General features: G+C 37.4%; 1 long non-coding RNA gene across 3 annotated transcripts; it reads right to left on the bottom strand.

Annotated features, from left to right (window-relative positions):
• Window positions 1-14152: 14152 nt before the first annotated feature.
• Window positions 14153-37484, bottom strand: LOC124102755 (uncharacterized). 3 transcript variants are annotated; one of them, XR_009228170.1, is made up of 5 exons: window positions 37349-37484; window positions 25220-25352; window positions 24620-24685; window positions 16621-16771; window positions 14153-16481 (listed from the first exon to the last, which is right to left on the bottom strand). It is a non-coding gene; the product is annotated as an uncharacterized LOC124102755 (long non-coding RNA). The 3 variants fall into 3 exon arrangements; XR_006854970.2 differs by lacking the exon at window positions 25220-25352; XR_009228169.1 differs by lacking the exons at window positions 24620-24685; window positions 25220-25352.
• Window positions 37485-72089: the final 34605 nt, after the last annotated feature.

Below are 72089 nucleotides of genomic sequence, written 5' to 3'. Positions count from 1 at the left end.
AAGGGTTTCCATAATTTAGACTCATTAATCTTAAAATAACTATAATGAAATACCTTTCATCACTATAATAAAATGCCTGAGATAATCAACTTACAAAGAGAAAAGATTTATTTTTGCTTGCTAATTTGGAGGTTTTGGCCCATGTGATAAATAGACCCTTTTGCTTTTGGGCCTATGGTGAGGCAGTACACCCATAGTGAGGGCAGGTTGCAAAGCAAAGCCATAGCCAGGGAAAAAAAGAGAGAGAGAGAGAGGAGGGGGCTGAGGTTCCCCGGTGCCCTTCAAAGCCATGCCTCTAATAACCTAAAACCTCCTACTAGACCCCACCCCTTAGAGCTTCTACCACTTCCAAATGGCACCATCCTGGGGACCAAGACTCTAACACATGGGCCTTTGAGAGACAGTCAACATCCAAACCATAGCAATATTCTAGTCCTTAATTTTTGAATATAAGAAAACAGAGGCACAGACCTTTGAGTGACCTGTCCAAAGGTCATCTAGCTGATAGATGACTGAGGCAGGATTCAGTCCAGGCTCTGAATTTGCGCTAGTATACTGACCCTCTTATTGAACTGTGTTAGACTGACCCTCTCTAGAAGCCATGGACTTGTTCCAACAGTCTGTTGAGCCCGTGTCTGGGGGCTATTTATTTTTTTCTTTGGACTTTGGTTACTTTATCTGCTAAATGAATTTACTGTGAAAACAAAAATTGCCCATTCTTTTGTCAGTTGTATCTCAGGTACAGCTAAGACGAGAATTGTAATAGCTTTTAGATTTCTTCTATAAACATGTTATTTGGGGCCCCCCTTTTTGAGTTTGAGGGGATATTTATCCCAGGGGCAGGCTAAAAATGAACTCCCAAATTGCCTCAAATATTGTCTATTTGGAACATTTCCCCAAAAGGCTTTGCCCTGAGAGTTGCTATGTGAAACAGCAAATTCAATCATGTCCCAAAGGGGCTGCTGGCAGTTTAAAAAATGGTTGGCCTCTCTCTCTCTGCACTTGCGCTGTGCTTCATAGATTTATTTAGTCCGGGAAAACTTCAAAAAGGATTGGTGATTTAAACTGAGTCTGGAAAGAACTGAAAGAATTTTGAATATTGAAAAGAGGAGGTTTCACTCCTGCTAGCTCTACATCCTGCGATGGAAAGAAACCACAAGCCAGTGTGCCATTTAACAATTGTGATGCTAATCTCTTTGTCCTTTTGTGTCTCAAAGCTAGCACACTCTGTATTTCACCTGGGTAATCTGTTATGTAACATCACCTAGAAACAGCTTTCTGCTTCCTCTCACTCCGGCAGGCTCCCCATCCCTTCCACCTTTGTGAATCATTTTGTTGATCAGAGACTCATTATCATTATTGATTAAACTTTGCCATCTCAGTTTGATGTCGGTGAATACCTTGCTCATTTTAATCTGTCTCAAGACCATGTTTTATGCTTACTGTGTTTTAATTTGTCCCTGGATCGTGTTTGCCTGATGCTAATATAAAGATTGAGGACTCTCTTGGGGTGGTTTGTGACTGACACCAAAAAGTGTTTGAAAATATATGGATGGTCCTTTAGGATAAGCCTTGAGAATTGCAAAGAGAACTTCTCAGTGACAATTTCTTGGGCTGTTGCCTTGAAACTAGACTCATAAACAAAGGCAGGGAATAAATTTCTATAGTAAAACCTGTAAAGTATTTACATGCTTTAACTCAGGGATGACTTTTTTCTTCTTTACCTGAATCTTGAATATTTTTCTCTTTCTGCTGTAATTCAAGCCACACCTCTGACCTCTTCTCCAATCTCGCATTAAAGAAATAATTGACCTCTGCCCTATACCAGTTTTGTTAGATTTCTTGAGCCTAAAGTTTTATCACATGTTATAAATGTGATGCCATTTTTGTAATATTTTATTTTGAAATAATTTCATATTTAAAGAAATGTTGCAAGAATGGAACAATAAACTGCTGTGCTCTTTGTATTTGGGGGTCTCCAATTGTGATCCTTTCATTGTATTTGCCAACTGATAATGACCATTTTTCGTTCTCTGAATTCTTGCTAGTTCACTACCTGATTAGAGCCTGGAAATCTAAATGTGCAGTGTTTAGGGTTATGATGAGAGAGGCAGGGTTGAAGTGAGGTAACTGCTATTGGAGGAAACACTGGAAAGTTTGTAACAATGTCTCCTGTGCTATTTGCCTCAACTAAGAACTCCAGAAACAGTGCTTCAGTGACTCCAGTTTCTTCTGAGGTGCTCTAAATGCCTTGCTTTCCAAATAAGCACCAATATTCCTCTTCCCTTATATGTTGGTGACAAATAACAGTGTTTCTATTTAAGTGGCTAACAATGATGCAAAAAATAAAGTCAAGTGCTAGCCTCACCCCATGGGGGACATTACATGGAAATGTGCAGTGCATTTCCTAAGGCTGCCCATCGAAGACCTGGCTGAGGAGGTTTCTGGGGTCTCCCTGCCAACCCATAGGTCATGCAGTTGGAGAGAATGTCAGCAAAGTGGCAGATTGCCAGCCCTCTATGCGGTGTGCACTGATCCTGAAGGGTGCAGCCCTTGGCTTTCCTGCCTGGCCTGGGAGGGAAAATGAGTAATGTGATTTGAATTGGCAAAACCCCACGATTTTCACTTTAAAGGGGATCTTTTATTCTTGAGTTGAAGCCAATTGAAATGCCCCAAGCCTGGACCTTTTTATTCGGACAAGAACAATGAGATCAATTTTCAACAGAAAATGAGGGAAAGGGAGAGAGAGAGAGAGAGAGATGGCAGCTGAGGTAATAGGCTATAAAGGACAAAGTCTGAAATTAAATATTATGGCTTAAATAGTGCTGTAATTCAAGCCACCCCTCAGCCCCCCTTCCCCAATCTTGCATTAAAGAAATAAAACAAAAAAACTCCTGGCCACAAAATGGAAGACAATCTTTTTCTAATAGAAGAAAATTCTCTCTGCAACATGAATTTGAGCTATAGCTATTTGATTTCTATGGAGATAAAGAGGCAGAGAAGTTAGTGCTGTTTGGAAGGGAATGTAAATGTGGTGTTAAGGAGCAAGGAAGCAAACTTCATGCATACTGGCTTATTAGAACTTGCTGTATTTTATTCTGTTTTCATTGAGCAGCAGAACCCAGGCAGGAAGATTTTTATTTAATTTTTAGGGCAATTAGGGAAAGGAAACCCAGGCGGAGTGCCTTAGACTGCTCATTACCTTCTGGCGGACAGAAGGAGAGTGCATCTTTTAAATGTTAAGATCAGATTATTTATAAGTTTCACTTTGAGATTCAAGGGCATGGGAGAAACGACAACTCGATTAACAGAGGAAGCAGCCTTATGTACACAGCTGGTTTTGTCTCTGTAATAGGTCAGAGTCTGAAGAGCAGCATATCTTAGTCTCTTCCTGGAAAGGACAGCTTCTGGGGAACCAGTAAGTTTTTTTTTTTTTTTTTTTTTTAAAAAGGAAACAGCTTTTAGACATCCCGCTCTCTGCCCCCATCTTTTAACAGATGTTGTGTTGGGGGTTGGTGCTCCTAGATCTTGTTCTGCTCTGCTGTAAGGATGGTTCTAATTCTGCATCATTCCTGGAACGAGTTACTGACTCCCCTAGAAGTAGCTGGAAGCCTCTGATATTGGTAATTTCATTATTCTATGTAACATAGTATCTTGGATTATTTTGTAAAACGAATGCATCTAGATATGAGTGAGTTCACAGTCATCCCATTTTTCTGGCAATAATGGTTGACCAATTGCTTGATCACAGGGACAGGCTAACCTGAATTTTCTTAAAAAAATAAAAAATGCTGAATGTTCTTCCTGAGAGTTTGTAATAACTTTCTTTGTGGAGTTCTCTGAAGTCTCTATTTATTAACAGAGTTTTAGTTAAAAAGAGTAGGAATTAACATTTGCTGGTTTAAATGACAAAGGGACTTTGGAGTCATTCCCTGAATGCAGGAAAGAGCAGCCCACCTAGTCCCAAGAAACCAGGGTCACCAGGGACCTCTCTGTAGCAGGAGTGTGCTGCTCTGTTCTCTGAATGGTGGCATTAACATGACTCTCTTTGGTTTCAGGCCACAGTTTATAATTCCTGATAACAGTTCCCGGAAAAGAGAATCCTTCTTCCAAGATTTTTTTTTTAATGTTTATTTTTTTAAGAGACAGGGTTCTACTGTGTTAGCCAGGCTGACCTCAAACTCCTGGGCTCAAGCAATCCTCTTGCATCAGTCTCTTGAGTAACTGGGATGCCAGACACACACCACTGCACCTGGCTCTTTCAGCTTCCATCAAGTGTTCTCTTGAGGATCTGTCAGCTGTGGGTAGGGATGGGAGAGAGTCGAATAGATCAGCCATGGCTGCTGCCCACTGCTCCCAAGTGTGCTGCAGTTCTTACGGAGTGGAAGCTTGTAGGATAGGAAGCCCCTTAAGAGTTGTCTATTATACCTGGCTAGTTTTTGTGTATAAGGGAAACAATTTGTGATCTAAAATCCCAGCAGACCCACTTCTGAATCCTCAAGAAGTGGCAGAACTTCCCTTTGGAATAGAAGAGCTATTTGACTGTGAACAAAAGATAAGCTTCAGGGAAAGGCTTGAGACTCAAAAGATTAAGAAAAGAAACTACACTGCCTTTATCAATAAAACAGGAATTTGGAAGTTGCCAGGGACTGGTCAGGGGAAAAGAAGCCCAGCTATGATGAGGACACAAGAATTTACACTGAGCAGACAGTAAGCAAGCATAGGTAGTGGGTATGGCGAAGGCCATTTATAATACAAGTGTCTCATATATTTTCTCCCATACTTGAGATTGAACCCAGGGGTATTCTACCCCTGAGCTACCTCCTTAGACCTTTTTATTTTATTTTTCTAAAAATCTGAGATAGGATCTTGCTGAGTAGCCCAGGCTGGCCTTGAACTGTGATTCTCCTGCCTTAGCCTCTCAAGTCACTGTAATTACAGGCATGTGCCATTGTGACTGGCTAATATCCCGTTTTTAATTTAGTATGCCGGGGAGCACCGCAACATAGCCCTCTGACTCTCCCCAGACCTTAGTAGATGTTTGACCTATGCCTACCTTCAGTTTGTTAGTATTTCAGGTGGAAAGGGAGTTTATTGTGTGATTCAGCTTCTTGTTGCTGTAACAAAAACCCAACACAATCAACTGAGACTGAGAAAATACTTATTTTGGCTCATCATATTGGAATGATTGGTTGTGTTGCTTTGAGCCTGTGGTGAGGCAGCACATCATGCTGGGGGTATGTGGCAAAACTGTTTACCTCATATCTGGGACATAAAAAGAGGAATCTGCTGGGGTCCCAATTTCTCCTTTAAGGGCACATCCTCAATGACTTAAACCTCCCACTAGGCTCCACCTCTTAAAGGTGCTACCACTTACACATAGTGCCAAACTGGGGAACAAGCCTTTAACATATGATCCTGTGGGAGACCTTCCAGATCTAGCCATAGCAGTGAAGTAGTTTGAAGGATATAGCAAAAGGAATTCTTGAAACCAGAGGCAAGTAAGAGAACAGGATTCCTCTCTCCCTTTCTGAAGAATCTCAAGAGAGTTTGGGAGGAACAGCTAATTTTCTCCTCTGGGCTGAGGAACTAGGTTGGGAGTTTAGACATACTTATTTGAATTTTAAATAAAATTAGAAATTATCTAATTTCTAATTTTAGATAACTCCAGCTGAGTGTAAGGATAGATGAATAAGGACCATGTATTTTTTGAAATGATAGGAATGTGGTGATGTGGAGGGATTTTTAGATTGTCTTTTAGCGTTCGATCTTGAGCCTCAAAGCCTGTTACTGTAATGGCAGGAATCTGGATGCAGCCTCACAGTGGGGGTGGAGGGCAGCTGAAGCCTCTTGAGAACTTCTACCAGGTAAATGGCTCACTGTGATGAATCTTAACCACCTGTGTCCAGGGTAGCTCTGTCTTAACCTTCTCAGGATTCCCACTGACCCTCTGGCTGCCATTCATGTCTGACATAAATCCAGAGAAGAAGTAAAACAGTCCTGTAGAAAATTCAAGTTAGTGAGTAGTTCTGAAAAAGTGTTTTACTTCATCAGTTTTCAATTTTTTCATTGTATAGAAGACATTGATGAAATTTCAGGTGCCATTTTTAAAGTGCCAAGAGAATCAAGATAGTCCCTCCAGGGTAATGAGCTCCTTTTACTGATGTCTTCATTTATTCATTCATTCTTTTAGCAAGGATATATTTAATCATATAATGCTTTAGAAAGATGCTGGGTGCTGAGTGCATAAAAAGGCAGGCATTTAAATAAGGTATTAAAATACTGAGATAAATGCCAGAGAAGGCTGCATGAAATGCTAAAGGGAACTTGAAGAACTGTCAAATAAAATAGTTATGCCTAACATTGGGGACAGGATAAGACGGGCAAAGAGGAGACAATTTGTCTATACTTTACCCCACCTTTTTTTCTTCATGTTTGTTTGTTTTTGGTACCAGGGGTTGAACCCAAGGATGCTTAACCATTGAGCTACATCCCCAAATCTTTTTAATTTTTTTTTTTTTTTAATTTTGAGACAGGTTCTCACTAAGTTGCTTAGGGCCTTCCTAAGTTGCTGAAGCTGACTTTGAATCTGTGACCCTCCTGCTTCAGCCTCCTGAGTTGCTGGGATTACAGGTCTGCACCACTACGCCCAGCTCTCTACCTTTTATTTTTTAATCACTTATTGGAATGTTATCTCTATTTCTATTGCTTCCAGTTTCTTATGCCATTCCTTTGAAGATATTGTTTTTGCTAGAGAAATCTCATTTTAAAAGGTGTTTTCATTATTTATTTATGCTAGCATTTAAAGTATGAATTCCTAGCCATTAGAATAAATTTCAAGATCAGGCCTAGAAGTATAACTGCAGTTACGAAAACAATATTGTTTCTACTGATAACTTCAAAAGTCCAGAATACCAATTTAGACTATCTTACCACTAGCTTTGTTAGCTCATTATATGTACTTTAGAATGAATAAATTCGACATTGTTGAACATACATCTGACACTGGTTTTCAAAGTCTACCTGATTTTGTTCTGAACTGGTGACTTGTGTTTGGGGTAATCACAAGTCTATTGTTTTTGATTCATATCTCAAATGCAAACAGTAAATTATAAATTGTTGTTTTAGCCAGACTAGTTTGGTAGCAAGAGAATAATCTGACTCAAACCATTTGTAGTAGATGCTGTGGTGTGCCACCCACATCCCCCCCGGTAGGACTGAGAGTTTGGCACTTCTAGCTGCTGGGAGTGTCGGCTCCATGTGGCTCAAGCTGAGTTTCTCGCTAGGAAAAGAGATTTTTCCTCAGCAGATTGTATCATTCAATTGCCTCATTCAGATTGTATATCCTTGTATCTATTAGCTGGTTGTTGTGGGAGGAAAAATGCCTGGCTATGTTGCCTCCACATGGGACAATTCTGAAGGGTTACCAGTAGCATTGAACAATAAACACCATTCCAATATAGCTCCTGGCTGCTTGGCTTTGGTGGAGATGGATTGTCTGAGCCTGTCATGGGCTGGGTTTTGAGAGATTCATATGTTGTTGTTGGGTGGGATCAGCAATAATGTGTCAAAAGAACATCCAAGATCGGCTATGACAAAGGTCAGACGGCATGAGAAAGCCTACAACACCATGTCAATCACCACTCTTGTCCTGATTTTAATCCTTTGGCTCACTTTCATGACCCTAAAGTCATGAAAGAAGAAAAAGGCTCTAGCTCAGTTTATGGATTAACTGGCTTTGTACATAGATGCAAGATGAAAATAGACTGCTGCTTCCTTGCTACACCACTCATTTGTAGCCCTAAAAGATAGCAATAAAGGCAAATCCTTACAGAGGTCAGCATGTCTATTAAGAAATGGCCCATCTGGTTAGGCTATATCTAGATGCCTGACTTACTCTTTTTAAAAAAATTTATTTATTTGTTCTAATTTGCTATACATGGTAGCAGAATGCATTTCAATTCATAGTACATATAGAGGACAATTTTTCATGTCTCTGTACACAAAGTATATTCACACTATTCATGTCTTCATACATGTACTTAGGGTAATAATGTTCATCTCATTCCACTGTCTTTCTTACCCCCATGCCCCCCTCCCTTCCTCTCCCTCCCCTTTGCCCTATTTAAAGTTCCTCCATTCCTCCCATGCACCACCCCCATACCCATTATGGATTAGCATCCACCTAGCAGAGAAAACATTCAGCCTTTGGTTTTTTGGGGATTGGCTTACTTCACCTATCATAATGTTCTCCAACTCCATCCATTTAACTGCAAATGCCATGATTTTATTCTCTTTTAATGCTGAGAAATATTCCATTTTGTATATATATATATATATATATATATATATATATATATGTGTGTGTGTGTGTGTGTGTGTGTGTGTGTGTGTGTGTTTATATATCTATCTCACAGTTTCTTTATCCATTCATCTACTGAAGGGCCTTTAGGTTGGTTCCACAATTTAGCTATTGTGAATTGTGCTACTATAAACATTGATGTGGTTGTGTCACTGAAGTATGCTGTTTTTAAGTCCTTTGGGTATAAGCTGAGGAGTGGGATAGCTGGGTCAAATGGTGGTTCCATTCCAAGTTTTCCAAGGAATCTCCATACTGCTTTCCAGATTGGTTGCAGCAATTTGCAGTCCCACCAGCAATGTATGAGTGTGCCTTTTCCCCTACACCCGTATTCTTAATAGCTGCCATTCTGACTAGAGTGAGATGAAATTGTAAAGTAGTTTTGGATTTGCATTTCTGGAATTGCTAGAGATGTTGAACATTTTGTCATATGTTTGTTGATTGATTGTGTATCATCTTCTGAGAAATGTCTGTTCAGTTCCTTGGCCCATTTATTGATTGTGTTATTTGTTTTTTTGATGTTAAGGGATGTTAAGATTTTTGGGCTGGGGATATAGCTCATTTGGTAGAGTAGATTTTTGAGTTCTTTATATATCCTAGATTAGTGCTGTATATGATGTGTGTGTGGTAAAAATTTGCTCCCAAAATGCAGGCTCTCTATTCACCTCACTGATTGTTTCTTTTTCTGAGAAGAAGCTTTTCAGTTTGAATCCATACCATTTATTGATTCTTGATTTCAATTCTTGTGCTATAGGAGTCTTATTAAGGAATTCAGGGCCTAATCCAACATGATGAAGATTTAGGCCCACTTTTTCTTCTATTAGGCGCAAGGGTCTCTGGTTTAATTCCTAGGTCTTTGATCCACTTTTAGTTGGATTTTTTGCATAGTGAGAGATAGGGGCTTAATTTCATTTTGTTGCATGTGGATTTCCAGTTTTCCCAGCACCATTTGTTGAAGAGGCTATCTTTTCTCCAATATATGTTTTTGGTGCCTTTGTCTAGTATGAGATGAATGTATTTATGTGGGTTTGTTTCTGTGTTCTCTTTTCTGTACCATTGGTCTACAAGTCTATTTTGGTACCAATACCATGCAGTTTTTGTCTCTATTGCTCTGCGATATAGTTTAAGTTCTGGTATTGTGATGCCACCAGCTTCACTCTTCTTGCTAAGGATTGCTTTGGCTATTCTGGGTCTCTTATTTTTCCAGATGAATTTCATGACTGCTTTTTCTATTTCTGTGAGAAATGTCACAGAATTTTTATTGGAATTGCATTAAATCTGTGTAGTGCTTTTGGTAGTATGGTCATTTAGACAATATTAATTCTGCCTATCCAAGAACAAGGGAGATCTTTCCATCTGACTTACTCTTTAAGCAGGGACTACAAAGGAGAAAGGCTGGAAAATCAGGAACAAGGAGGTCTGAGCATGTGGAAATAGATACAAAGTATGAAGATCTTTGCATCTATGCTAGTGCCTGCTAGAGAACATCACTACAGAAGATATAGTAACAACCAAATGGATGGAATGACCTGACAGTTAGTATCAGATATCTTGTGTCACTTCCCAAATGCTGGTCAGAAGGCACAAGGAAGCCTACAATAAAATAAATAGTTATTATCAATAAAATAGTTATTGTGACAGAGGTGGAAGCTATTCATGGGCCCAAAGCATGGGCTTCAACTCACAGAGGTCCATCTAGCTACGGTTGCTGCTGAAAGTTCAATATGCTAGCCATCCAAATCAACGCTGAGCCCCCAGTATGGCTCTGTCTCCTTAGAAGACCAATAACCCATTTGACACCAGGTTGATTACATCTTTCTACTGTGAAAAGGAAAACTGTTCATCTTTATTGGAGATGACATTATCTAAGTATGAATTTGTTTTTCTTTTTTGCAGGACATCCATAAATTAGGGCTAATACAATGTTTGATATATCAATATGGTACCCCATATTGTATCATCTCAGATCAAAGGACCCACTTTATGGTAAAAAAGATCGACAGTGGTCACATGACCATGGGATCCTATTGTCCTTTAACATATCTTGCTACATAGAATGTCCTGGTCCAATAGAGTGATGGAATGAAATGTTGAAGCCTCAGCTCAGGTGCCAGTTTGAAGATGAAGTCCTTTGAGGACAAGGCACTGTTCTCCAGTGTGTCTATATATATTAGTACATGACTAGTCTGGGAAATAGAGATCATCCTGTTTATGATAACTCTCAGTGATTCACTTGGATCATCTGTGACTCCTACTTCTGATATTTTAGCTATTGAACATTTCCATCAGGGGACACATAAAGAACTCTAAATTTTAGCTAGAGCTGCCACCTGGTCTCTTTGGACTTCCAGCTTTAAGAGGCCAGTAGACAAGAAAGGGAAGTTGGCCTTGATCATTAAGATGAGGTAGAGAGGCTGTTTTCTGACAGCAACAAGAAAGAAAATATCTAACACTCAAGATGATCCACTGAGGCATCTCTTGATATGCCCCTGCTCAGTTTTCAGGATAGTTGTGCAAGTTCTGAAACCATGAACTGAAAATGGCCTGGTGTCTAGGGGCTCAGATTCCTCAGGGATGAGGGTTCAGACTGCCCCAAGAAATAAGCTTCTCAGATCACAGAGCTGTGAGATAAGCAGTAGACAAGGAAGAAGATGGATCCTAGTTTTTGTCTCAACATTGGCGGCATTGGTTGTTCTAATTTACTCTTTAGTAAGTTCCCAGGGGAAAAAAAAAGACCAATTCGAATTCTGAATGACTTCTTTCCAGGTGGGGTGAACTGACTGTATGGTGTAAATAGAGCTAACTGGTAGAAAGGGCAGACTTTAGTGGATGCTCTGGTGAGCTTCTCAGCTGGATTTTACAGGACTGAGGCACTTGTTCCCCAGTTGCTAGGAGGATTGATGTTGAGGACATTTCTATGGAGATTTTCCTTGCCAGTAGGAGCTAATTCGCCCAAGTTACTTACCCTTGCTGGAAAAAGTTTTGCAATTGACAAATGCGTGGAGGACTTATATTCCTGGGGCTGTACTTGAATATGAAATTTTTGGACTAAAAAAATTGTTTGGATATCAGCTCAGCTTTTTATTGTGGGGCCTATTTATTATGAAGTGCCCTTTTATAAGGTAGGCGTAGATACACTCAATTAGTGGAAATGTTGTGATAAGTAAATAATAGAAGTAACATGCAGATGCCTGGCATACAGTTAGGCTTCAACAGATGGTACAGATGGGAGGTATTGTAGTTTTTTTTTTTTTTTTTTTTTCATTACTTGCTATCCGTCAGTCTCGGAAACTTTTTTTCATTTTAATTGTATTTGAGTGGTAAATCTTTGACACTTTTTCAAGAAGAGAGATTTGCTTTGGAAACTGTCAGCTGGTGTTTTCCACCTCTTTGCTCTTAGGTCTATATTCAGTGATTTTCATTTTCTAGGGTTAAATGAGGACACCAAAATATTGTTAGCATAGCATATAGTTCTAAGACTTTTGGTTCTATTTGGTTAAGTGCTTTATGATCCATTTTATTTGTTACTTCTAACATAGCCCTACGAAGTAGGCGATTATTTTTATTTTTACTCCCTGGATAGTTTTTAATTAGCTTAAGTAAGTTCATGCAACCCCAATAAGGTCAGTGGTAGAGCTTAAATTTAATTCCTTCAAATTTTAGAATTTTACCTGGTCTTCTGGGCCTTGCCATTTCTTTTGATTTCTGTGTTTTTGACATGGTTATAGATGTGAGCTGTTGTTCAAAAGGAAAAAGCAAAGAAATCTATATGAGTTTTTAATGAAAGCAGTTAAATCAAGCAAGACTCCATCAGTTCAGCATTAAATTACATTGATTTATTTTTTTTAAGTTTTAGTTTATAAATGCCACTTTCCTGAGTTTACATACTTGTTCCATATTTTTTCTTTACAAATTCATTGTCAGACCACTCAAATAGTTTTAATATTTAGTATTTGACTCCATGTAAATCAATTTCTTATCAAAGAGTTGTGGAATCTTTTCCTTGGCAAATCTTTTTCTTCTGCTTTTGGGACAATGTCAAATTCTGTGCTCTTTTTACCTTCTATTGAAGGAAATGAGAGAATTTCAGAGGTAATGCATTTGGAAATGCTGCTAATACTACATAATGCAATGCAATTTTGAGATCTTAAAATGAAGCCATGGCTCTTCAAAAGCCTGAGAGAAGGGATTTTCAGGAAGAGGTTTTTAGAAGTCCTAGGCAAGACCTTTGCAACTCAGTTTTATGAAAAGGCAGCAGATTTTGTTTCACTCCTTTCTACTCCCTTGTCCTGAGATATAGAGTCATCCACTTCCAACTCTTTCCCTACATATTTCTAAATAATCAGCAAATAATGCTATTTCCTTGATTATTTTCATTTCTAAACATTATCTAATGAAATAGACTGTATCAAACTTTTTAGAGATGCATATTAGCTATCTTTTACTGTGTAGCAAATTACTCCCATACTGAAATGCTTTCTTTGACAACCGTTTTCTCACCATTTCTCTGGGTCAGGAATGTGAATGCATCTTGGTTGGCTATCACTGGCTCAAGGTCTCCCATGAAGTTGCAGGTAAAGCTTTTGTCTGGTGCTGTGATTTCACCTGGAGGCTCATTTAGAAGAGGAACTGATTTCAAGTTCATTCAGGTGGCTCTTGGAGAAATCAAGCTTCTTGTGGGCTGTTGGACAGACGGTCTTCTTTTTTGGATGGTGGCTGAAGACCTCCCTCCAGTCTTGACCTGGTGAGTCTCTCCATGAGGCAGCCAGATATGGTATCTAGTTTCTCTCAGAAGGAGCAAGGGTGAGTTGGAATCCCATCCCGAGTCTTTTTCTAATTTAGTATCATCTCATATGTCTGAGGATCAGTAAGTTTAGCTCACACTAACCCAGGACCTGAATATCAGAAAGTAGCCATCATTAGGAGTCATCTTAGAAGCTTCCTTTTATAGTTTATTCTCTGGATCCCCAGTGTAATTCACATCTATCATCCTACATGCAAAATCCTCGACTCCCAATCAATATCACCCAGGGTTTTATCTCCTTATAGCATCAGGTCAAATTCCAGGATCTTATAAACTCATATCTGGGTGTAGAATGGACTTATCAGCTGTCTTTCTGTAAGTAAAAACACATATCTTTGCAATCTATACCTGTGAGTTTAAAGAAACAAACTGTCCCTCACTCTCCACATCTAATGTACAATGGTGGAACAGACTTAATCTCTCTGTTATAAACATTTCTGCTTAAAGAAAGGGGAAAGTGAAAAGCACAAGGGAGTCATTGCTCGATGGAATTCTGGAATTAAGTGAAGCAAATGCTTTAAGATTAATCAGGTCTTACGACATGAAATAATTTTTCATTGTGTTTGCATCTGCTCTCTGGGTTCTTGGTTCTGTGTCTGCCAAATTTCCTTTCTCATGAAGGTACCTTGGTTACATTTAATAGTTTTCTCCTCTTGCCCAGGGTTTTGACTGTTCCAAACACTGTCCATGGCATAGATTCTTCCTTCATCTCCTAATTCCTTGTGCCACCAGTTTTTTTTTTTTTAAATCAAAATGCCAAGCTGATGAGTCTGTTTGGTAGAATCCAGGACACATTGACTCACTCACAAGGGAAGTTGGGGAAGTACTTGAAAATCTTCACTGTTCACAGGTGGGATTCTAAGTCTTCTAAGACTCAAAATATCAACATTTCCCCACGTAAGAAAGAACTTTAGTCAAAAGAATGAGTAGCAACAAATGCACTTTTTAAACACAAAAGAGGACTATTGGATCATCTTTTATTCCTTTGACTGATTATTATCTAGTTTGTGATCCGGCTATCTTGCTTCTGGGTATATATCCAAAGGAAATGAAGTCACCATAGTAAAGAGATGGTGCAGGCACATGTTTATTTTATCACTATTATAATAACTAAGATATGGAATCAACCTAGGTGCCTGTCGATTAGTACACACACACACACACACACACACAGATACACACACACACACACTCACACTCACACACACATACACATGATGGAATGCTATTTGCCACATAGAAGAATGAAACTCTGTCTTTTGAGCAAAGTGGATGGAATTGGATGACATTAGGTTATGTGAAATAAGCTAGATACCAAAAGACAAGTATCACATATGTATGGAAGATTTAAAAAAGTCAATCTGTAAAATAATGATTACTAGAGGTCAGGGTGGGTTAAAGGGATGATGGATTTGAACAATGCATGAAGTATGCATAAGTAGGAATATCAATATGAAACCTATTAATGTGTACAATTAATAAATGTTAGTCAAGAATGAAGTAAAATATATAAAATGCATTTGCTTACATATTTATCTTTAAAGTGTACTGACTTTTACACTGATACTTTTCAAAAATTTATTATATTTTGTTTTAGATAAAACAAAGATAAAGCTCAACAAAGCATCATTGTTAAATAAAAAGGAAACATTTTAACTGGAAGCTCATGTACTTGTGAAGTAGATTTTTTTTTTTAAAAAACTAATATTTGTGTTCAGTGTCTTTCTGTGAGGAACTCTCTAGTCAAAGTACACAGGAAGATTTTGTGATTTGGTTGGTCTGTACTCACTCAGGGATTCATTTGAGACAACATTTATAGCTTATCCATGATGACTGTGATTGACATAAGATTGACCTTTGGGAAGAGATGTCTATTGGTGCATTTTAGATAGAGGCAATTGTATGTATTGCTTAAGTGCTGATAAAGCCTAGAATTATAGGTAGATTCCATTCCTCTATGATCTGTTACTGAGAAATTGGAAATTTAAGTTTCTAAAGAGTTTCTGCTTAAAAAAAACTTTTAGATTTTTATAGGTTAGATAAGACTAATATGAAACTTTCTATTCATTGCTCTATTTCTAGACTGTGCTGTGAAAAAATAGATTACAGATTACCATCCTTATTAAAGACCTTTGACTTACAAATTTAGCAGTTTTTATTAAACTTTTTAGAATATGCTTCTCTGATTTTTCTAGGCTCTTAGACAAATGAAACATACTTTCTTGAATATAAGAACAGAAAGTATTTTTCTGCAATATGACAGGAGGCATTTTCCCCCAATTAAAAAAAATTATACTAAAATACACTTAACATACACTTTGCTATCTTCAGCATTTTAAGTGTACAGCTCAGTGGTATTACGTAAATTCACATTGTTGTGTAACTATCAGTACCACTCATCTCCAGAACTCTTTTCATCTTGCAAAAGTGAAACTCTGAACCCATTAAACAATAACTGCCAATTCCCCTGTTCCCTAAACCATCTCAAAAACCATTTTACCTTTTTTTCTCAATGATTTTTGACTAGTCTAAATACCTCATAAAAGGAAAATCAGACTGCTTGTTTTCCAAGTGGTTTATTTCTCTTAGCACAATGTCTTCAAGGTTCATCTCTATTGTAGTTTATGTAGTATTTCTTTCCTTTTTGAAACTGAATAGTATTCCATTTTATGTAAAATGTTTTGCTTATGTATTTGTCAATGGACATCTGAGTTGCTCTTGCATTTTAGCTGTGAATAATGGTACTTAGGAACATGGGTCTACAAAACATCTCTTTGAGAGACAGTGGCTTTGCTTCATTACTTTGTGTTAATTGCTCAACACTAGCTTCTACTGGAGCGACATTCATAATTCATATAATAACAAGTTATGTTGATTATATTATCTAGAGTTTCTATAGAAAAGAAAACTTCAATTCAAATGATGCAAGATATTTTGATGAAGCAAATACTTCACTCAAAGATGTGTGTGTGTGTGGGTGAAGGGAGTTTAAGGGGAGTAACAAGGAGTGCTGAGATACCTAGACAAGCACAACTGTGGGAAGCAATTAGCATCTTTAGTTCTGAATGAGCAAGGGGAGGAGATAGTGTCAATAGGACCCCAGTGAGATCTGTAGGCAAGGAGAAAGAGATAGACAGGAGCTGAGCTCATAAAAGGATGCAGTCATTGCCAAAAAGGAGGCCTAAAGTGGGCAAACATAGGGATGAAGCATCACAACCTCTTTTTCCTCCTGCTTTATAATTTTTTGTCAGTAAGTCCTGTAGATTGAGCCCAAGTAGAAGTCAGTTGGCAAGACCCAGCCATCCAGGGTGATGCAATCTATAAAATTGAGTAAGGTGATCAGTTAGTCTTATGGGGAAGGAGCAGGGCAGGAAAGGACAGGGTAATTAGGGAAAGGCTTTTCTTTGGAGAAACATTTTCAAATCTTAGAATTTAGCAGTAAAGATATGTGGCTTACTTTTTTCTTACAATGGAAGACGTCTTATTCGATTTATTCTCTCTTCTGAGATGCAAAGAAGTGGAGTACATGTTATTTCTGCTTTGTTTTTCATAGCAATGTGCCTTCAGAGACTGGATAAGTAGAATGACCAGAAATGGATTATTTCACCCTGTGTATCAAGAGACATGAGCATTTTAAATTAGCTTATATTAAGCCCACTTCCAAGAAAGAATTGAAGGCTGCTATATATAAGGTGCATTCATAGTTTCTATGAACTTGGCCAGTGTTCATGCATGCATGAAGAGAAATGCTGACAGAGAAAAAAGTTAACTGAAACCAGAGAATCTGTCAAGGTGATGAAAAATGGGTTGTATTGGCTCTAGACAAACAGCATGACCAGATGGGCATTAGAGATTGTTTGAAGAAGTTTTCTTAAAGGAGGTTTGATTGAATAAAATTATTTTGTAATGTGCAGAATGCAAAAGGTGGTGTATTTATGTGCATGACTAGGGGAGAGATGTAAAGGGAAGGGAGATGAATACTAGCGCAGGCCACATGCAGGGAAAATATATGAATACCTAAGGGTTTTCCATTATCTAGGAGGGTAAGTGATATTCTCAAGAAACCCATGGGGCGAGAATCTATATTCATAGAAACTTCCCCTACTCTTTTTTTTTTTTTGACACCTTTTCTTCATCTTTGCAGAACTTCCATCAATATCTCATCAATTCTCCATTTCTCTAGGAGGGCAATACCAGAGGACAGGCAATTACAAAACTGGATTTGCACATAAGGGAGTTAGAGATAGACTTAGATTCTGACCCAAACTTAGATTTCAACAAAACTTTCTGCCTCCTGAGTTTACTGCTGAATAAGGAGATTTCGCTGCCTTTCATTGCACTTACACTACATCTGCCCTTTTGATGTAAACACGCATGTCTATCACATCTTTCCGAAGCAATTTGCCACAAGTGACCCCATTTAAAAGCAATGTTTGTTTAGAGGAGGTAGTTTACCTTGGCAAAGTTTTCTAAATAATTCATAGAGGGTTTCTAGTAACTGAGAAAGAAATGTTTGTCTCAATGCATGAAAAATGAGTAGCCAAGGTCTATTTTTACCTAGACAAAAAGGATAATCATTAAAAGGTATAATATTATAACTGAATTTAGAAATAAATTAAGGCAATTTCATAATGCCATTGTCTGTTAACAAGAGATGGCAAATAATTCCAAAAGGCTTTCTAAATGAGAATTGCTCCACCGCTTGGAAGTCTAAGTTTACTGGTGATGGATTGTTGAGAAATTTTGCTCATGTTTAACAATATGTGACTCTCCTGCTTACTTACAATTTTATAATAAAAATAAAAAAGTGGAAAGGGAAAAATGCAAGAAATACTGGTAATCAGAAGATGCTGCTAGTTGATCTCAGCCACTCACAACCTATATGACTAGTTAGAACCATTCTGAATAAAAAAAAATCATAATTCTGGATAACAATGAAACAGAATTAAGCCTGCAACATTTGTCTTAGTGAAATTTATTTTTTGATGTCCCTAAATATATAGGCTAACCAGAACTCTTTATTTACCATGACTTTTAAAAATGGATTATAAAAAAGTCAATCCTCAAGCAAATCAAATCTTATGTGAATAATTATACATTTTCTGGATTTATCCCAATGTACATGTGACAGTCTCTCAGTATCTTGAAACTGCCAAAAGCTTTATGCATTTTTGTTTTTTGTTTTTGGGCCACTGCTTTTACTTTTTTCTCTCCCTGTGACCTGCCTTCACCCAGATAAATTGTGCTCCTCCTGGATCCCCTCCAAAACTGAATTAAGTGACTATGAATGAACCCTTACAATGTGGAAACTGTATGTCTATGTCAGAATGAGCTAGTTTTATAATAGTAATAAATAACCCCAAATCCTCAGTAGGTTTAGTGTAACAAATCTTTAATTCTCCCCTAAAGTTCACATCCAGCGCTGATTTGTGGGGAGTTTCTGCTCATTGTCACTACTCAGGGGTCCTGTCAATGGAAGCCTTACTTTATATACACATCCATGATCAGTGCAGTGGTGAATTATGCCCTGGCTCCTAAAGTCTCCTCTGGAAATCACACATCACTGCTACTCATATAGCATTGGCCACAGGAAGTTACATGGCCACCCTTGCCTAACTTCAGTATTTGTAGAATAGCACTGGTTACTACCAAATGGCACAGTGGTCAAGAGAAAGACTCTGGCATCCACTGTGTCTGACCCTCACCAGGTGTAATTTGGGACATGTTAATTAATTTTTCTTTGTTCTCAGTTCCTCTTCTGTAGAATGGTATTCATGTTTGCCTGTCCTTATTGGGCATTAAAAATTAAGCGAGTTAATACATGTAAAAATATTATCACGCTGCTTGACATTACATGGAATATTAGCTATCATTTGATCCCACATTTAGCCTTTATTGGCTTAAAATATAACTTTAATTTAGAGGACCATCTCTGTATAGAAAGGCAAGAGCCTTGTGAGTGGGAATCTCCTTGTGGGAATGTAATTTAAGTGCTTGTGAAGGAACACAATAGGAATTTATTTCCTTTGAGTTTTTGATGTTTGTATGAGTTTTTTTTTTTCAGATCAATAAGGGACTACTTATGAAATTTCAGCCTTGGTACAGCAAATTACATTTGATGACATAAAGAAGTTAATTTAGTTTTCTCAAATACTCAACCAACTGCAGAGTGCTTAATCCACTGATATAATTGGCTTAGTAAATAAAATTAAAAAACTAAACAACTTGGGGCTGGGGTTGTGGCTAAGAGGTAGAGTCCTTGCCTACCATGCATGAGGCACTGGGTTCGATCCTCAGCACCACATAAAAATTAAAAAAAAAATAAAGATATTGTTAAAAAAACACTAAAAAAACTACATTTTTACCTGTTTATCTTTATTTTTAGGACTCTGGGGAGGGATTTATTAAAGAAGAAAAACACTCCTAATACTCATTGCTTCATTAAAAATAAAACAATTCCATAGTCCTAAAAATGGAAAATATTTTCTCTCTCCAAATGTTTTCAGTAAACTTTCATGAACAATATATGAATTACATAGAACAGCATTTAAATGATACGTGGGTAACAAGAACACATCAAACTTCAATACAATTTCACTCACAATTTGATTCAGCAATCGGAGAAAAATAGGTTACTTAAAAATGGTCAGAATCTCAGTACAGGATTGTTGACAGCTCTGAAGAAAAGTTGAATAACACTGTGTTGAAAAGGTCAATGTTTCTTGTTGATATTGGCTGTTGGGATGGGGAAGAGCCTTTGGGAGTTTCAAGGGCCCCCTCCAGGGACATATATTGCAGTGGAAGTTTTAGAGGTCAGACTTTCTGAGATAAGGAGCAGGACTTGTTTTCTCACAATAGTTCTGAACTCAGAGGTCATTCATGAACTCTTTTGAATCACTTTTCCCCCAAAGGCTCAAATAAAAAATGTGGGCTAATAAAACTGGGTAATAGTAAGGTTTGCGGGAAACATGGGAATCATTATTCTGTTCCATTTAACTGAGTTTAATATCTTGTTTGCAGAGAAAGTAAAAATACAGGAAAAGGAGTAAAGAGAATTTTGGCCTGAAAATAAATAAACAAGCTCAACTGGGTTTGATTATTTTTTTCCATCATAATCTCCATCACTGTGGATCACCTTTCTTTAAATGCCTCCCTCTTTTCTAAGCATCGTAGTTTTTGATGTTGAATTCCAAATGAAATGGTTTGCTATTGCTTAATAACTTTAGTATTTGATGCAAAAATTAAATAATTCTAATATTAAGGTGCGAGTCAGTTAATAGGAAATGTATTTTTTTGGCCAATAATTCTTTCTGGCATGAGCCATTCTATAGTGCGTTGCAACCCAGGCATTTAGAATACTTTGTAGGATGTATCATTATCCCTAGTAATTAAATATTCATGCACATAGTATTTAATTTTTATTATTTAATGGATACGGATATTTTTCACTGTGAAACTGCATGATAATAAGCATTGGGGTTAATTAAAAATTCATCTGTTTTCCATGAAAAAAATAGACCTGCAAGTTTTAAGATTGGTCATTTTTTAAAAACATTTCTTCTTGATCTTAGCATTGTACAGACTTAAATTAGGAAAAAATTCCCAGGCTGGATAGTTTGTAGGCCAGTGGCCACTCTGCTCCTCTAAAACTTACCTTAATATGGTGGCAGCAGGAAGAGAAAACCAGCAATTTAAGTTACCAGAACTCACACCAGCTGTGTTTCCAACTTCCTTGACATTCTCAAAGCCATGAGCTGGCTGCATGCTGCGGTGATTTGGAACTGCTGAGTCTTTAAGTAGTGCAATTTTGTTATCATAATAAATGACACTATCCAACCATTATTAATCACTTACTGTGCTCTTGGCATTTTTCTAATAATTTTACATATGCTCACTCACTCAGTGACCTTTCACACTCAAGTCCACATTACCAGGTACTTTTATCCCTATGTTATAGATGAGGTAACAGAGATACAAAGATTTTCCTAAACTCGCCAAAATGATTATGCTCATAAGCAGTGGAGCCAAATTAAAATCTGAGTAGTCTTGTTCCAAGGTCCTTAGTTTTTAAGTTCTAAACTAGGTTGTCAATCTAGGCTTCCTGGTTCTCAACTATGTGAGTGAACAACTGAAAACATCCTCAGTTCTCAATTTGCATTTGTTTCTAATATAGTATCTAACTAATTAACTACATATATGTGTTAAGGAAGAAGGCACACTAGCTTGGAAGAGTTCGATAGCAGGAATGTAGCACAACTTCAGTGTAATTCATTGGAATGAGAATCTGTTACTTTGGCCCACTCTTGCCCTGCCCCCCTTAATCTGTTGCCTGTAAAAAATGTTTTATACGTTAAATATCTTTCATTGATGATTTGTAAGAGGGTTGTGAATGTGAAAACCTTTAATTCTTAGCATTTCAATAATGATAAAGTTGAAGTTCATTTATATTTATCTGCATTAAGTAACTAATTTGTTGCTTCAGTGATTTCTTCTCAGAGTCTAGATAGCAATATAAGATCAGTTGGCTTTGATTTACTTGTTATGAAGTGAGAATGACGATAGGGTCAAGAGTAAGAAAGGAGGATTTAAATTTCTCTAAATATCAGTGGTCTACAACCACATTTGGAATATGAAAATTGTGCAATAACTTCTAAAATTCTTTTATTACTAATTGCAAAAACCTTTTTTTTTTTTTTTTGCTAGTTGTGATCTAGTAGAATACCTGATGTTTGATTCTCTATATTTCTAAATGGAAGAGTATCATCATAGCCCTCTGTGAAACAAATGGGAATCTGGATAAAGAGGCTGAATAATTATTCTTTCTAAAACAAGAATTCAAAACCTCCTGAAAGTAAAAGTGTACATTATTCCAGTGCTCACTTTGTGTGGGTAAATGGCTAATTGCATGTGTTTCCTTTTCTATTTGTAACGTTCCAGGCAGGTGCCATGCTAGCTGGTGCTTATCATAATTACGCTGCATCTTACCACCTGAGTAGGAAACTACTGAAATGCTGCACATAAATCTTTCAATATAATAAAATTGCACATCAGGACATCCATAGAAAGGTAAAGAAAATAGGAACAGAGCATTAGATATATTACTAGTGGTGACCATATAAATTCTTGAAAGATTAATAGTATTGTTCCCTTTCCCCTACCTTCATTCTCTGGACAAGTCTAGAGTGGATGTAGAAGGTCATTGTCATTCACTTTGCATGGTCCCAGGGACCTTTGAATGATTCAACATAACCAAGTGGCCATACTATTTTAAAGGACATTAACATTCCTATTAAGCTTTTGAGAATTTTGACCTTTCTTAAATGTCAGAAAGGGGATATTCTACAGATAAATTGTGATCAACTGGATGCATAATATACCAAGTGTTTGGGCTTTTCTGTCTAACTCAGAACCCCTGGGAGATGGTGGATTTAATGAAATGCTGTTTCCTATTATGCGAGAGTAGTTGATAATTTGCTTAGTGGCTCTATTGGCACAGAATGTGCTGCAAGATCTGACATTGGTGATCACAGAATTGTATTCATCTGAATCAGTCCTCACAGTTTACAAATGAGAAAGCCAGGACTCAGAGAAATAAAATGATTTGTCCGAAATGAGACAGCCAGTGAGCAGCAGAGCTGGGAATAGAATCCAGGTCTTCTGACTCCCAGACTGGTATTCTTTCTACTTTATCACGCTGAACTGAACTTTTTCTCCCCTGTACTTCTCTGTCCTTTTATGTAATTCATTATATGCTGAAGTTCCAAGCAGGGGAAATGGATTTTTCATTATAATTTTAATAAGGTGCCACAAAACATGAAATTCACATTTGAATCCCAATTTTCTTTTCTTAAACCATAGAGTGCTGAATAGTGAAGACAAACCTCACCACATAAATTACCACTGTCTCTGGACTTCCCAGTTTTTGATGGTTATATATGTGTTACTATAAATCCCCAAACCTCTCTTATTGTACTTTTTTTAAGGTTTACAATCCTATATGCAACTAATTATCAGCCCTGCCAGTTCTTTGACTGATTTTGTTTTCTTCGGTTTCAAATACTTTTTCTTGCTTAGGTTCTGGAAATCTCTCTGGATATCTTGAAGAACAGCAAAATATCTGTCAGGAACACTGACAATGTGGTGTGTGCGTGCGTGTGCGTATCTTTTCCTTTTACAAAAACCCAAGGAATTTCTTTATTTTTTTCATAAAACCTCCAAAATATGACCTCGTTGTAAGCGTTGATTCTCCTGTGCTTACATTGCTGGTGTCCCACACATAAAAGGCTGAGTAGAGTTGTCTTTGGCAGTTGCTGATAGGGTTGGCATTCACTGGGATTAAATGAAAAATCCATTGCAGATGCAATCCAGTGCAAGATGACATTTTAAAAAAGGATGTCCTAAACCAAATAGGAAACTATGTGAAGTCAGATTTATTCTTTCTTAAAATGAGCTTGAATATCGGTAAGCTGCACTTAAAAAAAAATAAAAAATAAAAAATCCCACACTTGTTATCAATGAAGCTAATTTTAACATACATATGGTATTTTAGAGTTCTGAGAAAGTGCTTTTATCTGATTTGAATGTATTGTATGAGTGAAATACCACTGTTTGGACAGTGTGCCAGTTTTCACATCATCAATATAAGTTTTTCACTTGAAATGGCAGTCCCTGTGCCTTCCTGCTGGCTGCTGCCCTCCCACCTCTTCCTGTCAGTTCTATAAACTACTTCTCCTTTTGCCCAAATCCCCTGCTGAGTACAATCCTCTTACCAACTGAGGCGCAGCTCTATTTCTTTTATTTATGACCAGCCCCCTTTTCCAGGTTGCTTAGAGAACCATTATATTATTACTGAAATAAATTGTTACCACTGAAAGGGTCCTTGACAGTCTCTCAGCCCAGCCCTTCTATGTGATAAAGGAGGACCAGGGTATTTAGGCGACTCACTCATGTTCGGACTCCTTAGTGGCATCGGTGAAAACAGAACCTGTGTTTCCCGATATTAATTTCCTTCTAGCTCTGCTTTTTCTCTTCATCTCCCTTTGGATAGGCTACAAGAATTCTGTTGGATTTTGTGTGATAAAACTCTTGATCTGATTGACTATTATAAAAGCCACATGGATTTATATTCTCAGAAAGCTCCCACAGTATCCAGAATCTGTAATCATCTCTTTGAATTTGATCCATTGCATCTTTTTGTCTTAATAGATTCTGTGGCTCACATAATACATCAATCATGTTTCACTGAGGACCCAGCGTGAACCTGACCTTCAGGCAGTACCTGTGGTATCTAGAGGTCTGGTGGAGGGACTGCCAGGAGGATATTTAATAAGAAATTGAGGAACAGTTTAGAAATGAAAAGAATCTCTGTTATTGGATGAAGAGGAAATAAAACACAGAAACTGGGCACAGTGGGGAGTGGAGGATGAAGATGGGGGTTGGGTGGTGTTGAGAACAACCTGAGTCTCTCTGGAATTTGTGTGCCATTCCCGCAAGCCAATGGAAAAATCCAGGACAGACAGGGGCTAAAAAATAAACAAATAAACAAATAAATAAAAAATGAAAAAACATTATATCTGAAAAGTTTTTTTTTTTTTAACTAAAATCTCTATAAGGCAGTGTGTTTTGAGTGCTTAGGTTAAAACTGGAACACAGTAGCATAAGAAAGTCAGTCTTTTAGCTGCAGTATGGAATTCAGTGTTGTTTACATCTATAAAGGCCTTCGAAAACCCAATGCTTCAATATGAGTGTGATTTATTAATTGCCTTTTTCCCTGGATCAGACCTCAAACTCTTATTTTATTTTATTTTATTTTTCAGTGCTGGGGATTAAACCCAGGGCCTTGCACATGCTAGGCAAGTGCCCTATCACTGAGCTATATCCCTAGTCCCACTAGTTCCCAAATGTTTAACCATGTTCTTCTGTGAGAAAGAATAAAGGTAGCTTGGAGAGTAGAAGTTCTATTTGAATAAGAGACTAAAGAACTTCAGGGCACAGGACTTTTCTATAAAGTCTGTGCAAAAACAATTGTACTTTGATAGCTGTCTTGGATCACGTACCACAAAAAGAGGGTGAACGTCTCTTTACCATCCTTTTCATTATCAACTGCTATTCAAGTTCTGCACCTGGAGAGCTCCACACTCTTGGTGTTAGTGATGTTCAGGGCTACCTACTGGAAAAAGGCAGCCATGCCTGGAAAACAGAGTTGGAATTTCAAGGCCCACTAGCAAAGAAAGAGCTGTCTCTTGGGAGTTGTTCACAGTGGTAATATCATGCTCACAGGGAAATGGGGGCACCAAGAAGATGTGGTAATGTTACCCAGGAGGCTCATCAGATTCTCTGCAAACTTGTAACGGACGGAAGGGGGACTGGGAAGACAAGAGACAGGCTGCTGAGAGTCTGTATGAGCAGGTGTGGGAAGGCTTGGGGAGACTTGAGTTATATTTGTTCTCTACATCTCTGGTCTTTTGATCCTATCTGAATTGTCTGTTTTGGGAATTGGAAGCACATGTATTTACTTATAATCTCAAATTTAAAATTGAAGAACATTTTAAGAAAAATGGCATTCTCATTAATGATTTTAGTATGCTATTATTTTCTTAAATTTCCTAAAATAATAATAACTCTGAATTAATAAACCACATGTTAGCTGCTCTGCACTTCCCATTAGAATATTATCGATTTGGATTGGGAATACTGCTCAAAGGTAGAGTGCAAGCTTAGCATATGCAAGGCACTGGGTTTGACACTCAGTACCACACACACACACACACACACACACACACACACAACACAGTCAGTCTGTTTGTCTATCCATCCATCTATCCATCCATCCATCCATCCATCCATCTTCCTATATATATGAGAGTATATAGATCTCCACATATAGGTATATGTATGTTTATTTCTTTTCTTTTTTGTAACTTTTCAGATTTAGAATAAAACATTTTCAGTATTTGCCGGGGCAGTGGCACACACCTGCAATCCTAGCAACTCAGGATGCCAAGGCAGGAGGATTGCAAGTTTGAGGGCAGCCTGGCAATTTAGCAAGACCCTGTCTCAAAATAAAAAAATGAAAAGGGATGGAGATGTATTTCAGTGGTAGAGCACCTGCCTAGCATGCTTGAGGTCGTGAGTGAAATACCCAGCACCACACATACAAATTTTAGTTTTCATATTTTTCACTTGTTTTTTTTTTTTTTTTCACTCTAGAAACAAACTGCATAAGAATACCAGAGAAATGGACTGACTTTGTCTGTGGCTTTTTCCGTGACTGTGTCTAGCTTTTGTAAGATCTGGTACCCTTGGTCCAACCGAGTCTCCAGATGGCACTGTTGTCAGAGAGATGCAGGAAAATAGATGACCCAAATATATTTTTGTATCTCGGTTTCAGTTTATAAATCACTAGTTTTGTTTTTGAAATGTTTTCAGGTCAAAGCAGTTTTAAGATCCCTCTTCAGCAGTTACTTGCCATTCTTGCTCTATTCTTCCCATTTTCTATGTATTAGATACTTTTTTCAGTCTGGAATTTATAGTTCCCAGTGCAATACCAAGCACAGAATTTATTGAGAATCCACTTTTCATTCCCTAGTAAAGTTGCTTTTAGTGATAATGAAAGTACTTAAAATTTGTTTTTACAGAATTTCTAACCAACATACCTCCAGATTAACACCACCATTAAATACCTATGCAGACCCACAATCATGTGTTCCTCTTGTTGTTATGTAAGAAAACAACATGGGATTTACTATCTAAATTTTTAAACATATTATGCAATATTAACTCTAGGCAGAGTCTTGTATAGAAGATCCCTAGAATTTAATGTATTGTGTACTTTTGCATTTGAGGATATTTCTGAACTGTCTTCATCAGGATCCTCCTTGATCTGACATATCCTTTATTTTGCAATAGCCTTTGCATTAATCTAATATAAAGCTTGTAAGCAGAGGGATGCGCTTCTGTAAGGGTTAGACAGCAGATGTGATGTGCTTTCTTTCATGCAAATGTTTATATACCTTTGTCCTTCTTTGGGTCAAGGTGAGCTTTTGTACATGTGAGGACAAGAGGGCAAATGTTTTTTAGAGTTCCACTGTTTTGCAGAATTTATTCATTACTTTTCTCACAAATAGAATCTCCATTAGCATGACAAGTAAAAAGCCAAATAGCATATCCTTTGTTGAATAAGTGATTCAGACAGTTGTATTTATAAATGACCTTAGGGGTACCACAAGGTCCTCCTTCCAAAATCACCTGCCCTGGGTCTAAACTTGTCCTGCTTGGGTAGCATCATCATTTAACAATAACTTTTGCGTTAAGGCATTAGTGCAAGGTCTCCTGGAGGCTCCTGTGGAAATGTGTACGCTGCCTTGGAGGGACAGGAGGGCTCTTTCATTAGCATAGGCTGGCAAACTGCCACCTCCAGTCATTTAACATCTAGTAATTGGGCTGCTTTTATGTGCAAGGCAGTGTAGTCAAATGAGGGGAAAGGCAGTTCCCTGAGGACATGGAGGATTGTTAATATTTGATGGTTAAGGCAGAAAAAAATGTGAAACAGGGGAAAAGGAAGGATTTCAGTGTGAGGAGGTACCTAGGATGGGTTGCTGCAACCTGAATCACTTACTCAGCATGCAAATGATAGCAAAAAGGAGGACATGTGGAAATAATGTTTAAATGGAGACAATGGAATTTTTCTAGAGTTTTTTTTAATTCCTTCAGCATGGAACACCAACAATATGTCTGGCACCAAGGACCAGGGACACAGAAATGGGACAGACAATAAACACATAAATAAAATATGATAAGGGATATAAAGGGAATAAAGTGTGTTGATTGAAGATGGATAAGGATACTGAGTGAGCAGGGTGTTGCTATTTTTTTTTTTTTTTTTGGTATCAGGAATTGAATGCAGAGGTGCTTAATGACTGAGGCACATCCCTAGCCCTCTTTGTGTTTTGAGACAGGGCCTTGCTAAATTACTGAGGCTGGATTTAAACTTGAGATCCTCTTGCCTCAGCCTTCTAAGCCACTGGGATTACAGGCATGTGCCACTGTGCCTGGCGCTATTTTGTCTAGGGAGGGCAGGGAAGAACTAATGAAAGTAAGGGATCAAGTCATGCAGATCTGGGAGGGAGTGGGAGAGCATTCCTGGAGAGCAAGTTCAGTGTCTCAAAAGCAGGAAAATACCTGTTGTGTCCAAGGACTAGAAAGGAGGTGGATGTGGCTTAAGGCAGCTGAGCCAAGAGGACAATGTAGGAGAGAAGGACATTGATGACTCAGTGCCAGTCTCTGCTGTCAAGGAGATGGGTGGGAAACTGGTTATGTAGAACTTCAAAACCATAATATGTACTTTGAATTTATTCTGAATGAGCCAAAAATTGATTGGAGGATTTTCAGCTGAGTAATGACATCATCAGACATATTTTAAAGGAAAACACCAGCTGCTGTGTTGAGATTAGACTTTTATGTGTCGAGGGTTTAAACACGGAGAGAGGCATATTACAAATACCCAGGGAAGCAGTGGTGGCAACTTTGAATTGTGTGGGTGGGGAAAGTGATTAGAGGTTAGATTCTGGATTTATATTTGAAGGTAGAACTGGCAGGATTTGCTATTCTTCACTTGTATGATGCCTGTTAGTGCTTCTTCCTTGAGGTGGATGCTGCACAGAAACTGGTTAAGAGCTTCCTGTTAACCAAGACTTGGGAATCTAAAGCCACGGCACTCACATGACTTTGGAACCACATGCAATACTCAGCAGCTGAAATTGTCTTACATGATTAGGGTCCGTCCTGCAGGGTATCTTGAGAAGACCTGAGTAGATCTAAAAATCTACTTGTTAACAACTCATTAGCTGGGTTTGTCTCAGGAGTGTAGTGCAAGCTAACATTTTTCTTGAGTTCCATTGTAGTTTGGAAGTTCACACTCTTCTTATAGTCTTTTGGGAGATCCTTTAGGCTACAGGAGGTTTCTAGTTGAAGCTACAACCATTGGTAAATAAAATTTGATTCAGAGATGAATTTTAAAGGAAGTGAGAATTGCCTTTGATCTACCTACTCATTCAGGGAGTTCTCTTATCTCAGGATGTCTTGTTCAAGTGTGGGCTCTGTCACATTAACATTTATCTTGGCCCTACCTACTTCTCTTTCTATCTAAAGTATTTCTTCATACTCATTGCATTTAGTAGAGTACCACAGAGACCAACATCTCATTTGACATGCAAAGAAGTCTCAAAAGTGGGTCTTTGTGATTGATAGTGAAAAAGAATTTTTTTGGGGTGTGTGTGTGTTTGTGTGTGGCCAGGAAACCCGACCTGGTGCCCACAAATCACACTTTTGTATGATCATTCAATGTAAGGGACATTCATGGTTCTATTGAATGTAGTTGTTAAATTTAAATGAACATTTCTTGATTGACAGATGTTTACCTAGAGCACTTATCATGTTCCAAGGTCTATGTGGGTGTGGGGCCACAGTTATAGTGACCTAGTCAAGGATTGGGATTTATTTGGGAGTATTCTTGGGAATACTTTTAAGGGAATGAAAAGACAGGATGTGGAGGACAGAGGTCCAGAAAGTATTAAGTACCAAAGACCCACAGAGGATAACTTTGGATCAATTCCATGAGGGAGCTTCAGAAATAGAAGGTCACACCTTAGAACTGTTCTGACCTGGGAGCAAGGGAGCTGTCCCCAGAAGGATGGAAATTTCAAAATGTTTCTAGTTCTCCCATTCAGGTAGTTGCAGTGGATTCCAGAAGCCTGATGTTGGTAAGAAAAGCACACGTAGGACTCTGGGAACTTGAACATGGTAAAATGGTCTAAGGGGATATGGGTAGAATACTGACAGTGTCCTCTTCAGACTGTTCAGTGCACGACTCAGATCCACTCATACCATACACTAACTTTACTCCATGCTCCATGGCACTGTGGGCTGGGGATGCAAGCCCACGTGTGGAATATATGTGCCTTTCAGAATGAATTCCTGCCCTTTTCAGTGTGGATGAAGTCTGATGTAATAAACTTGCTGCTAAGTGACTGGTCTCTCTGAGAAATTGCACCATACCAAGGGCTCAGTATCTATTTTCTGCTGACGACTGGTTGGAAATTCAACACCATCAGTGGCTACATCATCCCTGGTGTGAGAAAGAGCTCATTCTTTTGGGACCACAAATAGCTTCCAACTCTGCTGCAATGGCAACTGGGTCTACTGTGCTAGTACTGGGGCACTCCGGGACAGAGACTGTGTGACATCTGCAGGATGAGTTCCCCTATCCACAGTGTATTAGTCAGCTTTTCACTGCTGTGAGCAAAATATCTTTCAAGAACTACTTACAGGAGGAAAGATATATTTTGGCTCATAGTTTCAGAGGTTTCAGTTCATGGTCAGCAAGTCCCATGCTCTGGGCCTGAGTTGAGGCAGAACATCATGGCCAATGGGCAACACGGAGGAAAACTTTCAGCTCATAGCAGCTAGGGAGGGAGACGGGTGGAGAAGGAGGAGGAAGGGAGAGAGAGAGGGGGGGAGAGAGAGAGAGAGAGAGAGAGAGAGAAAGAGAGAGAGAGGTGTGTGTGTGTGTGTGTGTGTGTGTGTTGTGTGGTGTTAGGGCACACCTCCAGTAACCTACTTCCTTCAACTAAATCTTACTTCCTACTAGCCCATTTAGCTATTACCTCATAACCCTCGTAACCAACCCTCATAACCTGCCTCATAACCAATGACTTCTCCAAAGCCCACTTCTGAGCATGTGAGACTTGGGGGGAATTCCACGTCCAAACCAACACAAAGGTTTCTAATCACATGTCTGCAGTGGACATTAACATGTAGTGCAAATATTCATAGACTGTGTGCATCTCACAGCTCTATGTCCATGTGTCTTTCCTAGCTTCCTTAATCTTCCCGATCTTTTTCACTAATCTTCCAATCTCACTACCCAAGTATTTTGACACTGCAAAGGAATTAATATGTACCATTACCCCAATATATTTCTCATGCCACTGATGTGAAAGATTAGGTATACTATCTGATGCTCTGCCCTCTGGAGTAATTTTTCTGTAGAAGCACTATTTTTCAGGGCTATCTTTGAGAGATATAGAATAGCAGCAATCTATGTTCAGTTTTAATAAACATATTGAACCATTTTGTCCATGGACCTGGTCTTGGTTTTGAGCAGATGCCAGGAATCTTTCATAATGCCAAGAAAGTAGCATTGGTACAAAGGAGGTGGACAGTGCAGGGACCCGGGATGCCTGTTTGAGTTAATCATGACTTCTGGGCATGCTCAAAGTCAATCCTGGATGTTATGATGAAAAGTTGCTTACCTGTGAAAACTATGGTTTGGTATGTGAATATGATATGATTTGATTTGTTATGGTGGTACAGTCAACTCCTTTAAGGAATCTCTGGTTGCATTTCAATTCATAACCTATGGTTAATTGTTCAGTCTTTACCAAGGGTCTAGTAACATATTGTTTTTTTTCAAATGGAGCATATGTTTTTCTGTTGTAAATACCATAGTTAATCTCCCAGGGCTTTAGGGTCTGTGCTGAACTTGGGACTTTCCAGAGAATCCAAACCCCATCTTTACTATGGATATCTTTAGCACCAAAGGATCTGTTGTTCATATGGCCTAAATGGCAAGGTCACTGGCATTTCACGCTAAACCTGTTGTAAAGAACTTTTTGGATGGTAGCCACTGGAATGACACGATAAAAGAGTTGGAATAACTTTCTCAAGGCAAAACCTGGAAAGGGCTACTAATCACAGGTCCTTTCTCAATGGCTGTAGGAAGAGGTACAGGGAGTATAACTTGATTTTTTGCCTTAGAAGGGATCCCTGGCTTTTACCTTAGGAGGGTCCCAAATCAATTGATGTTCTGTGAAATTTCCTGATTATAAAAGTTTTTCTGAATTGTATTGTTCAAGGTCAGAATTATATATGCATTTCTGTTTATTCAATGGAATAAAGACTGATCTTTCTTATTGATAGCTGTTGAGTAAAACACTAGAATATTCCTGAAACATTCATTTTAGGAAAAAATGTCATAAGTGATATAGTAATGCAATTGGGACTACAACTTAGTTCTAGTCATCTGCCGCAATTTAGAGACCATAACTATTCAGGGACCATACTCATAAAATAAATGATGGTATAATCAAGATTACTATTACTGCCTCAGCATCCTGTAAGACTTTGAGTAAATCACATATTTCTACCATTGCACCTGGACTGTGGTGATGTTTCTGATTTATTATTTAGGGCACTTTTTTGGGAAACTTGTACCATGATGGTTAGGAACTCAATGTAAGGGTTCTGTCAACTGCTAAATATATTTATTCTTTGGCTGGATCAGTGAGAGTATGCACATGTTGAAAGTAAGACTTGGGTCAGTACTCCATGCATTTTCTGGCTTCTGTAGGCTCCACTGTTTTAGGGGTACCAGGATAATATTTTGAGTCACCTGGTGTCAGTAGTAGCTTGCACCCTTCAACTGGAAAGTATAAAAAAATTCCTTGTTTCATGGGCAAATATCCATAGGTCCTTTTGAAAAAGACTGGGAGAATCAACATTGTATATCCTTGCTGTGGAATTGCAGAATTCTTCTTCAGGAAGATGTGGCTTCCCTTTAAAAAATAGATTTTGTGTCTGAGAACTGGTTCAAGCCTGGAAACTAGAGAATGAGCAGTGATTTGTCTATTAGTATGTCGACATCAGTCAACTGTTTATCTGTTCCTCATTAAAATTTTTTGATTATCTATATCAGGCAATGCCCTTGTTGTTTGCTCATCAGTCTTGTCCTAGAAACACTATGTTTTATTAGGTATCACCACAAATACTTGCAGATTTGATACTTGTTATGATAACTCTGTCCACCTTGCTTCTGGTCATTAAAAGCTGCCACCTGGCCTCTGCTATTTCAAATCCGATCTCTCTGATACAAGAAAGCTACTTTCATAGCAGTATTTCCTACCATCAATCCTAGCCCAGTAAGAACGTCACACACGCGCTTCTTGATGATGCCAGGGGTCTCTTTAGTAGGATATTTCTTATTCTCAGTAAAGAAAGTATCTTCTGGAACTTTGCCAGACATGGTCATGCAGTGGACTCTCAGTTCTGCAATGGTTTTGCCCACTTAGCCTGCTGATTTCTCACTGAACACGTTGTCAAAGCACTTCCACCTCAATTAATATGAGACATAGTTATTTCCAAGTTTATAGGAACAAATCAAGCAAAAGTTTTTAATATTGGCTGCAGATGCCCTTGCTATGGTATTGAGTTACACAAGCAATACTCCACTGCAACAAATCTTTTCTATGCAGCCTTATCTTCTACCATTTCAGTTTAGAACCTTTAATATCTACTTCTAGGCATGTTCTTTCAGTTCTTCTAGCACTTATTAGCCAGGTTCTGCTTTTCCTTCAGTAAATAATTCCTTTCCTCCTGTTTTAGTTAGCTTTTGGGGAAGAGCCCAGTGGAGGAAATCTGCTCAGCTCACAGAGGGGTCAAGAAGCAGAAAAAGGCAGGGAAGGAGCCTTCTAGGGAATGCCCTAATGACCCACCTCCTCCAGTCATGCCACACACCTGCCTACAGTTACCACCCAGTCAGTCCATTCAAAATAGGATCAACTGATTAGGTTACAGCTCTCATAATCTAATCATTTCACCTCTGAATATTCCTGCATTAACAGAAAAATTTGGGGGACACCTCAGATTCTTTAGCAGAGGTAATATTTTCCCAACCACATCATGCTTGAATAGTAGGCAGGAAGAGAGGCCTGTGTATATCTTGAGGAACAAGTATAATCATGCAAAATATCAGTTGTAGTTGATGTTTCTGCACAGCCTTTAGGCAGGAGGAAGCTGTTATTCTCAAGTAAAAGAATTTGAGGGCGGTTGTTTTTGCCCAGGGCTTTAGAGGCATTGGAAGTTCAATGATTTTTTTTTTTGTGTGTGTGTATCCCAGTCTCAGGTTCTATTCTTTCTTTATTAGGATCCAACCATAGTATAAGAAGTTTGCCAAGATACATCAGCCTTCTTTGAAACTTTGCTACTTTAATCTCAAGTCATGTTCCTGGTCTTCAGTAGCTACAGATGATAGTATTCTCTTTTAGTGCCACCATTGAGTACTTGCAGCTTCCACGTCATGCTCTGAGTTGGTAATTGGTGCTCTAAACTTGTAATGTTCTTGTTCATTTCATTAATAGAATTTCATAACAGCCATTAATTCCATAGATTTTATAACTACCAACATCGCAATATAACTCAAATGAAAGAGATATTATACAATCTAATATATCTTCATCTGCTTGTATCCCATTTGAGTTCATTCTACATGCAAGTTTCAGCAATTACCCTGGGTTTTGTCACTTTTCCTATCACCAGTAATGGGCTTTCTATTGCCATTAGTGAGGCATCCAACTCCAGCATCCCATCCTGAGAGTCAGTCTCCAGGATCTTTTCAGGTACCAATTGTCTTAGGGTTCTCCAAGAACAAACACTCAAACAAATTTGTGTGAAAGTGATTTATGAGGAAGTGTTCTCAAGAAGACTTGGTAGGGGAGTGGGGGGCAGGAAGTGAGGAGAGGGCAAACAAGTGTGAGGTACCAGGCAAAGACTCATGAAGAGGAACTTTGACTCAGTTCTGTAGGGAAGATGAAATAACAAACTAGTCACACCTCGGAGCTGCCATGGCTGGGGACAGGGACCTTCATCTCTGCCTCTGAAACTCTGAGATACTGGTGACAGTAGTTGCCACTACTGGGAAAAAAATTTGCAGGCAGTTCCACTTCTTTGTGTGCAAAAGCAAAGTGTTTGGCTTCCTGAGATAAGTTGAAGAGATGTGGTCACTGGCTGTTGAATATGAAAAGGACAATAGTGGATGTAGCTAATAATTGTAAAAAAAATAAGAATATATAACAGGGTGTGGGAGGAGCACTGTGGGTTTCTTTAGAGGGGTGGTAATGGAAGACAATAAGTAAATAAATCATAATCACCAGGAGGAATGTCTTTTGATAATATTAGACAGCAGAGATAGTACATAATCCTACTGCCTTCTAGTGATTCATCTGCGAGAGTAGATTTTTGGTTGTTTCAAAATTGCCAGACGATCTGTCTCACTGTTTAAGGCTCACTGCTACTAAATAACTCTTCTTTTCCTCTTGTGCTTTTCCTTCCTCCTCCTCTTTTTTTCCCTCTATTATAGCCATTGAAGAAATGTACAAAATGACTGATCACTGCCTATATTGTGGATACTCTGATGTTTTTGTCTCCTAATTTTTTTTTCTGCATATACATTTTAAACAATTTTATTCTTTTAAGTAGTTTTCAAACTGTTGTCTTTTTGTTTGAAATAAATTTTACTAACATGGATCATGTGTCAAGCTCTTTTATATACTGGGCAATGTTATAGCCACTGAGGTTGCAACAATGAACAAAAAGATGAATAGCATAGAGGAAGATGGATCTGCAGGGTAGGAAGACAGGGAGTGCTTTGTGCTTCTTTGTGTGCTGTTTTTGAAGGGCACTCACAGCAGGGTGATAGTGAGAAGATATCTGAGGGGAATTTTCTGGGCAGAGGCTGTAACAAACACCTTGAGATAGAAATACCTTTGATGGGTTCAAGGAGCAGCTAGGAATCAGTGTCAGAATTGGAATTTTTGGCTCAAATGCGGGAGGCCAGGAGGAAAGTTGAAATTATAGCAGTTATGACCAAAGTGGACTGTGAGCAGCTGAAAAACCAGGGTCTTGGGAACCATTTTAAGAACTTTGCTTTTTATTCTGAGATAAGAGGTCATGGGAAAATTTGAGGGAGAGGAGTGTCATGGTAGGACTCATAGTTTAGAAGACTTACTCTTATTGCTTTGTGAAAAAGAAACTCTAGGGAACAGAGGCAGAAATACAGACTAGTCAAGGGGCTGCAGCAATAATCACAGGAAGACAAGGATGATAGCAATGAAGTAATGAAAACAGGCCAGATGCTGGAGAGAAAGAATATACATTTGCCAGAAATGCTAACAGGATTTGCTGATAAGTTGAATGGATTAGATGTGGATTTCAAAATTTGACTAGTAGAAATATTTCATGTTTTTATTCATCTTTAATTCATTTTTCTTCTAACATATTATAGTTTCTAACTTGAGAGAAAAAAAATTTTCTTTACAGGTAAAAGTTACAAAGAGACATGCTGAAACTACTGACATTTCCATGGGTTACTGACAACTCACAACAACAGATTAATCATACAAACATAATTTTAGTCATAGCAAGGGCTACGCAAAAACTAAGACTTATCCCTGGCTTTGATGGGCTGTTGGATCTTTGGCAAAAATGAATATATGCATGCACACATGTGCACGCGCACACACACACACACACACACACACACACACAGGTGTTTTCTAAGTGATTTCCCCAAACTCTAAACACAGCAAAAATTTAGAAGCAATGAAAAGTCAATCTGGGTTTCTGTCACTGAAAGACTTACCAAGGAAGTGATTTAGAGTGAGCTTTCAAGGAAACACACCATATGTGGCAGGAGATGGGTCAGAACAAGAAGTTAGAAGAATAAACAGGTAGAGTGTGTAATGGGACAGAGATCGGCCTGATATGAATGAATGAACAATAACAAAATAAGCATGAATGCCTTCTTTTGAGATAAACATTTTTGTAAAAAGCACTGGTTTTACCAATCCCTACCCCCACTTGACTTTCTCAATTAACTCATTGATTCTTAATTTGTTTTGGTTCGCAAATATTTTGAAAACTTAAAAAGCAGTAGAGAATGCACATTCACACAAAATTTACATGCAGTTTGAGGACTTCCTAGATATTCTGAAGCTAGGTATTTATAGAGCTCAGGTTGTGAACTATTCAGTGTTTTTTAAGCATTAAGGTTTTGTCGTCAAGCAATAGTTATGGCTTAATAGCTCTTCTTTCCTTAAACATTTCAATCAACTTTGCCAGAAATTTTACCAAAATTAGAACATCACAAATCCAATTGAAAGTCATCAAAGATATTGGCCCTATGGCTTGATATTGATATTGATAGATCTTTTATGCAGTAAGGAAAGGAAAAGATTCTTTGGTGATTTTAAACACTTGCCTGAATTCCCTGTATAGACTGGGTAGGCATGTAGGAGAAGCTGAATGCATCATTATCCATGCATAGATACAGATGCTCAATGAAATATGTTTACCTTAGAGTGGAGATGAGCAAGGACTTTTGAGGCAAGCTGAGGAAAGATCCATCAACCAACAATTTTAAGGAATAAGCTAAGAAATGAAATTCAGCTTTTCTGCACCATAGAATCCTGCAAGTAATCACTAGAAGCACCAGGCTATAGACTGTGAGGGTAGCAAGTCATGACTGTTTTTTCTCTAGTAAATTACATATTACCTATGAGCTATTTATTTATTTACCTATCCCAGGCTGATTAGAATGCACACTTTGTTGAGCTCTCTGGGCATAGGTACAAAGTAATAATGGCTTGGTAAGCTATGTGCTCTGGAAACCCTGCAAGCAAGCAAATTCAGGCGAAATTGACACAGCTGACTGGTAACTGCCAGTGAAGTGTGGGCTGACCTCCAAGGGTGTAAGTGTCACTGTAGCAAAGCACTTTGTGAGAAGAGTGAGATGAGCAGCAATTATCTCTTTCGGAATAGCAATCTCAGGGACAGTCATTTTCTCTCTCTGATTTCTGGGTTGAAAACGATATGGCACACTTTATGGAGACGCCTTGAGTTTTGTGTAGTGCATTATAATTTTGCATGGCATCCTGTGTAGGTAGCCATATGGCAACCACATGAAATTGGTCTGAGTCAACTTCTGAGTCAAACTTCACTGGTTTGACTAAGTCCTTAGCATGAAGAGAAAGAGGCAGCAAGGTAGTTACTGTCCACATTATTTACATGATTATGTGCATAAAATGGCTTAAAAGTATATGTTCTGGTATATGTTCTGTTCTGGGCTTTGCCATTTACTATTTTTTTTATATATATAAACGGATCTTTTTTTAAAATTTTTATTGTTGGTTGTTCAAAACATTACATAGTTCTTAATATATCATATTTCACACTTTGATTCAAGTGGGTTATGAACTCCCATTTTTACCCCATATACAGATTGCAGAATCACATCAGTTACACATCCATTGATTTACAAATTGCCATACTAGTGTCTGTTGTATTCTGCTGCCTTTCCTATCCTCTACTATCCACCCTCCCCTCCCCTCCCCTCCCCTCTCCTCTCTCTACCCCCTCTACTGTCATTCATTTCTCCCCCTTGTATTTTTTCCCTTTCCCCTCACTTCCTCTTGTATGTAATTTTGTATAACCCTGAGGGTCTCCTTCCATTTCCATGCAATTTCCCTTCTCTCTCCCTTTCCCTCCCACCTCCATTTACTATTTACTTACTAGTGTTGGCTTGAATATTTTTTTTTAATAAAAATGGAGTTGAAAATAATATTCTATTCCAAGGATTTTTGGAGGATAAAACAGATAATTCATATCTTATGCTCATAGCATATTGCTTAATATATAGGAAGTTCTGAGAGCTTGTGACTTGCTTTCCAGTCTGGCCTTGGACACTGCAGATGTTCTTCCTTAAGATAAGCTAGGCAGAAAGGTAGAAAAGCTAAGGCTTCATAGGACTCACTTTGCTGCTCTCTGGGAAGCTCTTGCAGCAATGGGAATTTCATTCCTGCTGCCGTGACTCAGTATACGGTTGAGAGAAGAAAATCCCTGTACCCTCCACCAGGGCTTCATGCATGCAGATCCGTTTTAATCTAGATTCTCAAATTGCAAACTGAGTTAATTTTTCCATGAAAATAGTACCATTAACATTTTGGTACTTTTCGGACTTTATCTAGTATGAATACATTCAGGAAATCACAATTATATTATCTAGACTGGCTAGGAACGTGCTTCTTTTCATGTAAAATTCAAGTGTGAACATTTTCCAAGGTCATGGAATCTAACTTCCACATAATTTAAAATAAGTCATCCTGTTGTATTTCTCTGGAAGTGGAGACATCTTTATTTTAAAATAATTTGTGATGAATAGTTTCTCATCTCATACCTCAAAAATAATTGCTTTTCAGAATGTCATTTTATATCTTTCAAGATGCTCCTGCATGTATAAACCTCTATTATATGTATATAGTTTACATTAATGTGGTTGCAATATACATCTATTCTATAATCTGCTTTGCTCATTCAACAACATACAGTAGATATTTTTTTTTATGTCAAAATTAAAAAAGGTTACCTTGGCGGGGGGTGGGGGGATGGAATAGTATTCTACTATAAGTATACATTATTATTTATTTACTCAATTTCTTATTATTGGACATTTTATTTTTGATATTTATCATGCAATATTTAATGAACATCTTTATATAGCATATTTGTCTACTCACACTTTTATTTTCTTAAATAATGAGAAATGGTATTGTAGGACCAAATGATATGCATAATTTAGATGGTGGTACAAACAAGCCCCTGATAGTGCTGACTATTTTTACATTCCCTTTCAAAATACATGAGATACCCTAGTTCTCTGCACTTTTGTTAGAAGTGGGCTAATGTTTTTATTTTTATTTTTAATTTCTTATTAAATTTGCTGTATCTTTGTAATCTGTACTAAATTCCTATTGGAATTCCATAGTGTATAAGTCAGTTCCAAATATTTGGCAAAATACTATAATTGATTAGTCCTTCTGTATTCTTTTTACTTTTTCTACAGCAACCATGAGAAAATATTTTCTGAATTTCAGATTACTGACAAAAATGTCAAGGTTGAAAACTTTTCTGATACAATGGCTGAACTTCTCAGTAAAATTTACTCTATACCCTTAATGGGAAAAAAGTCTTATACGAGACTACTTATGAACCTGGCTTCCACAAAAGTATTGTGACTCATTTTAACATTTTAGGAGAAGTAAGAAATTCTCTCAGTGGGTTAACTTTCAAGGACTTTACTGAAGCCTTGAAGAAAACTTGAGGGCTCAGTTATTCCTTCTAGACAGGCTATGTAAGATGCATTTATTTTGTCTGCTACTCTACTTATCTAGAGACCTCATTATCTGGGAATATGCCATGGCTCTGTGGCTTGAAATCCTGAGGGAAATATTTTCACCCACCATAATATTAGCCTCTCAGTTTCGAAAGTGGAATGTGAATCACAAATTTATCCTTTAGTCTTCAATTTGTAAAAAGATAGTGCATAGATAAAATGGAAAAAAAAAGGTAAGTGGATGAAAAAATCCTGTCCTTATCTCCAGCATGCTAAGAGATGTGAGAAGCTACAGCTACTGTTGTAAAGGGTTGACACATTCAAAGTATAGAAAAGTCTGTTCATTAAAGAGAGTATTTTAATAATTCTGGCTGTCAGATGAATAGAGAGAGTATATGAAAATGCTTCAAAAGTGCCCACAGAAGATATCATTTGATGACATGCAAATGTCAGCACTCAATTAAAAGGCCACTCCAGTCATTACAGAATATAAGCCATCCGTGACACATGCCAGATCCCAGGTCACATGCTGGTTAGTAGTATTTACCCTTCCTCTCTCTTTCCCTCCCTCCCTCCCTTTCTTCTTTTAAGTAAATTTATGTTCACCAGTTATGATATTGAAATTTTTTTTCTCTTTTCACATTTTGAAAGAGCTGCATAAAGAATTTCTGTAGCTCAGTGGTAGAGTGCTTGCCTTGAATGTGTGAGGCACTGGGTTGGATCCTCAGCACCACATAAAAATGAATAAATAAATAATAAAGATATACAAAAAAATTTCTGGGCTTAAATTTGGGAAGTTTTCAGTATAATGGCCAAGAAATTTTAAAAAGGAGGAAAAATAATTTATTCTAATATACAATTTTATTAGCACACAAATATCACAACCCTTAGTTGCACTTAAAACATTGGGTCTTCCAACATGTTGTCTTCTTTGTGCTGAAATACTCTTATTCCTCTGTCTTCCAAGAGCATGACGCATAGACTAGGGCATCAATAAATTATCTTAAGAAACATGTGTAATGGTTGAAGATTTATGGGTTAAAAACAATATAGCTACTAGCTTGTTGTCCTTAGGTTAAAAAAAAAAGAGGGGCTTTTTATTTTTTGTACCAGGATTGAACTCAGGGGCACTTGACCACTGAGCCACATCCCCAGCCCTGTTTTTGTATTTTATTTAGAGACAGGGTCTCACTGAGTTGCTTAGCACCTCGCCATTGCTGAGGATGGCTTTGAACTTGAGATCTTCCTGTCTCAGCCTCCCAAGCCGCTGGGAAGAGGAGCTGTTAATGAGAAGAGTCTACATAAAAGATCCTTCATAAGTATAAGGAGAATGTACAGGTGATTTAGTCAGCTCTTTTGCTGCTCTGACTAAAAGACCCAACCAGCACAATTATAGAGGAAGAAAAGTTTATTTGGGGACCCCTGGCTTCAGAAGTCTCAGTCCATAGACAATAGGCTCCATTCCTTGATGCTCAAGATGAGGCAAAACAACATGGTGGAAGAGTGTGGCAGAGGGAAACAGGTCATGTGAAGCTCAAGGAGCAGAGAGAGAAACTCCACTCACCAGATACAAATATATACCCCAAAGCCACACCCCCAGTGCCACACCTCCTCCAGCCACACCCCACTTGCCTTCAGTTGCTACTCAATTAATTCCATCAGGTGATTAATTCACCGATTGGGTTAAGGCTCTCATGAACCAATACTTTCCCCTCTAAACCCTCTCGAATTGTTTCACATGTAAGCTTTTGGGTGACACCTCACATCCAAACCATAATAACAGGGGAATAAAAAAATTAGTGGTAGAATGAATTGAAAGAAGCTGGAGTAAAAGAAAGGAATCATTGCAATGCTAATGTGATCCCTGAAGAATAATTTCTTTTTTAATTAATTAGATAGTAGAGACAGCTGATCTCTCATTCATTCCCTTATCTTCAGGGACATTCCAGTATCCACAGATCTCTCTTGGTGTATAAGTCAAGGTTCACCAGAAAGAAAGAACCAATAGAATATATATAAATAAATTAATAAATCACCCCCATATATATACAAAGGGGGTGCGATTTATTAAAGAAATTGACTCATACCCTCATAGAGGCTGCTCACAGGGTGGAAACCCTGGGGATTTGGTAGTTTGTTTCAAAATCTCAAAGTCTGAAAGCCTCAGAACCAGGGAAATTGATAGTGTAACTCACATTCTTTATGTAATTTGCTGTGCCTTCTGAACCTGAATGGCTCAAGCACATGAATTTCACTTGCTATGATTTGCATATGATTTGGCTGTATCACCAAAAGCATGTGCTGGGAACTTGGTCCCTAAGGTGGTGATGTGAGAGACAGTGGAACCTCCAAAGGATGGAGCCTAGTGGTGGTCAAGAGGGGCATTGCTCTCAGAAAGAAATAGTTCTCCAAACCCTAGTTAATTCTCAAAAGAGGATTGTTATGAAAGAGCAAAAATGGCCTCTCTCCAGTCTCTGGCCTCCTGTTTCATTATCTGATGTCTTCTTCTAGTATACACACCAATTGCACTGACATCTGTTGTGATGTGACACAGTCAAGAATCCTTGATTAGAATTGGCACAGTGCTGTCTGTCATTTCAACCACCAAGGCTGTGACTAAATAAGCCTCTTTTCTTTATAAAGTATCCAATCTTATGTATTTTGTTATCGCAATATAAAATAAATCAATGAAGTGCCTTTAACACTTGCTTGGGCCCAATCATTTATATACAATTCCATTTGATTATAGAGTTGCTACTGTGCAGCCCAATTTTATGATTTAGTGGACCAGACGACATCTAGTTCATGATAGTAGATCAGTTTGCACAATAACTTGATGGCTTATGGTCAAGCATTCAGTTTCTAGTAAGGCCCAGTAGTAGCAAGAGCTTTCCTAAAAGGAAAAGTCATCTGCAGATGGCAGGGTCTTGCTTCAAAATCCTAAGGACTTCCACTATATTCACCTAGAAGGACCTGCTAAAGGCTCCAGATATCCCTGTCTGCCACTGCCACCTCCAGTACCTTCCGATATGTTGGATCTTATGGCCAAAGAGGCAGAGCAACTTGCCCAGCAGCCTGGATCTCTTTCAGAGTCTTTTCCTATTCTGTTTGCCACTTAAAACTAGTAGCTTTTCAGGTCACTTGGCAAGTGAAGTGGGGTAATCACCTAACTTGGGAATGTATAGCCTAGGCATTGTGGCTCTTTCTTCATTGTGGAGGGGACAGATGCAACAAGTTATCCCTCTCATTAGAAGGTAAATGGTCACATGGCACACATCACCAGATCCCTAGAAATTTCACTGAGGTAGCAGGCACCTGAATTTTAATTGGATTTATTTCCCATTCTTTTGACACATAAATGTCTTACTAATAAGTCCTAAGTAGTTTTTACTTCAGGCTCACTAGGCCCAGTTAGTATAATGCCATCAATGTAATCAGTGTGATATCTTACAGAAGAGAAAGGTAACCAAGATCCCTGTGAAATGAATCGTGACACAGGGCTTGAGAGTTAATATACTACTATGATGGGACAGTAAGAGTGTATTGCTGGCCTTGCCCTCTGTAAGCAAACTGCTTCTGGTGGGTCTTGTATTCAATGATAAAGAAAAAGACATTTGTCAGATCAATACCTGCAAATCAGGTATCAGGAGATGTGTTAACTTGCTCAAGCAATGAAACCATATCTGGCACAGCGGCTGCATTTGCAGTCACCATTTGGTTAAGCTAATGATAATTTCCTATCATTCTCCAAAATCCATTTGTCTTCTTTCTGTACAGGTCAAATAGAAGAGTTAAATGGGAATATGGTGGGAGTTATCACTCCTACCTCTTCCAAGTCCTCAATGTTGGCACTAATCTCTACAATTCCTTTAGAGCAGTATTGTTTTTTTATTTCCCTTTTTCCTAGATGGAAACACCTCAAATAGTTTCCCTTTGGCCTTTCTCACCATAATAATCTTAACTTCAGAGAGAAGGGAACCAATGTGGGGATTCTGCCAGCTGCTAAGTATGCCTATTCCATTTATGCATCCAGAACTGGGGAAATAACCATAGGGACCCACTGAACCCATCATGAGTCAGAGCTCCTAATAACCTGACCTCCATGAACTTCTAGTTTGATTGCAATAGTAGAGTGAAGTCTTAGTCTCATGAAGTCAATGTCGCTTCAGAATCAATGTTCAGTAGTCCCAGAAAGAGTGATTATTCCCTTTCCCCCAGTGCATAGTTATTTTGGTGAAAAAACCATAGGTCCCTTTGGAGATGGATGGGAGAAAGATCAACAGTATAAATTTTTGATAGTATACCAAGGTTATTCAGGGAGGATAATAACCTGGCCTCATTTCATTCTGGATCTGAAAACTGGCTGAAGTCCATGAATTAATTGAGAGAGCATGAGTTTTGGTTTTTATTATTTGAGTTAGAATTTTGTTCACTTGTCATGAAAAATTTCTACTTACACAGATCAATTAAGAATTTAGTAACTTCCTGTGTATTTCACTTCTAGGAACCCAGCAATTAACTTGCCAATGCCATAGTTCTACATGAGTTGGATTGCTCTGATTGCTGCTTTACATCTGATGTTCATTGCTGTACTTATGCCCACATGATCTTTGATAGTTGAGTGCTGCTACTTAACTTCCACCACTCTGGGATCCAATTATTTCTATTACTAATTTTTAGTTGAATGACTGTCGTTTCCACTTTCCGGTCCAGCCTGCAGAGAAGAACAATCACATAGCTCATCGGGGATTCTGGAGCTCCCCTCACAAATCTATATCAAAGGGATGTGGGAAGGTATGTCTTTTGGAACTTCCCATTGCGGAGAGGTAGGCTTTAAGGGACAAATCCACGACAACATTTCAATTTCTTTGTGTCTTTAAATCTCTTCCTCTATATTAAACCAATAGAGATTGGGTATCTCCAATTTGTTCACGGACAGCATCTTTTGATCCATGTTTCAGACAGCCAACTAAACTCTTAGCACACTTCCAAACTCTCTGAGCTGCAACTTTAAATGCAGAATCTCTGCTTAGTGGGTTCACATAAATAAATTTGCCTGATTCAACTTTATGTTGCTTCCACCATTATTTCACATCCTTATTAACCAGTCTCACATGTTACTCAGTGTAGGGACAAGTTCACGGAATACTGCAAACATGGCATACGTTAAGGGCAACTGAGTGGCAAACCACTTACCCCATAGGCACAACCCTGGGCGTGAGGCCAAGTGTTACAGTCCCCGTGCTTGCTCCATGGCCCACTCCTCGATTGGTCACTGCAAGGACAGTTAGCAGAAATTGCATTGGTGGCTGCCTGTAATCTGCTTAGCTACTGCCTGAGTATATATACATGGTAACTGCACAATAAAATCAGAACTGCTTCCTGCTTGGTCTCCAGAGATCTTGATTAGTGACTCCGCAGCCACACTTTCCTCTACCCTATTCCGTGGACCTCCTAGCTGGACAAGAAACAGCCCACACAACCCAAATTTCTGCTTGTATAAATTAGGAATTCAAAACGTTCTTTTGGAGTATAACACACCCCATGGGTCATAATTTTAACTTTACTAACAGAAGTCTGCTGGGACTTGAATCTGGCTATAGGTCTAGAAGCAAAGAGAGGTGATGGAGATGATCTTGAGGAGAATCATCATTGCCTTATTTGGCAACTACCTCAGAGGCCACAACCTTTTCATCAGGCAATTCAGGGTTAATGCTCTCAGGCAAAAGTTGAAATGCAGATACCATAGTTGGAAGCTCTTGTCATTAAGGTTCAGAGGCCACTTTTTCTGATAAGCATGACTCATCAGAATTAGGGAGCTCAATGTTTACGGCCTCATCAGGGTCTTCTCACACATCCCCATCCCAGGTTACAGGATTTCATTATTTTCTAGCCAGCACTTTCAATTTAATAGTAGACAGTCTGTGAGGCTGAGTTCAACTTTCATTGTAATTCAGCCAATTGTATGATGAAGAATTATGTTTGCTTTTCATCACTTTTAGCCCTTTGGCTACAGGAAAGAAGATCCTTTTTCATAGCCCGCATAGAAGTTCCAATTATTAGAAACTGGATTTGGAGTTTGACCCCTGAGTTAACTTTTTTCTTTTATCCCATTATTTAGTGACATTGGAGTCATCAACCAATACCATTACATTACTTAGTTTTACATAAATGTCTAAAGGTATTATTTATAGCAACCAAGTTCATTGCCTATTAGAAGTGGATTGACTAGAAGAATTCAATGCTGATATTTTGCATATCTCTAGAAATAGTATAGACCACGAACTATCAGTGCTTTCTGTACTATTAGAAGTAAATTCTTAGCATTTTAAAATCTAAGCAGACTAGAGAGCCAATTCCAGAAATCAAAAACCAAGAAATTTGGTTCCTCCAAAACTAAAGTTTTGTTCCTCCAGAATCATTGCTAGTACCAGTATCTGTACTAGTCAGATCGCTCCAAATAGAAAGAACCAGTAGGATACACAGAGAAGTATATGATAGATAGATAATAGGTGAATAGATAGATAAGAGATAGATGGATGAGGGACTTCTTCTAATGGGAAATTGGCTCACACAATTATGGAGACCAAAAAGTTCCATGATATACCATTTGAAAGCTACAGACTTTTGCATAAGTGCTGGTAGCATGGCTGTGCTCAAGCCGGAAACCACAGAATAATATAAGCCAATAGTGTAATTCTGTCTCAAAGACAAATGGCTGAGAACCCATGAGGCTATATATAAGTGTAAGTCTTGAAATCCAAAGCCAGGAGAGGATGGAATTCTATGTCCAAGGATGGTAGAAAAAGTGTGGCCCAGTTCTAGGAGAGAGAGAAAGAAATTAACCTTCAGTGTTAGCTTTGCATTGTTATGATCAAGATATCCAACAAAATAGTGGAAGGAAAGTTTTTTTTTGGAAAATAATTCTAGAGGTTTAGTCCATTTCAGCTGAATCCATTGCTTTGGGTGCAAGGTAATGCAGAGCATCATAGCAGAAGGTGGAGGAGTGCTTCTCCATTCATGGCAGCGAGGATGCAGAGAGAGGGACAAGAAGCCACAAAAAAGATCAGTCCTTTCAGAGCATACCCCTAGTGACTCACTACCTCCAACTATGCTCCAAAAGCTTGGTCCTCACCCCCATGTCAATCTAATAAAAGTTTTGATAAAAAGGAAAAAAAAGTTTTATTAATTTGAAAGTTAAGGAGAAAGACAGGGACTCCTGTCCCAGAGGCTGTGATTCTGCCCATCATGGGGAGCAGGGGGTTTTTAAAGAGGCAATTCAAAGACAACATTCCAGGTCGTCTTGTCTGGAATTATAATTTACTTGTTAATTTTGGTGACAGTCATTTTCTAGACCTTCTGGTGCCATTTCCAAGTCTGAATTACTTGATTCCTGTAATAGGTGAGTGCTCCAGGACAGATAATTCTGCCTAGGATGGGGAAGAAAGGTAATCTGTTTTCCCCAAGATTAAGGAGGAGAAGAGATTGGGTGGGTAGGGGGGAGGAAACATGTCCATTTTAAAAATAAGTCACGGCGGCAGAGCCTCAAGGCCTTCATTCAAAGCATGAAGTGGACCACTATTACACAGTGAAATAATTTTATAGCCACCGCCCGTGTGAGCAGGGTGTTCCCATGATTTTTCTCAAATAAATTTTCCCTTCTACATTCTGAGTCCTTCAATGGGTTCAGTCTTTCAAATTTCTGATGTCCTTCCTATTGTCTCTGTGCAAAGTATTTATCATCTCTTTCATGGCTATAATCTCTTTAACAACCACACAGTCCTTGGACCCAGTTTCACACTCAATTTTCAAGCCAACCTGCAAATGTTTAAAATCTTCCTCTTCTGGGTTTTGCTTTCAAATCTGTCAGTAAACCTGTTTAAAAGCTGCCAGCAAAAGCTCTGCCACTTCCCAAAGCCGTGCTGCCTTGAAATATCCTCCACCAGAGTAATTAGTCCATCATCTTTAAATTCAGCCTCAGGATACAAGCAAAATTTAAGACAAGTTCTTTGCCAGAATAAACATGGATGATTTCCAGTCCAATTCCAAGAAAAGTCTTCATTTCCCTTGGAAACCGCATGGGCACAGTCTGCATGCCTCTCAGCATTCTTGTTTCTGAACTCTTATCAGAATCACTCATTAAGCTCCAATTGCACCATTCTAAGGCTTCTCTAGCCTGCATTTCTAAACTTTCCCAAATCCTTCTTGCAAATAATTTTCAAAGGCTTCTGAAGCACATGGCCAGACTTGTTACAGCAATGGCCCCACTTATTGGTACCATTGGTACCAGCTTTGCATCACTTTTACCAAAATACATGACAAGAACAACTTACAGGATAGAAAGTTTATTTGGTATCATGGTTCTAGAAGTTTAGTTCACGGTTGGATGAGTCCATTATGGTAGAAGGGCGTGGTGGAGGAGTGCTGCTCCATTCGTGGCAGCCAGGAAACAGAGAGGGAGAAGTTGGGAAGGAGGAACAGGCTACATGGAAGAAGAACCCTTCCAGGGAATGTCCCCAGTGTCCTCATATCCAACCACAATACCTTTCCTCTCTGCCTTTTTATGTTCTCTCAGATCCCCAAATGATTGCATGGTGCACACCAACATTGAAGGTCAATATTCCTCACTCAATTCACATGTCAATCTCTTCTGAAAACTCCTTCACAGACACTAGCAGAAATAATGCCTTATCATTTCTCTAGGTATTCTTTAATACAGTCAAGTTGACACCTAAAATTAACCATTACACTAGTATGGGGGTTCTTCATCTTGTGGAAAACAATGAGCAATGTGCTACAAGGCTGTGTACGTAAAATAACTCATTAACTCAACATTTTTCTATTTCAAAATAAACCATCATTAGTTGTCGTAGTCTGATAAGGCTGCCATAAGAAAATGTCATAGATCAAGTGACTTATAAACAACAGAAATCTATTTCTCACAGTCCTAGCAGCTGGAAAATTAAAAATTAAGGCACTGGCAGATTCAGTGCCTGGTGTGGGTCCACTTTCCAGTTCATAGACAGCTATCGTTTTAATATAACCTCACATGGTAGAATAGAGGAATGGAGTTCTTTGGGGGCTTCTTTTATAGAGGCACACATCTATATAATTAACTCTCAAAGGTGCTACTTCCAGATACTACCACATTGAGGATTAGTTTCAACATATAAATTTAGGGAGAACACAGACTTTCTGTCTATAGGACTAATCAACCAAACAAACCAAACTGTGCAAGTCTCACTCAAAAACATCCACAGAATCTGGCAAAAAAAAAAAAAAAAAAAATACTAAGTAGTCTATGCATGAGTTGTTTTCTGACCTACATCACCCAAACTCTCTGCTTCTCTTAGGTGATGACTAATTCAATTCTGCCTGACAGAGCACTGTAAGTGGTGGGACTTTTTGAACAGCTGTGGAAAATAGCTAAGACACTGATTCTTTAAAATCTGTTTAGGAGATTAAATAGGGACTTCAGGCAGTATTTCAAGCATTTGTAAGCAATTTCTGTTTGGATGCTTTTCAACCTTGCTTTCTCCCTTATGACAATTCAGCTGTGGAATATCATCTCTTCAAGAAAAAAAGTTTCTGGGACAAAATCTCAATCATGAACTAAAAATGTGTTTCAAAACTGTTTCTTAACTTGTCAACTACAACCCACACCTGCATCTTTTCCCTTTCCACCTCATTCTAATTCAGAGACATCTTGCCTAAAGAGGTATTTTATCACCTATTTCCTTTGGAATCCTAGTGTTTGGAATATTTGTGGAGAGGATGTGCAGTGTGCTTCTAATGGCTGCAACTGTCTTTAATGGGAAGAACAACTTTAAGACTCTTTACATAAATCTACAGGATTATAGTTTGAGACATATGTTTACATCAATTATCAATCATAACTGCTTTTTCTTCCTGATTCATATTGATTGTGAGATAGTTGGCAGAGGTTAAAGATGTATAGACAATTTTTTGACCTCACTTCAAAATATTTTCATTCAAATTTTACTATTTTAATTTTTTGCAAATGACTGATTTACATTTGGTATGTAGACATTTTAATGTCTCCTCTTCTCCCTCTCTTTTAAAATCCCTATGCTTATAGCAATGTAGGTAAAATCTAACATTTAATTTGCCTATTTCTGCCTTTAAGCAATATTCAACTTACAGAGGTTCTTTCTAACACTAATGATAAGAATAATAATAAAAATACTGAGTTTTTTCTTTGTTCTGGGTCTCTTTTCCTAGTTTCATCCTCAGGTAAACATATTGAAGGTAAACTGTGTCATTTAAATTATTTTACACGGGCGAAATATCAAAACGGAAGCTTGGAAAGTTCATATTGCATGAGGTCACAGACCTGGTGTGTCAAGTACGAATTCATGTCTGACTGAACCAGAATTTCTGTTACTTTACTCACAGATGTTTCTTTTATGTCGGTAGAGCATCAAATTGTTTATCATGGTAATCAAGAATCAGACTTACATTGGAATGAATATACCACTTCAACTTTCCCAGGGAAACCCTGAACTCTAGCCTCAGGAATTCAGGTCATTAAATAGAAAACAATACAGTAAAAAGACATTTATATGTAACAGTGGTTCACTATACCTTTTGAATATAGCCCTTCTTGCTCTTATTTTTAAAGGGACATATGCTGTTCTCTCTTCTTCCCTCTATCCCTCCCAAACAAGATTAGGGAGACACTGTTACCTTTTCTTCCTCATTGTCCTTGAACACACCCACCACAGAAATAGATATCTGCCAGAGGACCTAAGAAGTGAATTTCAAAACAACATCAGGCTGCATCTGGGACCCCCTGTCAGGGCACACTGGGAATGTGACCTTCCAATAGCTTCTTTAAAAGCCCTCTGTTTTCCATGATGGGCAGAATCACAGGCTCAGAGATAGGAGTCCCCTGTGTTTCTCCTTTGCTAGCAAAGCATTAAAACTTCTTTTTCCTTTTTCTCAAAACTATGTCCTCATTATTAAATTGGCATTAATTGGAACTGGGGACAAGGACTGAACTTTTGGTTACAGATAGAGCCAATTAGTCTACGGCCATACCACCCTGAACGCGCCTGATCTCGTCAGATAGAGCCAATTATCTGAACATTTGGCTAAAAGTAAGTCAGTAAACATGTTTATGTAGATACCATGAATACAGTTTTTTTTTTTTTTTTGTATTGGTCACTTGTTGCCCCAAGAAGTGATTTGTTATTATTATTATTTTTTTCATGCATAGGAAAGCAGTTTCATTAATTTTCTATAATTATTTTCTAGCCACCTGGCTCTACTCAGGAGCTTCTGAACATACTGCTCACATTCCTGACTGTGGCTTTTGCAAAGGCCAATTTCCTCATGCTTATGTCCTCTGGTCCTCTCTGATTCCTTAAGAGTTCTGTAAACATCACAGCTCCTCCCATGTTTCAGATCCTATACAGGGCTTACTTCACCCTCCTCCATTTTCTGATATCTAAAGGAATCTCTATGCTACTTATGCAGTATTTACATTATATTGTTTTGTGCAAACACATCTTTTTATTTTAAAATTATTATTTTCCATAATTTTATTGTGCATTATAATTATATGTAATAGTGTAATTCATGATGAGATACATGCATACGCAATATAATTTGGTCAATATCATTCCTGAGTACTTCCCTTTTTCCTCCAATCATCCCTGCCCTGGTCCTTTCCTCTGTTCTACTGGTCTCCCTTCTATTTTGAAATGATTTTAAATTCTCAGACAAATAACAAGAACAGTGTAAACTCTTGTACATTCTTTGCCCAGAATCACCAACGGTTAGCATTTTGTTTCCTTGTTTTTCCTCCCACACTGTTATACTTGTTTTCCAAACCATTTGAGATTAATTTGAAGACAACAGCTCTAGCCATTTTAGCAGGTATTTTCTAAGAAAAGGACATATTCACACAATAACTTTTTATTTAATATACTTAGAAAATTTAACCTTGGAACAAATTCTTATCTTCTATTATGGAAGTTTTTATTTTTATCAATTCCTTTTAATTTTATTTTATTTTCTTAGAGTTTCCCATCTCTCTGCCTTCTTTATCCATCTGTTCTCACATATTATCCATTTTTTTCTTTTGAAGCCTTTAGATATTTGTTTTTAAGCTCTTCATCTGATAATTTCAAAATTCCTGCCACAACTGAGTCTGGTTCTGATGTTTACTTTGATTCTTAAGATTGTCTTTGCTTTTTAGTATGTCTCTCTCTTTCTTTTTTTTTTTTTTTTTGTTGTTGTTGATAGCCAGATAGGAAGTATCAGGTAAAATAATTTGAGGCAAACAGTTCTTTTGGCATGAGATTTATGTTTATCTAGGATTCAGTCTGTCTTTATTTTTTCCTGAGGCTGTTGGTATCAGAAGTTAAAATTTTCTCTGTTTACTCTGTTGTTTTTGAGTACTCTTACAGGATACTTTTAAAATAAAATCTCCTAAAAAGATTGGCAATTTGTGCCAGGTGTGGTGGTGCATGCCTGTCATCCCCCAGTGGCTCCAGAGTCTGAGGCAGGAGGATTGCAAGTTCAAAGCCAGCTTTAGCGAAAGTGAAGCGCTAAGCAACTCAGTGAGGTCCTGTCTCTAAATAAAATACAAAATAGGGCTGGGGATGTGGCTCAGTGGTTGAGTGCCTCTGAGTTCAGTCCCAAATACCAAAAAAAAAAAAAAAAAAGATTGGCAATTCTTCCCACTGGAGTCCAATTGATTTGGTGGTCAACGTTGGGGTAGAAGAAATGTTCTATAATCTTGTGACTAGGTCTCAGTCTTTGAGTGAAACTGTGCCACTACATTCTTAGAAATATATCCCCGACCTCCTGCCTCAGGTGAGGAAGGATGGAGAGTGGCTGGACTTTAGTATTTCACTTTCTTTAGGTGATTTAGGCAATGCTAAAACCTAGTGGATTAGACTGATAAAAGTTTCTATTGGGTGGGCTTTTGTTAAGGAAAGCAGATGCTCTGTGCTTACGACTAGTTCCCACTCCTCTGCTGGAACCTCCAGGAGATTTTTGTCTGATTTTCACCCTGAGAACCTGGTTGGGCTTCTGGATATAAATCTCACAAAAGTGTGGAAGCCTCCCCAAGACTAAACTCCCCTGAGTTGTTACCTTCCAGGTTAGTCCTTACTGAGCCTCCAACAGTTCATTAATCATAATTTAAGTTGTCTTACTGACTGACTCCAGTTTTGGATTTCTGCTCTTGTTAAGCTGAGATTTTTACATACTCACCTCTCTGTACAATTTTCAGGATGATGGCTTGCCCTATAACCTGAATGTTTTGGTGGTTCTAAGAAGAGTTGTTGATTTTTGGTTTGTTCAGCTTTTTTCTTGCTTTAAAAATGGGAGAGATGACTTCTAAGCCCTTTCATGTAAGACCAAAACTACTATAATATGTACCCAAATTTCACTAGCTTTTCTAATTATATTCTTTGTAGTGATTTTTAAAATAGATTCAGGATTCAATAAGAGTATCAAGTTTTACATTTAATTTTCATGTTTTTTTAAGTTCTCTTTAGAATAAGTACTGAGTATTTGCTATTGTTTGCTTAGCTTTATATTTTTCTTTTCATTTTACTGATATTTGAAGAATTTAGGACACTTTTTAAAAAATTGCTCTTATTTTTTAAATACATCAAAGCGGAATGCATCACAATTCATATTACACATATAGAACACAATTTTTTTGTATCTCTCTATATAATGTATGTTCACACCAATTCATGTCTTCATACATGTAGTTTGGATAATGATGTCCATCAAATTCCACCATCATTGCTAACCCCCTGCCCCCTCATTTCCCCTCCTACCCCTCTGCCCTATCTAGAGTTCGTCTATTCCTCCCATGCTCCCTCTCCCTACCCCACTATGAGTCATTCATCTTATATCAGAGAAAACATTCAGCATTTGTTTTATTGGGATTGGCTAACTTCACTTAGCACTATCTTCTCCAACGCCATCCATTTACCTGCAAATGCCATAATTTTATTCTTTTATTGCTGAGTAAAATTCCATTTTTGTGTATATAATGCCACATTTTTTTTATCCATTCATCTATGAAGAGCATTTAGTTTCCACAGTTTAGCTATTGTGAATTGTGCTGTTATAAACATTGATGTGGCTGTTGTCCCTGTAGTATGTTATTTTTAAGTCCTTTGGGTATAGACTAAGGAGAGGGATAGCTGGGTCAAATGGTGGTTCCATTCCTAGTTTTCCAAGGAATCTCCATACTGCTTTCCATATTGGCTGCACCAATCTGCAGTCCCACCAGCAATGTATGGGTGTGCCTTTCCCCCCACATCCTCGCCAACACTTATTGTTGTTTGTCTTCATAATAGCTGCAATTCTGACTGGAGTGAGATGGTATCTTAGAGTAGTTTTGATTTGCATTTTTCTAATAGCTAGAGATGATGAACATTTTTTCATATATTTGTTGATTGGTTGAATATCCTCCTCTGAGAAGTGTCTGTTCATATCCTTGGCCCATTTATTGATTGGGTTTTTTTTTTTTTTTTGGTGTTTAGCTTTTTGAGTTCTTTATATACCCTAGAGATTAGTGCTGTATCTGATGTGTGAGGGGTAAAAATTTGCTCCCAAGATATAGGCTCTCTATTCACCTCACAGATTGTTTCTTTTGCTGAGAAGAAACTTTTTAGTTTGAGTCCATCCCATTAGGACACTTTTAGATATTTCTTAGTTTGAGTTTGTAAATCATTTTATTTTATTGTGGCACTGTAATAAGGCCTTTTCACTTTTGCCTACAAATGTCCAATGGGTGGCTAAGAGCAGGATTTAAGACTTGGCATCCCCACCTCCCTTTTGAATCCATCCTCTTTGCTCCCAGTCACCTTGGATTCCAAGAATGAGGTCTGATCTGATAAACAATTTGCAATGAGTTGAAGCTACCCTCCAGGCTACAGTAACCTTCTCATCTGGGAAAAGACCCCACCTGACCAATCCCAAGAAAATGGTGAACAGACCACACTTTATCAAGATCACCTTATGTGGCAACTGTGAAAAGCTTCCAACTATGCAAAATCCCCTCCTCATCCTTGCCCTCATTTCCCTTTGTGTAAAAACTCAGAAGTCATTGTTAGTGCCTCAAATATGGGACCAAGGACATGCCTTCCTTTGTCTTCCTGGGTAGCTATACTGATTAGTTCCTTTCATGCCCTTGACCATTACCTTTTATGTTTGTTTTTTGGGGCCCATGGTCAGACTTGATTTCTTGGATCCCTGGAGTCAGACCTCTGGCCTGAGATCTCACTCTGGCAATGCTACTGGGGATTGAATCCAGGTCAAGCATTTTACCACTGAGCCATATCCTCTCAGTTCTGCCTATTTTTTTTTAATGACAAAATTCAGTTTTTAAAGAAAAGATAAGTGATTTTACTTCCTTCTCTATACATCATGACTGAATAAGCTTGACATCAAGGTGTCCCACAATTGGTGATGATAATTTTGATTAATTAAAATGGTTTCTATCAGATTTCTCTATTACCATGTTTCTTATTTTCCCATGTAGAGATACTTTGTGGTTTTGAAAATATCTTTTTCTTCATGAAACATTGACTTAATGCTTTTATAGCATCTACATATGGTTTTTGCTTGTAGTGGTTGAAAATGGTGGTTTTGCTGTTTATCATTCCTTCTACATTCATTAGTTGGTATTCTACTTTAAGAAAGTGCTTTCCCACTTTATTGATTGATTGATTAGTATGAACTTAGATGTTCTTGTAGTCCATCATTGCTATTACTTTTATAGTTAATTTTGATCTCCAATTTTTTTTCAGATGTGGTAAGAACTACTTCAAACTAACATCTATATTCTTTCGTCAAGTTTCCATAATTTTTTGAATATTTCCTTTCTGGCTAACCACAATGACCCAGGCTCATCTTGAGCTTCTTTGCTGTAGTTCTGGAATCATTTTCCCAGGAGGTCTTGTTACTACATGAAACAAGACCTTGTGGATAAACATATTTAGAAATAGAGATCAATAAATGCTTTGTATTTTTACTTACGTTTGTATATTTGTTCTGATTTTAGAATTATATTTTAAGTTCTTAAATGTCTATTATGGAATTTAGTCTAACAACTGTCTTTTACATTCTATATTAGAATTTTAGAACTCAGAGTGGCCTTAGATATTCCTTGTCTACTGTTAACCTATTAAACATGAGGAAATTCAGGCTCAGGATAGTTAAATGGCTTTTCTAAGACTACAAAAGGGAGATTTGATTTTAGAGTATGACCATGTTGGCTCCCAGTTCAGTTCACTCTCACATGGTGCACATATTCAGTAAGGAGGTATGCTAGTTAACAAAAGTAAAATTAGCATGTTTGGTAAATTAAAGATGGTAATTTTTATTTTTATTTATTTATTTATTGGTGGTACCAGGGATTGAATTCAGGGAAACTTGACCACTGAGCCACATTCCCCAGCCCTATTTTTTTAAAATTTTATTTAGAGACAGGGTCTCACTGAGTTGCTTAGTGTCTCACTTTTGCTGAGGTTGGCTTTGAAACACAACTGTCTCAGCCTCCCTAGCCACTGAGATTACATGCATACACTACCATGCCTGACTAAAGATGGTAATTTTTAATGCCACTTTCACTGAGAGGTGGTTTCTGTCTCCAAAAACCTGACCTTTTCTAATTAAAGTTTTGACCTTGAAGACTATTGTATCACCTATCCAAGAGAATATTTTGGGACTAAACTAAAAATTAGATTCTGGCTAAGTAAACCCTTTGCTGCGAAAAGAACAGGGAAAAGAAAGGCTGAAACAAAGTGGTTTCAGTTAATATTTCAAAACATTATTTCATTACAAACAAAAGATATAAAGAAAGGTCTGGTTTCAACACTAAAAACAGCAACAAACACCCCTACAAGTTATTAAAGAATTTGTCTCAGCAGATCACGAAGACTTATCACTATTTCCTGAGTAATAAAGGGACATGATCCTGGAAGATGTTACCAACTCAAGTTAGTCTTCTAATGGTGATTTCTCTGTTTTGGAAAGGGGAGGCTTTGGTAGCTTGTGTTTATGTTACATTAAAGAATATCCATAATATAATTTCTTGTTTTTCTCCAATTTTCCATGAGATATTGATCTTTCTAAGAGTGTTATGAATATCTGTACTTTGGAATAATGTAACATTGGAATTGACTAGGGATTAAAATGTGTGATCATAGGCCTGCCTTAATCACTAGATTATGCTTTTTAAGGGCAGGATCCTTTTGCATCCTCCCCCCCCCCCTGCCTGCAGGGCTGGTTATCAAACCCAGAGTCTTGTACACGTGAGGCAAGTGCTGTACCACAGAGCTACACCCCCCAGGCCTGCATCCTATTCATTCCCAAATCCATAGCCTCTAGTTTAGTGCCTGCTGTAAAAGTTGCTTATAAATGTTTTATGAATGAATTTCAAGACTTTTGTTTGGTCTTGTAGAATGTTATAGGGGAGAGGCAGGGGGTGGGGAGAGGAAGAAATGTGTTACATGTTTGTACGTATTTAAGAGAATTGGAGTCTGCCTCTTTCAGGTTGACAATTCACAGAGAAAAGGGCCCCACTTGACGCTTAGATCTTGCTGTAGTAAGAAGACAAAAGTAAAGTTCATAAGCTCTGCCAGATGAAGACTTTTTTTTTCCTTTCCAATTATGCAAGTTGAGTTTTACCAGGGTTGCCCTTGTGAATCAAAAGAAAGCCAATGTACCTATCTATTATTGATTTTAAAAAGTTCCACATCTAGGCTAGTACTAGTTCAGGTATTTTTTTAAAACTTCTTATAATAGTGCACTTAATATCTCATTTTGATTCAATATTTTCAAAAGACATTTTGGTTCACAGTTACAATTTTTCTACTTAATTCTTCTTTAGAATGTGTACACGCATGTGGTTATATCAGCCTTCTTAAAAAAAATCACTTATCTTCACATATCATTTCTCTAACGGCATCCCTGAACACCTCAAGTTATATTCATGATGGTTGCTAAAAGTGACACATGGCTGCACTTCTTTGAGGTATAGAATTACACTCAGCTGCCTTCATGCAGTGCAATCCAAAATAATTACTGTCAATGTCTAACTTCTACCTTTTAAGGCCCAGAGGGTAGCAGAGAATTCATGAGGGAAATAAATTAAATGTGTAACCTTGTTCAAAGCCTTTTTTCCCTCTCTTCTTTCTAAACCGCTAGTATAAAAACTTCACTAAACAACTATTACTTATGTATAAAAAAACGCTATGGCATTTTATCTCAAACTTGCTCCTATAAAATATTTTGAAATTGAAATGTGTTTGAAGACAACATCTAAAGTTTCCTCAGTGATTCAGAATTATTTGACATTATTTCCTTCCTCACACACACATATTTGGGATACATTTGCCTACATGATTGAATATAAAAATTGAATTTTGGAATACATGGTCATGAAGTATAATAAGACATTTTTCTTCACCATATGACTATGAAAAGTAGATGATTTGATGTTGAGAATTCTTATATTGATTGCTCATTTTTCAGTATATTTGCCATATGGTAAAAAACTACAGAGGTTATATCTGCTGCTAATATTTGAAACTTATTATTTTTTAAAGTGGGATTTAAAAAAAACTCAGTTAATCTTGTCCCTCTGATGATATTGTATGTTCTGAAAATATGTGGAATTTTCTGATTAGAAATATTGAAAACCTTAACTTTTGAATATCTTGAGTGCAAATTTCTCAATTATTTCTGAGTAGCAACTTTCAAAAGATTTTATTTAAAGTTTATTTTGAATAGCAGGAAACATGATATTACTTCTCTAAATGGGAATTTTTGTAATTATCAGTATGTTCTGAATATTAATATTGGAGAATTTATTTAAATTTTTAAAATTTAGATTTATGCTAGGCCATAATTTAGTATGAAGTTTCTCCTTATGAGAGAAGCAGGATGTGAGATAGAAAATTAAAAACTGCATAAATTAAATCATACTGTAGTGAAATTACCCCTCTCCCTTTTTTGAAAATATAAACTTTTAAAAACTACTTTATAAATATTGACATTTATGTAAACATGGGTAGATTATGCTTTGCAATGCTAAATAAATTAATTTTTATATTTAATACGACTTGTAAGAGTCTTCAGGTAGCCTACTCTTGTACCTAAAAGAGAAAAAACTGCATTTCTTGAGAACTATCTGATTCAAGCTTCCCTTGTTTTTTGCATTAAAAATTAAAAAAAAAAATTTTTAATTAGTACATTTAAAAAAAGATGCAAAAATAAACATATGTTCATTGGTATATTTTGGAATATATAATTGCTATAGTTTTGGTCTGAAATTTCCCCAAAAGGTGCATGTGTTAAAACCTGGCCAGCCTGTGTGCCATTGGGAAGTGGTGGCACCTTTAAGAGGTGGGCTCAGTGGAAGATAGGTCATGGGGGTGTGCCACTGAAGGGGATATTAGAACCCTGGCTCCTTCCTGTCTTTCTCTTTGTTTTCCAGCCATCATGAGATGAACAGATCTTCTCTGCAGTGTGCCCCCAACATGATATACTATGCTGCCATAGCCTAAAAGTAACAAGGCCAAACATCCATGAGCTGAAACCTCTGAAATTGTGAGTCAATAAACCTTTCCTCTTTTTAAGTTGATTATCTCAGGTACTTTTTCGCAGTGATAAAAGGTTGAATAATGCAATAGAAAAGATAAATGCCTATAAGCCTATTGAGAAACATTTTTAATACCAGGATATATTGTCTTTAGGTTTTTTATGTGCATATTTTATATATGTGTGTGCTTGTGGGTGTGTGTGTATATATATATACATAAATATACACATGTATATGTGAATATATATACATATATATAATTGATAAATTTTTCATGCTATATACCTGGAATCATTGTTTATGCCATTTTTAATCACAAATATGTATGATTAAAAATTTCTTGAACACATCATTTTTATTGACTGCATTATATTCCATGTTATAAAATTTTCTATACTTCATCTACTTTTAAAACGTTGAATATTCAATATATTTCAGACTTCTGTTTTTATTTCAGACTTCTGTTACAGTGTGAAAAGCTTTATAGGTAAATCTTGGTCAGCATCTCAGATGATTTCAGTATTAAAGATTCCTAGAAATGGGTTTACTGATTGAAAACTGTCAATATTTTAAAGCTATTCCTACATATTCAAAAACCTGCATAGAAACCTTGTATCATTTTACCTTTTAGCTGGCAGCATATGTAATTGTCAGTTTCACCATATCACCTCAACAATGAATTTTATTACTGTTATTTGAAAAATCACTGTTAATATGATAAAAAGTGATAGTATGGGTTTTTTTTGTTGTTATTTTGTGTGTGTGTTTGTGTGTGTGGTGCAGGGGATGAACCCAGGGATCAATATTCACTAGACAAGTGCTCTACTACTACTAAGCTATCTCCCCAGCTTGGTATCTTGTTTTAATTTGCCTTTTTTAGTTACTCAGGAAGTTGAATACCTCAAAATGTCAATTTATAGTTATAATTAAAGGACACCAATCATGCTAAGGCTTATGGGAAGGTTGAGACAGGAAGTCAGTACTTGACGTACTGGTGGGATACCTCTTAAGTTATTCTTTCTCTTTCTATAGTTTGTGTGCACATCCATCAAGCAGAAGTGAGAATTGCCTTTCTCATTTTCTATAACAGTAGGAAAGACAGAGTTCTATTACAAACTTGTGGAGTACATAATACGATTGGTTTATTGAACATATCTGCATTTAAAATCTAACTCTAACACTTGAAATATTTGTAATACTCTAGCCTCAGTTTTCTCATACTCAAAATGGGAACCCTAATAGAGCCTATCTGGAAAGGTGAAAAATTAAGCAAGGTAATACATATAATGTTTAGCAGAGGACTTTGCATATATTAACATGAATATAAGCTATTAATAATACAGTATGGAAATACCTTAAAATATAAAATACTTCATAAGATTTTGTTAATTTGTCATTCAGACAATATATTAATTAACTAATTTTCTCAGAAGCTTTGTTTTTACCCTTTGACTTTTGGCATTATTGCATATAGGAGATATTTACAATGTTTTTAATAATAAAATTTGTTTAAAAAATCATCATGAATATTGTAGGGGGAGGAAAAGATTTTCCTCAGCCCTCTTGGGGTTCCTGGTTGGGTCTGAAAGATAAGCTGACAAATTAGTAGGATAAAAACTAGAAATTTATTTAACATAAGTTATAGGACATGGGAGTTTTATGAAAAACAAATGTCTTACTTTTTTTGGCCCATTTGTCTCTGAGCCAATTTGAGTAGACTCTTTGAAGAGATTTTGTATTAACTTGGTAATTATCCAAAGGTAGAAAAATATCACACATACTTAACACACACACAAACACACATACACATTGATGCAAAAAACTATCTTATGGCTTTCTTTTAAAAATTTTAGCTCTGTTTTAGGTATAATAATACAAAACTTGTAAGTTTTATAAGAGAATAGCTAGATCCAAAATTTATTTCTAGAAGATGGATCCAGTTAAGGCTGGATATGTTCATCTGACTTTAGAGTTTTTACTAATATTTGTAGAAAAAAACTTTTAATATTGTTCATTTGCCTAATTTGCTTCTTATCCCACTCTCCATTAAATACAAAAGAAGACAGGGCAGAAGATTTCCATGTCCAAAGCCTAAGATAATCACTATTTAAACATTTCCCCCTTTTTCTTAAGTGTAGGCAATTCTATTTCCAATGTTCTGGTCTTGTTTACAAGCATCTTGAGATGAGTAGGTAAATTTTGGGATTAGAAAGTGTAGATGGGCTTTGAATTGCTTCTAGAGCCCCGTTTCTGTTTTTGTTTATTGTTAGGGTCTGTAAACAAGTCAAGATGGCGCCTGGCATTTTGCCAGAGGGAGTGGTTTGTGAAGTAATGCCAGGGAGCCATTAAGTGTGGAGATTCCTTATTGGTTGACTGCTGTATCTAGTTTATGTTAATTAAGATAAGCTGTGTGGAATGTATATATACCCCTCCTGTCCTACAATAAACGGTTCCCACTCCTGCTGTATCAATGTACACAAGTTGCTCGTCACCCCCCGGTTATTTTGCAGCACCTGGACTGTGGCAGTTTATTTGTTAGACAAGGATAGTTATGTTTAATTCTTCCAAGTATTAGGGTCCTTGGAATGATATCAAGGGAATGACCTACCCATTCATTGCACTATTTTTCATTTGTTCCTTTATATAAGGGAACCGATTTCTAACTATGATGGAAATCAAATGATTACCATGTGGCAGATTTAAAGCTTTTCATGTTTAATAAATCCTTCCACAATAACTTCAGGACATTTTATTTCTCTATGAGTGTATCATTCCATCTTAGCCTAAGAGAAGACCTTTAAAGAAAAAAAAAAAAGTCCTCATGCTCTGAACATCAGCCTCAAACAGTAAATCTTCCTGCATTTCTGGCAGTGTTAAACTTATCTTTCTTGCTCTCTCTCTCTTTTAAGCCAAAGGTACCTATCCACACCCAAACAATTAGCCTTTTATGATCTAACCATGGATGAAAGGGGTAAAGGAGGGTGAAAAAGACACAGTTCTCCCAAAATCTGGAACCATTCCCAAATACAGCCAAGCAAAAGGAAGACATAGATTACCTACCCCCAGAGAGCTGGCAACAGTTGGTCCATTAGCTGCAAGTTTGATGCCACCCACATTTCTATCTGACCATATTTTTGGGGACCTCTAACTTTTCCGTTGTACACATGCGTATGTAAGCTTGATGCCCCAAGAAGTGACAAATCAAACCAAGCTCTCAGGACACAAATAAAGACAGCAGGCAAGCAATGGCTGTCCCTGGGTGGGAAGGATCAATAGCTAGTGGGTTCACCAACTTAACCAAATTTTAAATCAGACTCACAATCCTAATCAACAAACATATTTTGGATGATTTTTGGTAATATAATTCTTTAAAATTTATTTTCTAACTGAAACATGAAAATTATACACACTTATGGGATACCGTGTGATTTTTGATGCACATATACCTTGTATAATGTTTAAAAAGGGTAAACATATCTATCTCTCAAGGATTTATGACTTCTTTGTGGTGAAAACTTTCAAAGTCCTTTCTTCTAGCTTTTTGAAATGTATAGTACCTTACTGGTCATCAAAATCATGTGCAATATTAAGTAGGCACAAAAAAAACTACCCAAATTTGAATTGCAAGTAATTATTTACAGAAATCAGTAACACTGAACAATAATAGGAGAAATTTGCATTTTATTTATGGGTTGGGCAGTGGTTCCTTCAGAGAAAAAGTTGAAACAATGACTGATTGATCTTTGGTCCTGAACATCTAAAGGCAGGAACACAAATGATTGCTATTAACATAGCCTTGGGGAAGAAGGAAGAAAGAATCTAATGTTCCGTCTCCAATATTGCTCTGTCTGCGCCAATATTCTGGAAAGAAAAAAAAAATGAAGGGGTGGTAAAAATTTGCATTCCCCTCCTACAGAATGCCTTTCCTGTTATTTTCATTTGGCTCCAAGGTTTTGGAGAGATCAATACAGATACTTTCCAGGGAAGGAAATAAGACAGGAACATGTGCCCTGGTGGAGCTGCTTAGAATATTGAATAGTTTTTGACATAGCTTGATGCAGAGGCAAGGTAATACTCTCCAAGGAGAGAATTGCTACTGTAGTTTGCAGCTTATGGGGGAAGCGAAACTAAATGAAAGCTGGAAGGAGAATGAGTGGAGTTTTTTTTACTCCTCCCCACCTCTAAAGTTCACAAATAGGATGGTGAGTTGAGAATACAGAAGCTCAAAAAGAACACTTTACTCTGATGAAAACAGTTTTCCACCCCATCATCACTACAGCAGAGGGCAGTGAAAATGCCTCTGCCTCTATTTTAAATCAAAATCCATTCTTTGGGGGTGATACTTGCTTTCTTTCCTGCTTCATTTGATGGTTGCACTGCTGACATGGATTCGCGATGGTTACTAAAATATTCACTGCAAAGAGCTGGTGTGAAACCGTCTCATATACAGCTACTCTTTTACTCATCTGGATTAACCTTTCTCTGGCAATCACAGTATTGTAAACACCCCTCAGCATTAAATAAAAAACAGCAGTGTGCAGGTTTAAACGATTGCTTCAGCTTTTTTTCTAGCCCAATGCGTGACTTGTTTTATTTAGCAGTTTCTGCATTCCCCTACTGTTTAACAATCATGCACAGCTGAGAGCTTTGCCTTTACTTTCTCTACCTTGTTTAATGAGGTACAAGATAAAATACTCATGCCTCCCATTTTTTTTTCCCCCTGCTGAAAGGTCAAGACTTGAATCAGAATCAAATTTGGAAGGTCAGTGTTCAAAGGTCACTCTTTTAGCCCACATAGTGCTAAGAAAACACAGAGGATCACATAGAGAGGGGCAAAAATTAAGTCAAGATTGGTTTAAAAAACTTGTATTTATTAATGCAACATTGTGGCTGAGAATTTAAACTCATAAAAGTCAGGAAAGTCAAAATTATGATCCTCCCAGCTATCGTTATTCGTTCCTTGCACACATGATAGTATTTTATGTACTATATTTGCTGTTATATTTATGCCCTTATATAGAATATGCCAAGTTATAGTTACTAGGGGAAGCATAACTTTTCATTTCTAACTTTTCTGAATTCTAATTCTTCAGCACAATTAGCATTAGCCTTCTTTCACTTTTCCCTTCTTTGATTTCTTAAAGAAAAAAAAAAAAAACAAAAAACGAAGTGACCATGTAGCTTCCTATTTTAGCTGTGCATTGATCTTTGGGACTTATTGTGTATTTGTGGGTCAGGCTGCAAGGAACATAGCAAATTTCTTTTATGTGGGAGAAGAGCCTTCTGCAGTTTGCAGATGTGGTCTGCAAGACCCAGCAATCCTTTGTGGAAGAGGTAGACAGGAATTTAATGGATCTCTCCAGGGTCCTGAAGCCCTATTCCAGTGCTGTTTATAGCTCTAGATACATTGTTTTATACTGTTTTCAGCAGATACTGTGAGATTTGAAAATATGAATAGTAAGTATAAGAAAATAGGAATAGTAATACAGGTCTGTGCAATTTCACATAGTTAAAAAAAATCTAAGAAACCAGTAACAGTTTTCACTTGATTGAATATTGTTAGAGTCTTGTAATAGAAAGTGCTCCAGAATCCTTGGTACAGATCATCTAAGTAAACTATTTAATCACACTGGGTAACTGATATATGTTTAGAAACAGCTTTTTTTTCAAAGTCACTTGCAGAATATATATCCTGATGTAGTTGGTAGTAACATAAAATGGAAGGAGTTGAAGAGTCAATGGGATGAGGATTCAAATCTTGATGCTGACCTGAATGGGTGGCTTTGGATAAATGATGTAACCTCTCTGAGTCCTGATCTTCTGATTAAATTGGCTATAGCTACACATTATCATAGAACTGTGTAAAAATTAAATTAGTAGTTTATGTCAATCACCTATTACATGACAGTCTCTTATAAGTGCGTAGTAGAATAATTAGGAGCAAGAGGGATTTCAGTTCAGGCTACACCACTCACTACCTGTAAGACCTCAGACATGTTAATTGTTCTCTTATTTTACTGTTCTTAGTTGTAAAATGGGCATAATTATAGTCCTTACATCGTGGTGTTCTTGTGAAGTTTAGATGAGCTTTGGACAGTGCCTGACATATATTAAGCTAATAAAGCCACTGCTTCCTTCTAGATATTTAGTGTCTTTATTTCTTCATGATCAAAATTTACTTGAGATATTTCTCCATCCTTAGTTTTTTTTCAGATTTTCTGAAATTTAATTGCTTTCCAACATTCAGATCCCTCCACCCTGACAAAAAAATCACTTTCAACATGTTTCTAATATCTAGTAAAATTTCAGTCTGTTAGAGTTCTAAACAAGGGCAAATTTTACCCAGTTAGTATTTATAGATAGCCTTGTTATGATGCCAGTAATCATTATTGCACCTAAAAATTGTTTTCTTTCTATATGATTTATAAATCTTATAAATTTATTAGTCAAATATTATTTTAACTTATTTAAATCATGACTGTATAAATTGCTGTCAATATATTCTAAGTTCATATAAGTTGCATTGATCTTTAATTATGCAGTTACCTTCTTTAAAAACAATATATATATATTTTACCACATACATTACATCTTATAAATTTCTTCCTTTCCTTTTCTTTTATATCGAAACTTCAACCAACTTATTTTTTATCTGAAATATTATTACTTTCCTTTCCAAATTCATGACTTTTAGTATTTGCTTTTCTGTAATCTCTAGACATGTGAATTACTTATTTTTCATACTTAATTTTTATTATCTTGGAGAAAATGTACTTGTTAGCCAAGAAATTATTCAATTTTATTTGTTCCTTGATTTAATAAACACTTACTGAGCACCTATGTTATACTAGGGGTTAAGGGCATTTAGAATATGTGCTAGACTTGGGGACATTGTAGTAAAGAACAGACTCTGATCTTTCCTTGTTACTACTGAAATGTCTAAAATTAGTGTTCTCAAGTATAAAAATAATGCAAGTAAAATATGTAATTTGTAACTTTCTTTTAATCAAATTATAAAAGTAAAAGAAAAAGGATTTAATGTTAATGGTACATTTTATTTAACCCAATATATTCAAAAGTATCCACTTTAATACATAATTTATATAAAAATTGAGATAATTTACATTCTATTTTTGCATGCTATCTTTAAAATCAGGTGTGTATTTTACATTCAGAGCATGTCTAAATTCTGACTAGCCACATTTCTATTGTTAGTAGACCTATGCAGCTGTTGATTACCATATTGAATAGCTCAAGATCCATTGAAGCAGGAGACTCATGTTAACTAAATAGCATAGTTGGGTTTCAATATCACCAAAACAATATAAGGATATATTTCCCTCAACTTGTGGTTAAATGGCCTTGGATATTTTCTCTTAAATCAATACATGTTACTATTCTCAAGGTAGCAATTAGCGTTAAGAAGAAATTGTTTAAATCAATGATTCTTGATGAGGATGTTAGAATTAATTAATAAAGTATAAAAGCAATTTTCAGTTCAGATAGTCTTGGGATTGATACATTATTACCTCTGATGCATTGTTTTAATTCTAGATTTTAAAAAATGATTGGAGTTTAGATTTCAGGGTACATAAATTGAATTGGGAGTAAATTGCTAGAGTCTAAATTGGGATGACAATTTTTTTCCCTTGAAGAAAGTAACATAGAAACACACAGGATCAAAGATAAAGTATACACAGGCAGGCGATGGTGGCAGTGAAGGATGTTTCATCTCCCAGACACTCACATTTTCAGCTAATCGAGGGAGCTCTGAAATCCACCTATAAAAGCCTGACAGTAATAGCTTGAGCAGGGCTACACAGTGGCCCCTGAGGTGTTTCAGCAAGCTGGTTGGAATTATCTTATATTTCAAGGTGAATCCTGGTTCCCATGGAAATCTACTAGTGTGTGCTCCAAGTTAGGTATTTAAAAACCCTAAAAGGAGACCAAGGAAGAAGCAAATGGAGGTCCAAATGAAAAACCAGCAACCTTAAGGGAGTCCAAGATAACATGCACTGAAACCAAATATGCTTGGAAGCAAAACAGAGAAACTTTTTCATTCATTTACTTTCTGCTTGGAGTAATTACCCATCATTTCTACTGCAGCTTCTTTCATGCAGAAGATATGGATTAAATGCACATGACTTCAGTGAAATTTAAATTCCGTAGCTTGTCTCCTCTTTAGCAAAATGTTGTATTCTCATCTGAAGAAGAGTGAATGCTCTCTGCCTGTTTTCACCCATGTCATTGTGTATTTTGCCTGGACTGCAGTCACAGTGGTAGTTGACTCCTTGTGTGCGTGCAACTCTAAGCCTGTTTGGGGGATAGTAGAGAGAAATGGGTAGAAAGGCCGCTGACCCCCTTCTTAGAACATCAACCACCCCGTCTTCTTCATCGATTGTCATAGCAGTTCCACATTTTGGTAAGAGCAGGGACCTGCCCCTAAAGGGTGTAAGAGGATATCTATACAGGTTTACGATCGCCTTTTCTCTTTTATTGTTGAGTGGAGGGGGAGATAAACTAAAATTTCCCTGAGAAAATATGTGCTATAAATCTGTAGTGGGGAAGGTAGGGGTCTGGAGGAGAAAAGCTCCTAGGCCATCATTTTCACCATGGCCATTCCCTATAAGAAATGTGAAATAAAAAGAAGAGAAAGCCAAGTGAAAATTAACTTTAAGTCACAGAAACTGACAAGCAGCCTCTGTGATTTAGAGTGGAGTCATGTCAAGTCCAGTGTTGAAATAAGAAACATGGAGGACAGGCATTTTTATGTTGTCTGTAATTGGACAAGAGAAGAAAATGATTTGTTGAAGGTGATGCTAATGACAGCAAACCAATGTCAAACTGTGTGCGGGAAGGAAAGGGGGGGGGGGAATGAATGGAGAAGGAACATATTGTGCCCAGCTTGAGTTTATGAGAAAAAAGATTTTGTGCCAGAGGGAGAATTTTTTGGGGGACCACAAAAATGTAAATGTGAAGAATTATCTCTCTGGCTGAGTTTTTATTTAATCGGTATCATCTCTCTTGTGCAGGCTAAATGTGTTATGTTTTACTGAAAGCACTCCTGGCTTGTCCTGCATTACTATAACAGGTGGTATTTAAAAACTACCCATTTTCAATTATGATAACATATACCTTTTGGTCCTGTTGGATTGGAGATAACTTTATGTTTCAAAAATAGCCAAGCAGTTGTAGTGATAATTTTTTTTAGTAATCATTAGGGTCACATTTTATTTCCCACCCTCCCAGCAGCCTGCATGAAATAATCATTCATCTGCCTCTCACACATTTGCCTTTGCCGCCAACTCCTGCCTCCTTATGCCTATCCCATTTTCTCTGTGGTTTAACCTTGGGGATGAGTGTATTGCTCCTTTTTTTTTTTTTTCTGCTAGGATGCACATTTTTTCTCCAAATAAGAAATAAAGTGCTTTTGTATTTTGAAAATAAAAATCCCATGAAAATCAAACATAGGAAAAAAAAAACATCTAAGAGTATATGATTTCTTATCAAACTTTTAACATGAAGTTAGAGTTTGGATGAGGAATTTCCCCCAAGGGCCCATGTGTAAAATGTTCCATCCCCACACTCTCACTGTTAGGAGGAGGTGGGACCTTTAAGATGAGGTGCCTTGTAGGAAGTCTTCAGGTCCTTGGGGGCATTTCTCTAAGAGGATTAGTGGGACTCAGGGTCTTCCTCTTTTCTCTTTCACTTCCCAGACATGAGGTAAGTGGCTTTGTTATGGAAGGTATTCCTGCCAAAATATGCTTGTACCCCTAAAGGCAATGGGCCTGCTTCATCATGGGTTGGAACTTAGAGAACCATGAACTAAAATAAACTTTCTCTTTTTGTATATTGATATATCTCAGATATTTTTCATAGTGATGGAAAGCTGATTAACATACCTGATTTTTAAAAAGTTCTCCGATATCCCTAATTTTCTAAGAAGATACATTTAATATGTTCTTTCTCAGCGTCAGACCATATGTTAGACAAGTTCTCCCTATGTCAGAGATACAGGAATTGTATTCTGAGATTGTCTGCCTTGATATTGAATAGCCCTGGACTGATTCCATATAGACTGTGGGCAAGGGTCGCAACTACTTAATCTATGAAATGAGACACTTGATGTCCTAAGAGGGAATTACTACTTAATTTCTAGATAAATTATCCAACCATGTTTCATTCTCTGAGTGGATAAAACACATGGAGAGAGGAAGAGCTGAGAAAGCATTTAGAATTCTGCATAAAGGAGAATTTCCATTAACCACTATAACAGTTGTTCTCAGAGGGAATTCCTAATATTTTTATCCACAATAATAATGTTGATGACCTCTGTTCCATTGTGATAAGACTTAAAGAAACTTTTTCTTCTGTGGTGGAGGTGCTCTACTATATCCTCAGACCTTTTTATTATTATTATTTTTCATTTTGAGGCAAGGTCTCCTTAAGTTGCCCAGGCTGGCCTGGAACTTGCAATCCCCCTGCCTCAGCCTCTTGAATGAGCCTGCCCTAAAGAAACTTTTAATAAGTGAAATTCATAGAAATTATATATGTCTGTGTGTGTGGTGCTGAGGATTGAACCCAGGGCGTCGTGCATGCTAGGCAAGCACTCTGCCACTTAGCTACCCTTTTAAAAAAATTATTTTTATTTTGAGTCAGGGTCTCACTAAGTTGCCCAGGATGACCTCAAACTTTCAATCCTCCTGCTTCAGCCTTCTGAGAAGCTGGGATTATAGGAATATGCCACCAACCCTGGCAGAAATTCTACACGTCTTATTTTAGGCAATAACTTTAGCTACTTGTTTCCTTTTAATTAAAAACAAAACCAAAAACATTTTCTGTACAAGTACTAAATTATAGAGTTTAAAATTTTAAAATAAAAAGGCTAGGGGCTGGGGATGTGGCTCAAGTGGTAGTGCGTTTGCCTGGCATACGTGAGGCACTGGGTTTGATCCTCAGCCACATAAAAATAAAATAAAGATATGTGTTCACCTAAAACTAAAAAATTAATATTAAAAAAAGCCTAAACCTCTGTCCCTCAGCCATACAATTCTCCTCAGTGAGTTAAATAAATGTTACCAGTTTCTTGCATATCCTTTATTTACCCTTGGTTGTCCTACTCACTTTAGGCAGCTGTTACAAAGTATCCTAGATAAGGTGACTTACAAACTGCAGACATTTGGCTGGGACTGTAGCTCAGTGTCAGAATGCTTGCCTAGCATGTGTGAAGAACTGGGTTTGATCCTTAGCACCACATAAAAATAAACACATAAAATAAAGGCATGCTACAAAAAAAAAAAAAAAAAAAAACCCTCAAAGACAACAAACAAACAAAAAACCCTGCAGACATTTAATTCTCCAAATACTAGAGGCTGGGAGTCTAAGACCAAGGTTCCTACATGATTGTGTCCTGGTGAGGCTCTCTTCTGGCTGACTGCTGACTTGTTGCAGTCTTGTTTTTTGAAGGAAGGGTGGGCACTAAGGAGTGAACCCAGGAGTGCTTTACCATTGAGCCACATCCCTAGCCCCTTTTACTTTTCATCTTGAGACAGCTACCATGCCTGGCTTGACTTGTTATTTTCTAACAAGACAGAAAAGCAAGCTAACATTCTGATCTCTTCTTATAAGGGCACTAATCCTATTCTTGAGGGTGGAGCCTCATGACCTAATGACCCTCTAATTAAATGTCCCACCTCTGAATACCATCACATAGAGATTAGATTTTAATGTGTGAATTTGGGAGGGGGGGGGAACACCAACATTTAGTTTATAACATTGGATATATTTATTACCAAATATTCTTTTTTCTTTATTTTTATACAATTGTCTACACACTGTGTGTGTATGTGTGTGTGTACACATTGAAATAGGGTCTGGCTATGTTGTCCAGGCTGGTCTTGAACTCCTGGTCTCAAGTGTTCCTCCCATCTCAGCCTCCTGAGTAGCTGGGAATTCAACCATGCACCACTTTGTCCAGTTGACACACCTGGTTGTTTTTAACCTCAATGTATGTACACATTAAAGCTCAATTCATTTTAGTGTACAAGAGTTTTGTCATTCTTTTTTAAACTGCATAATATTTTCTTACATGTATATTCCTTAATTTATTTAACAGATTCATCATATGTAAATAAGTATGTTGTGGACTCATTTTTTTTTTTTTTTTTGCTGAGAAAAATGTTATAATGCCTATATTTTCCCAAATTGCCTATATCTACAGAATATAACCCTAGAAATAGAATTTCTGGAAGTTAATGAATTTATAAATTTGCTGGATATTGACAAATTATCCTAAAAAAAAAAGTGTTGAAGTTTTAGGCCC

This window comes from Marmota monax, unplaced genomic scaffold (genome assembly GCF_021218885.2).
Source record: "Marmota monax isolate L192 unplaced genomic scaffold, Marmota_monax_Labrador192_F-V1.1 WCK01_AAM20220418_F8-fsc00002, whole genome shotgun sequence".
In the NCBI taxonomy this organism is placed as follows: domain Eukaryota; kingdom Metazoa; phylum Chordata; class Mammalia; order Rodentia; family Sciuridae; genus Marmota; species Marmota monax.
The sequence above is the reverse complement of the archived record's forward strand: the minus strand, read 5'-3'. Positions and strand labels throughout refer to the sequence as shown.